The sequence below is a fragment of the Hibiscus syriacus genome, unplaced genomic scaffold, assembly GCF_006381635.1.
Source record: "Hibiscus syriacus cultivar Baekdansim isolate YM2019G1 unplaced genomic scaffold, ASM638163v2 tig00111088_pilon, whole genome shotgun sequence".
Taxonomy (NCBI): domain Eukaryota; kingdom Viridiplantae; phylum Streptophyta; class Magnoliopsida; order Malvales; family Malvaceae; genus Hibiscus; species Hibiscus syriacus.
The window spans coordinates 1,015,738-1,087,826 of NW_024062978.1; the positions used below are offsets into that span (position 1 = coordinate 1,015,738).

General features: G+C 32.5%; 5 protein-coding genes, 1 long non-coding RNA gene and 1 pseudogene across 6 annotated transcripts; 2 read left to right on the top strand and 5 right to left on the bottom strand.

The window, feature by feature from the left end:
* The first annotated feature begins 7,464 nt into the window (after positions 1–7,464).
* On the top strand, positions 7,465–9,508 carry LOC120152188 (annotated as a pseudogene).
* Positions 9,509–9,892: 384 nt separating this feature from the next.
* LOC120152415 lies at positions 9,893–25,215 on the bottom strand. The gene is made up of 3 exons (XR_005518670.1): positions 25,114–25,215; positions 24,916–24,984; positions 9,893–9,902 (listed from the first exon to the last, which is right to left on the bottom strand). It is a non-coding gene; the product is annotated as an uncharacterized LOC120152415 (long non-coding RNA).
* Positions 12,521–12,640, bottom strand: LOC120152414. Its single transcript, XM_039164636.1, has one exon. The coding sequence runs from the start codon at positions 12,638–12,640 to the stop codon at positions 12,521–12,523; it is 120 nt and encodes a 39-aa protein (XP_039020567.1).
* LOC120152412 (pentatricopeptide repeat-containing protein At2g13600-like) lies at positions 17,532–19,700 on the bottom strand. The gene has a single exon (XM_039164634.1). The coding sequence runs from the start codon at positions 19,679–19,681 to the stop codon at positions 17,561–17,563; it is 2,121 nt and encodes a 706-aa protein (XP_039020565.1). The 5' UTR covers positions 19,682–19,700; the 3' UTR covers positions 17,532–17,560.
* On the top strand, positions 23,373–26,080 carry LOC120152413 (14-3-3 protein 4). Its single transcript, XM_039164635.1, has 5 exons — positions 23,373–23,470; positions 24,091–24,601; positions 24,719–24,841; positions 25,474–25,590; positions 25,851–26,080. Exons 2-5 carry the CDS (start codon positions 24,122–24,124, stop codon positions 25,911–25,913), a joined length of 783 nt encoding a protein of 260 aa, XP_039020566.1. The 5' UTR covers positions 23,373–23,470; positions 24,091–24,121; the 3' UTR covers positions 25,914–26,080.
* A 28,303-nt stretch (positions 26,081–54,383) lies between these two features.
* On the bottom strand, positions 54,384–58,230 carry LOC120152430 (MLO-like protein 10). Its single transcript, XM_039164646.1, has 15 exons — positions 57,938–58,230; positions 57,772–57,829; positions 57,389–57,609; positions 56,963–57,079; positions 56,782–56,842; positions 56,567–56,655; positions 56,360–56,434; positions 56,192–56,280; positions 56,060–56,109; positions 55,910–55,950; positions 55,656–55,829; positions 55,460–55,495; positions 55,248–55,315; positions 55,072–55,132; positions 54,384–54,982 (listed from the first exon to the last, which is right to left on the bottom strand). The coding sequence occupies exons 1-15, from the start codon at positions 58,127–58,129 to the stop codon at positions 54,584–54,586; spliced, it is 1,731 nt and encodes a 576-aa protein (XP_039020577.1). The 5' UTR covers positions 58,130–58,230; the 3' UTR covers positions 54,384–54,583.
* A 4,817-nt stretch (positions 58,231–63,047) lies between these two features.
* On the bottom strand, positions 63,048–64,146 carry LOC120152431 (exosome complex exonuclease RRP44 homolog A-like). Its single transcript, XM_039164647.1, has 6 exons — positions 64,050–64,146; positions 63,783–63,842; positions 63,576–63,681; positions 63,378–63,473; positions 63,214–63,294; positions 63,048–63,117 (listed from the first exon to the last, which is right to left on the bottom strand). Exons 2-6 carry the CDS (start codon positions 63,789–63,791, stop codon positions 63,092–63,094), a joined length of 318 nt encoding a protein of 105 aa, XP_039020578.1. The 5' UTR covers positions 63,792–63,842; positions 64,050–64,146; the 3' UTR covers positions 63,048–63,091.
* Positions 64,147–72,089: the final 7,943 nt, after the last annotated feature.

A 72,089-nucleotide genomic window follows, 5' to 3' on the forward strand; every position in this document is an offset into this window, starting at 1 on the left:
ATTTTTTTATAAATTGTCAATGCCTTGGCATTTGTAAGGCATACTTTTTTCATATCAATATACTTATGAGATTTTCTCTCTTTCTAGTTCTTTGAGATCTATATCGACTTATCAAGTGCTCTTGTTCTTGTGGTATCACTTATCTCTATTCTACCTTGATATTTACGGTTCCTAGGTCTTTATACCTAGTGGTTCAAAGTCCTTGAACACCACCCCTCAAGATAACTATAAGGTCTAGGGTTCAGCTTTAATATAGCTTAGTTTGATTCCTTATACTTGAGATACTATCTTCATTTTTCACCACCATTACCATACTTCTTTCTTCCCTCACCATATATCCATACCGCCCAACTATACTTCTTCATATCCTTTAAACATATTTCCATCTTCATCTTCATTCCGCTGTCATTTCTATCTTTCATCTTATTCATTACATTAAACCCTTTTGTATGAGCCTTTTCTTATTGCAGGAACATTTGCTGCCTTCCTAGGTTCAACAATCAAAGTGTAAGCCTTACCTTCATCAAGTGGAATAGGGCGTGCATGTATCACTTTCCCATTGATCAACGATCCCAATGTTAACCCCACAATTCATATTGCCAAACCAACTCCGGCTCGACTCCCCTTTATCATTTTTGAACTTATTTAACTTGAAACTCATCTGATTGTTACATAACTCAAGGTCCCTATGAACGACCCATGCATTAATAATCATAACTATGTCATGTGGCACGTCGTAATCGCATATCTTGCGATCAGATTATGTCATGTGAGAGTAGAAGTGGACTCTGCTGGGTGCACCCAAAGGATCTAGTGTATTATGGTTTAAGGTATGGAAGCTTGGGAACGTCAGCTTCGTCCATCAAAATTTGTTGCCCAATTTCACAATAATATAATATCAAAATTAACCCTCCATTGTTTATCAAAGTATTCATTTTAGCTTTTTTTGGAGTATTTTGACCCGCAACTTTTCATTTTAGGAAAAAAGGCCCTAACATTTGATGGAATATTTACTTAGGCCTTTATTATTTTTTTTCCTAGAGCATTTTGACCCCCAATATTTCATTTTTGAGTAGAAAGACTCCTATTTTAGAGTGTTAATTGAGCATTAACAAAGGGTTTTCATCTTTGGAGGGAACTTTTTGTCTCAAAATAAAATGGTGGGATCAAAATACTAAAAAAATATAAGCCAAAACGAACCTTTTAATAAACATTGAATGGGCTAATTTTGATATTATGCGTTTCCGAATCTATTTCGGCTCTAACTTTGGTTAACACGTGCGGGGAGTTATGAGGCTCAGCTTGGTGCAAAGAAAGACTAATGAATCGTAGTCGTCCCCGATAAGAATTGAAACTCTATAATTTTACTAACCTAATAAGAATTGCAAGATTAATTTAAGGTAAAAATGTTTTGGGGCTAAAATTAACCATGCAGGGAATTGACTTGTTCATGGGCCAGACCTAATCCAGAAGGGGTTCAATGTTTTGTCCAAGTGTAGTCTAGATTAATTTTTTATTTTTTAGTAAAAAACTTTAACGAATAATTTTAAATTATTCAATATATTTAAAATTAATCATTTACATACTTTAATATCTAAATATAATAGTATTCAATCATGAATTGTTGAGATAAATTTTTAATCAATTAATTATCAAATGTAATATGCAAGAGATGGTTGGTATTTTTGTCTAAACATATTATATTCACGATTTTTTTATTCTTGTGGTCTAAAAATTGCCAAAAATAAACTAGGGGTTGAATTTAATTTTTAATTAAGTTGAGTTTATTGTTAAAATCTCTATAACAAACAATTAAAATTTGTTAATTGATATCTCTTCTTTTTCGTTTTACACGAGTAAAATTTTTAGGATAAACTACATGGGTGAACACTAAACTATTGTCCATTTTCATTTTGATCACTAACTTTTTGATTTGATCAATCAAACCACCCTACTATTTAAATAATTCAATCAAGTCACTTGTCGTTAATTTTTAATGGAAGTGGTGATGTGCAGTTAATAAAATTTTCATAATTATATATTTGGTCCTTAATATTTATAACGTATTTAGTCACTATTTTAATTCAATTAAATAAATTTAACCCTCTAATTCGGCGGTGTCATTATATGATTAAAGGGTTAATTTAATTAATTTTAATTAAATAAATTTCCACCAACCAAGTGGTGACACGTTTCACCACCTGTGTAAAGGGAAAACATATTAAAATATAAGTGAACTTGGGGATTCAAACCATGGACCACTAGGATCCCTCAGTATGTCTTTATCGTTGGACCAAGCTATCATACAATATCTATGGTTTGTGTCACGCCTGATTGGTGAGAACATTTATTTAATTAAAACATTAAAATTAACTAAATTAACCTCTAATCATATAGTTACATGTGACACTTTCTGATTGTAGGGTTAAATTTTTTAATTAAATTAAAATGGTGACTACATTGATAGAGGGAGTAAACATTAAGGATCAAATATATAATTATGCCAAATTTATTATATGTCACATCACTACCTCCTTTAAAAAATAACTGATAATGGCTTTATTGAAGTATTTAAATAGTTAAATGGTCTAATTGATCAAATCAAAACATTAATAGTTAAAATGAAGACAATAGTTTAGTAATCACCCTTGTAGTTTACCCACATTTTTAACTCTCCCTTAATTAAAAAATACTAAATTGAATTTGTCAACGATTATTTAAGTAAGATAGACAATATTTTATGTGTCTGTTTCACAGAGTCAGAAGAGTGTAAGCAAGCAAAATTAATCAGTTTTAGGAAACTTAATTGGTGCAGATATTCAGTCGAATAATAATGATTTCAACGCCGCTATTTTATTCCCTGGGTTTGTGGGTGATTGACGCGTGTATGACGTTACAGATTTTTTACAGGTCAAATTATGATTTTATGCCTCTAATATGCTTAATTTTGAAAGTTACCATTTTAGTTTTATTTTTATTTAATTTAATCCCTCTTGTTTTATCAAATTTGAGGTTTTTTTAACAATGGCAACTGAGTTTCATTAATAAAAATGGAAGAATTAAAATTACAACACATATAAAGAAAAAATTGTAGACAATAGTCATCAAAAACTCATACATAAAACAAAAATATTAAACTCAAAGATACAAAGAGATTAAAACCTTCCAAACATCAAAACAATTTAGTAACATTCATAAAACTCATTGTCTCTGTCATACGAGATGCTTTACAATGTGATATAGGAGTGGTGAGCGAACCAAGCAATTCGACAGACTGTTCCGGTATACAATTTTGATTAAATACACAAACGATCATTTACAAAAGAGATGATTTGACACTACGTGACTAATGACAAGCCAATTAGAAAATAAATGCCGTGAGGATCTTTGTGGAAGCAACAACACGACCACAAAAGTATGCGAAAAACTTATCGAAAATCATAAGGAACGTACCACAAGAGTAGAAAAAATAATTTGAGGTTTTTATTTTTATTTGGGTTTGAATAAAGAATTATGTATTTTGAATCATGTTGGGTTTGTTGAACTATTAAAGTTTTAAGTTCTAATGACAATTTTTTTACTCTCAAAATTTTCAGAGAAAATAATTTTAACTTTTATTTTTTCTTTTTAAAATAAATTAATAAAAATAAAAATAATAAATTTATTAAATTGATATTAGTTCTTTTGTTTTTCAACTAATGTTAACAGAATATTTTTTCCTTTTAGGAAAAAAATCTAAAAAGTATTGGAATTAATAAAAATATTTCAAAATGATAAAATATTAAAAAATAAATTCAAAACAAATAATGAAGTTATTAATATTACCCAAAATTTTAAAAAATATTAAATATTATAAAATTATTTAGAAAATGTATAAGAGTTAAAGAAATCAATAAAAAAGACAAAATAATTGATGCATGGTTAATAAGTACGCATTTTTTTTGTCAATTGGTTCGATTTGATAAAAAAAGTAAAAAAATTGTAGCCGAAAAGAAACTGACAAGTTTGAAGATTAAAATATTTCTTGTATTTTTCAATTTAGTCTTTGATCGATAAAACTGCAATATTAGTATTTCCGTCAAATGTTAAATATTCATAGTTTGATTGACACAATTATATAATTAGATTATTTAATTAATAAAATTAAAAGATTAATAGACAAAATAAAAATAGATAACAATTAAGTGGTCATAGGTATAATTTACCCTTCTTAATTTGAATATTTTTTAGAGTTGCGGAGCTATTACGGCTCCTCTTGTATGGTTTATTAGTATTTTAAAATGGAAGACTAAGTTAACGTGACCAATAAATAATGTCTCAAATAATAATAAGAAGAAGAATATAAATATGATAACAATATAAAATATGTATATTGTTAAATTTATTATTCCAAAAAAATAAAATTAATACCTAAATTTGTTCACATAATTATATAACAAAAACTACCTTACCATTTAATAAAAAATAATAATTTTATTAATAAAAAAACTACTTTACTATTATTTAAGCAATTAAACTTGATTTTTTTAATTTAATGTTATTATTATTGCATTTCCAATTATTTATGACGATGCTTTAGTTACAAAATCTCATTCTATAATATATCGTTACAAAAATGTCAACGAGTGCACTGGCATTTCAATTTCGTTAAATTTTATCCAACTAATTAATGAATACTATGAATTATTATTCATATTTTGAATTTAATCATTTTAAAATACATGAAATTATACTAAAAATTATCATTTATGCACTAATGATGAAATATAATTTTATAAGCAGTCCAAATAATATACATATGTTTTTAGTTTCGAGACCTTATAGAATATTTAAGTACGAACCAAACTACCTTAATGATTAAAGAGATGATTATTATCTCTAGAGATTTAATGTTTGAACACCGGAGAATATTGAATATTTAACACACGTTGTCAAATGATAGAGAGTCTTTAGAATAGATTCTACAACTTCTAATTACTTTATATCAATAAAAATATTTTAAAATCGTTTATTATTATCATAAAAGTATTTTTATTTTTATTATATGTTTAATAATAAAATTATAATTCAATATTAAACCAAATTATGAAGTATTTTAATGTTAAAAGTATTGAGTCATCTCAATACCAAAGATAAGAGATTGTTATTTTTCCTTATAATTTCATAATTTCAAAATGTGTGTGCGTTGTAGATTATTGAGAATAGTTTAGAATAAATATTATTTTATAATCATTAAGATTATTTTAAAAATAAAATTATAAATTAAATTAAATTAAAAATTATTTCATAATAAATTTGTATAATATTTAATCTAAATTAATTTATTATTTTTATTAAATTAAAATGATTAAAAGATAGTATATGTTTTGAATACTCTTAACCATATGATTATAAACACTCAATAGTCCTACTGAAGTCGTTGATACTCAAATTCATAATCTCTAAAAATAACAATAATTTATTTAAGTAGGTCAATTTACTGGTGTTTTTCCCGAAAAATTACCGGTGATCGGTATATTTACCGATCTAACACCGGTCAGATTATATTTCCCGATCTAACACCCGTAGCAGTAAAGCGCGCCCCCTGCCCCGCGCTATATGTTGATTTGGTGCCACGTGGGGTATAGAGCGCCCCCTGTACCACGCTATACGCTGACATGGGTTACACGTGTGTATAGCGTGCCCCTTGATCCGCGCTATACGCCACGTAGGGGTATAGCGCGGATCAGGGGCCGCGCTATATGCCATGTACAAGAATTATATTTAACGCGATCCCTGGTCCGCGCTATATCTGAATAATTATATATAGAGCGGTGCAGGTACCGCGCCTTATATAGTTATAAATACCCTCCGCCTCCGGTTAAATTTCTCACATCTCCTGACATCTCTCCTCTCAACTTATAAATTAATACAACAATTTCGTCAACGAGTAATAATTCAGACAATCTTCTCATATTTAATTTAGAAGTTCGTGCTATTTTTCGTTATAAGGTAATTTTATTATCATTTTTTAATTATACTTATTGTTTATTATCATTATTTGAAAAAAATATTATACTAATTATTTTCAATTAATTTTTATGTTTGTAAAATTGAAAAGCGGGAGCATACGTCGAAATAGTTTTGCGGTGCAGGTAATAATATAATATTATATTATTTAAATTATTTACGTTAATGTGTAAAAAATTTATTGTGTTATATTTTCGTTTATATATAATTTATTTAATCAGGTTTGTTTTAGTTATTTTTTTTGCAGATATAATATTGTCGCACTTTTAAACTCAAAGAATGGCGCGACTTTCAGTTATTGTTTATTATGATGGTGAAATTCGAGAAGATGAAATCGGCGTTGTTTTCATATCAAATGAGCGTGTTAAAATATCATTCAAGAGAAACATAACTCTTGAGGAGCTGATAACGAAGATTTCAAGGAAGATTCATGTTGGAAGTAGTAGAAGAATGTCGTCGTTGCAGTATAGATTTCCAACATCATTGTTGCAATTAACTTATACAGCGTTCGAACTTTCGAACAATGATGATGTTCAAATGATTGTTGAAGCTCAAAGTAATTATTCAGAAACCGCTATTGAGATGTATGCACATTTTGTTCAAGTGCGTGCTGTTCGGGGTCAATCGTTAAGCTCCCACTATGGGCTGATTAAACAAGTTGATCAAATTGACAGCCCGACTACAATAATGTGTAATGATTTTAATGTCATAATGGGGAGACATTCATCCGTAATTCCTTACGATATGTACCGAGGTAGGTCCACGAATACCGGAGACTATTGAATATTTAACACATATTGTCAAATGATCGAGAATCTTTAGAATAGATTCTACAACTTGTAATTACTTTATATCAATAAAAATATTTTAAAATCGTTTATTATTATCATAAAAGTATTATTATTTTTATTATATGTTTAATAATAAAATTATAATTCAATATTAAACCAAATTATGAAGTATTTTAATGTTAAAAGTATTGAGTCATCTCAATACCAAAGAGAAGAGATTGTTATTTTTCCTTATAATTTCATAATTTCAAAATGTGTGCGCGTCGTAGATTATTGAGAATAGTTTAGAATAAATATTATTTTATAATCATTAAGATTATAAATTAAAGTAAATTAAATTAAAAATTTATTTCATAATAAATTTGTATAATATTTAATCTAAATTAATTTATTATTTTTATTAAATTAAAATAATTAAAAGATAATATATATTTTGAATACTCTTAATCATATGATTATAAACACTCAATAATCCTATTATACTCGTTGTTGATATTCAAATTCATAATCTCTAAAAGTAATAATAATTTATTTAAGTAAGTAGGTTAATTTACTCGTGCAATGATTATATAAAAGAAAATATAAAAGAAATTAAAGTATAAAATGAAAAAAATTGCATTATTATTATGGCCTCCGTTGTTCCTTATCTCTTCTTCCCTCTTTCCTCTATTAGGTCTCCATTCCACCCATTTTTATCTCAATTTTATTTCTTTATTTAAATTGGAAGAAAAAGCTAAAATTCAAGAATAATCGTAATCCAGATTTCAATTCCATACCATGACCAAATTCTAGCCTTGGATTTTCGTTCCATACTCTCCAAAAACCAAAAATGAAGAGAGATCATCAGGATATCTGTGGAGCCGGCGGCGGCGATTATGGAAGTAGCAGTGGCTCAAAGGGTGAGAGCTCCATCACTAACAAAGGGAAACTATGGGAAGAAGATCAAGATGCCGGCGACATGGACGAGTTAATGGCCGTTCTGGGTTACAACGTTCGGTCTTCAGACATGGCGGATGTGGCTCAAAAAATGGAACAGTTGGAGATGGCTATGGGAACTGCTCAAGAAGATGGGATTTCACATCTTGCTTCTGATACTGTTCATTACAATCCTTCGGATCTTTCGAGTTGGGTTCAAAGCATGTTGACTGAGTTGAACAATCCTGTTCTCCCCAATTCGGATTCCAATTCTCCAAAGCCACAGCAACATCAACAAATTGTTAGCAGCAACCAATCCCAGGTTTATAACGATGATTCCGAGTACGATCTGAGGGCAATTCCCGGGGTTGCTGCTTACCCACAACCAAAACGGATCAAAACCTCCTTGAGAACTGACTCATCATCTTCACCAACTGAGTCATCGACTCGACCTGTTGTCTTGGTTGACTCACAGGAAGCTGGGGTTCGACTGGTTCACACCTTGATGGCTTGTGCCGAAGCTGTCCAACAAGAGAATCTCAAGCTGGCTGATGCTTTAGTCAAACATATAGGCTTACTTGCCGCGTCTCAAGCTGGTGCCATGCGGAAAGTGGCTACCTATTTTGCTGAAGCCTTAGCTCGTCGAATCTACGGCGTTTACCCACAAGACTCGCTTCATCCTTCCTACACTGATATGCTGCAGATGCACTTTTACGAAACTTGCCCTTACTTGAAATTCGCTCATTTACAGCCAATCAAGCTATTCTCGAAGCTTTTGCAACGTCAAACAGAGTACACGTTATTGATTTCGGGTTAAAACAGGGGATGCAATGGCCGGCTTTAATGCAAGAGCTTGCATTAAGGCCAGGTGGGCCGCCGGTTTTTCGATTGACGGGTATTGGCCCGCGGCAACCGGATAATACCAATGCTTTGCAGCAAGTGGGATGTAAGTTAGCGCAGTTAGCTGAAACTATTGGCGTCAAATTTGAGTTCAGGGGATTCATGGTCAATAGTTTGGCAGACCTCGAGCCCAAAATGCTTGATATCCGACCTCCTGAGGTCGAGACGCTGGCCGTGAATTCCATATTTGAACTTCACCGGCTTCTTGCTCGACCTGGAGGGATAGAAAAGGTTCTTTCGTCGATCAAAGCCATGAAGCCCAAAATTATCACGATTGTAGAAGAAGAAGCGAATCATAACAGTCCTGTTTTCGTAGACCGCTTCACTGAAGCTCTACATTACTATTCTAGCCTTTTTGACTCGTTAGAAGGCTCAGGAGTGGCGCCGCCATCAAGTCAGGACATGGTTATGTCGGAGTTGTATCTGGGAAGACAGATTTGTAATGTGGTTGCTTGTGAAGGGGTAGAGCGAGTTGAACGACATGAGACACTGGCTCAGTGGAGGTCTCGGATGAAAACACCCGGATTCAGCCCAGTTCGCTTGGGTTCAAATGCTTACAAGCAAGCCAGCATGCTGTTGGCTCTGTTTGCTGGCGGTGATGGGTACAGAGTGGAGGAGAATGATGGGTGTTTAACACTCGGGTGGCATACAAGGCCGCTTATTGCCACCTCAGCTTGGCAACTCGCTGCCACCGAGTGAGGACTGTGAGTTGACTGAAGAAGTTGAAGAGAATGGAGATGTTTTAACCGAGTTTCATGCAATCTGATGGAATTGATGAGACGAGATGCGCCCTAATTAAAAAGACAACTCCAAGTGTGTAACTGCAATTCTATCTTTCTGCTTTTCTAATGTAGGGTAGTGTTTTTCTAATGGAAGACTGTAATTTTCAAGGATGGATCATATGGAATGGCATATATTGTTTTTCATTTCTTTAGTAGTAAAAGTATACAAGTATAAAATTATTGTGTCTCATAGCCAAGATTCAAAGAATAAAGAATAACGTCTGTATGAATTTGGTTACATTTGGTGGCCTGGGAAGTAGGAACCATTGTCGAAGCATATTTCTCTGTAACCATGTGGCAACAACAATTGCACAGGTTGCTCAAGTTTTCCCACTAACCATATTGCAAGAGGTTTCTTCAATCTTCCCTAACTCAACCAGTGTCTACAAACACAACAAAATAGGCATGCAAACAAGATAGTTTCAGCACTATTATCTGGAAATTCTTATCGGATTGGATATCACATGCAAAAGCAAAAGCATAACCGTTAAACTGATTATAATCACTTGTATTCACAAAATGTTTATACAAGTATCTAAGCATTTAGTGACCTAGTTCGCAACTAAATGATTATCATTCTCAAAATATCTGGCCAGTGGCACAATCCAGTATCAAGCAATAAGCAGTACATCTCCGTATCAGGCATAATCCCAACTTTCTCCTCCATAGCCTTCCAAATCAACTCAGCGCCCCTAACATTACCGACTTTCTGAAAATCGCAGAGTGCATCCCTAAAAAAACTTCATCCCTGGATAACACTTCTTCTCTAGTAGTACATCGACATGCCTCGAAGCCTCACTAATCCCATCCTTTCCTTTAATCAAAGTATTCAAAAACGAATCATAAGCCGGTACATTCCCGGGATACCACCCTACTTCCGCAATCATCTCATCAAAAACTAGCATTCCCTTCATTTTCCCACCCTTCTAGCAAGATGGCGTAACTATCCAAAGCCGGCTTAATCCTGCTTTTAGCCACTCTTAGAAACTCCAAGCCATCAATGGTTTTACCCTCCCTACAAATAGCACTAATCAAAGTATTATAGGCAACAATATACGTAACGCAACCGTACTCATCCATAACTTCGAAAGTCGAAACAGCTTCCTTAACTTTATCAAATCTAACATAACTACTAAACACAGAAGCAAAAGTAGCCCAAGAAACTAACCCTACGTTTAAAAGTAAACCCAAACTCCGTGAAATCAAAGTCTTATAATTGGATCTCATTGTTAATCATAAAATTGGCTTGGAATTAAGTTATGTCGCTTCTTATGATTTTTATTGTTAATTGCTTATTCAGATCTTATAACAAATCATCATAGCTTGAGATCCTTTATAATCTTATTGCGATAAAACTTATTTTGTATGTCTCAAATATCACTAACAAATTTTGTAGTATTTTTTTTTTTAAATTGAACAACCCAGCCATGACTTGTGATGGCTCTTACTAAGAATTTGTAAGTGAAAAAAAAGTGAGATCAACAAAGAATTTAATGCAAGTTAAAAACGAGATTTAATGCAGTTTGATATTGTATCTCTACATATGAGAGACCATAATCTAATACAAATGTACATATCATAAATAGCACAAATCCATGAAATTCTCTTATACCCTAAGCTTTATATATACATTCTAAAATTTAATGCATCACAAACTACTATTTTAAGATTTCTACAAACTCTACAATATAATCTTAAAAGTTATAATGATCGTTAAAAAATATTGTATCTCTCTAAAATAAGTTTGCCTTAAAATTTTAAATGTTAAAGCATGCCTTACATTATAGAGAAAAGAATTTAATAAACTTAATCATCAAATAATATATAAAATATTCTTAAGATTTTGACTTAAGTTCTTTATTACATAAGTATTTCTATCTAATTAAACTTAATCATCAAATAATATTCAACAACTCAAATTCTTACCTCATCAAATAAATTTTAATCAATAAAACTAAAAAAATAATTTAATCGTTAATTAAAATTTGAATCAATATGAAGCGTCTTTATCCATAAGTTGGGTCTTAAAGCTCAAGGATCCTAAGCCCCTTTCTTAGGTATTTAGTCGAACCCGGCTTCTTAGTCTACCGGTCCAACCATTAACCATTGATCTGCTCATTTCCTCTCGTTTCATAAGTGTTCCAAGCGAACTTCGACAAAGTTTATGCCATAATCATTACCTAAGTTGTATTGCGCCAAAATTATTTCAGAAACAGAAATATACAGTTATGTTCCAGAAAGGACGTAATCTATTTATTTTTCTTTATATGTTAGCCAAAACTCTATTTTGAAGTAAAATGTTTATTGAATATTAACCTACTTTTTGTGTTTTTCCTTTGCGAAACGCTACTGAAATGAGAAATTTTACTTATTTAGTATGGTTTTAGTGTTTTTCTTCTTCAATTTGTCAAAATATCTTGTCCATGGCATATGGGATTACCTTCGTCCAAGTCACCTTCATAACCAAAGGGGCATTCGCATACTCTTTCATAGGATTCATGTCTCCTTCATGTTTAATCAAATTCTATGTCCAAAATCCTTTTGAGGACTCGACAAATTTGTATTTTTTTTTTGCTCGGCAAAGCAAAGTTGTAATTTATTAGATTAAGGGATGAAGAAAAAAATATGAGGTGCATGGCTTGATGCATGAAGTTCTCTCAGTTATAATTGACCCTTTATGATTTCTTTGCAACTTCATCTTGCTGGATTATGTTGACACAATCATTGATGAAATGTTGAATGTGTTCCTGATGAATTGCTTAATGAAACGATACGTATTTTTCAATAAACCCTAAAACTTGCAGTTCAGTAACAACACTACACATGAATGTAAGTGATTAAACTTCTGCAAAATCAAGAGAAACATTATAAGGAAATTATATATTATTGTGAATAATATAAGGTTTATCTGATTTAACATGAGGATTTTTTGTGTCTGAAACGCCAGTTGAAAGGTAGGAGAAAGCTCTCTAAAGCCCTAACCGATATGATCACATCTTTTGCTATTTACAATTGGAAAACAAGAAGAAAGAAAGAAGCCTAAATTTGCTGCAAAAATACTCTCAGATACTGGAAGAGATGGATGAATCCTTCATCAGCTCCAAGTTTGCAGCAAATACTTGTTTAATCATGCCAGCAAAGAAGCATAACAACACATCTTCTGATGATATACAGCCTTCCTTTTTGTTGTCTGATATACCCTCCAAGCCTTCTGCATGAAACCTTCTTCTTGGACTCTCCCATGGCTGCTGATGAACTGCTAGTACTAGTAGTACCACTGCTTAAGCTTATCTTCATGTTGTTTAAACTCTCTTTGATCTTTTGGAAATGGCAAAAGGGTGGAAATGCTGTTATTTTGTGAGATTGTTTGAAACGAGAGCAGATGGTAGGGCTTTTTATAGAGGGAGGGTGTGGTCCAGATTCTTGCATCTCAGCTTCCCAAAACAAAAATATGAACAATATAAAAAAAGACTCCATTTCTTTGTCTAGCTTTGAATATGACACGTAATCATATGCGGTATTTAGTGTGGGAATTACTAGCCCAAGACAATTGGTCGGCCATTGATGAAAAACTTGAAACTTTGAAGGATGGGAGAGGGCATGCATGTTTTCATGAATGTGATCTGATTTTTCGTTTTCCGATTTATATTTAGATTTCGTGATTATCTTAATATACTCATTATTTCTTTTATTGAGCTAAGAAAAATAAATTAAAGCTCAAAACTCTAGACATTGCAAAGGAATCTGAGTGACACTTGAAAGTAGAAAACACATAAATGAATGTAATTAAACTAAGAACACAGCATGCTAATCCCACGTGTTGTCTCGTGCTCCACACCCATATCACCAAAGCTGCTTCAGTGGCTTCACTTATACCATACTAAAGGGGATTAATCTATTATCCTGGAGTGTTTTAGATTCAACTCAGTTCTGAAAATGCTCAGGTTTGACCAAACATCTGCCTAAATTCAAGGAACTCTTGGTCCCTTTTAAATGTTGCTCACAGCTAGCTATTTGTATATTCCTTACATTTCAATGTTACACTCATCTGCCATGCATTCTTCAGTGATTGTCCTAAAGATATGTTGGGGCTAATCTATATGTCATATATATCACCATTTAAAATATATAACCATACTATTATTACATTTAAAATATATATCACCATTTAAAATATATCACCATACTATTATTACATTTTTTAATATAAAAGACTTACAAAAAATAGTCAACTCCAATAATTTAATTGTAAAATAAAGCATATTTAATAGTAATATGAATAAATTATATAAATTAATAAACCCTAACCCTGAACACTATCGATGATTGTTAAAAGGGACAAGACATTAGATAATTCAAGTCACAGTGAATGTTCAGATTGTTCTGTACATGATACTTAAAACTCTCACCATAACATTTGGTCCACGAAAATACAGATGAATTAAATATTTAAAATAAAATAATTAAATATAGGCATATAAATATCTTATCCATGTCACGTGTGGAAACTTTAGTTCTATCATCATGCAATTTTTCAGGTACACAGAACAGTATTACCAAACAATGGGGCCATGTTTTCGCCTTCCAGTTGTTGGTCCCTGCCATTATCTCTTTCTGGTAATAAAATAAACATGTCAGGTACAAAGAGGACCGGTCCGCACGTGACAATCCCGTGTGAGACATTGCCTTTGCCTTGCTCGTAGAAGACAACCAAGATTTTTGTTTTATCATTCTTTAATTTGGAGATCCTTCTTTGACTTTTTTTATTATTAACGTTAGGGTTAATCCATGTTTTTATGCCCTAAGATTGGATTATCGTATCTTTGTTTTGGTTTCTTTGAAGATGTTAATATTATCATAAACGATCTTAAAATATTTGGTTCAATGTATTAAGTTAGAATTTTTAAACAATCCTATTAAGTTATAAATTAATCAAATCAAATTAAATTAAACTATTATATTAATATATTATGCGTTTAATTTTATTAGTTTATATCAAATCATTACCTAACATTAAAAAAACCTAACTCACAGATAATTGTTAAAAAAATGGGTCAAATTGTATGAAAATTTTGTAAACAATTAAACATGTCAGATCAATTGGGCTTACATGTTTAAGGTTGTCAAAAGGATCCCACACGCCTGAGTTAATATCTTCAATAGTATAAATAATTATAAGATATAATATTGTGTTATGAATATCTTCAATAGAAGATTTTTTTTTGAAGAAACGTGATGGCAACATGCAAGATATGTTGCAAATTGTGGTGGGTAGGAGTGAAGTGTCCCACAAATTAGTTTTGACATAATGGGATTTTTAGTGGCTTCTCCATTGGTCTGAAATTAATGTTCCAAATGAAGAGCCAAAAATAATAGCTTTCATTTCATTCTTTTTCCACCTTTGTAAACATTCATTGAATGCCAAATTTGCTTTTGTTTCTTATAACGACAACTCCACCATGATACACATTCTTTCTCTTACATAGATTAATAAATTCCAAATGAAAAGTGAAACAATATGGTGTTTTTTTTAACTAATCACTGATATCTGATCTATTGACCGACTAATTCAGATCGGGTTTTGCAGAGGTCCATTATGAGGGCAATCCTCCCAACTCAGTTTGCTCCGTACACAAACGCAATGATTCGAACCCCTGACATTGCTTAGACGTTGCTTAAGGAATCTAGTGCCTCATCCAACTAAATCAATTGGTTGTTGGTGGTGTTTTCCTTTTATTAAAGAGTACAAGGTTGTTTGCACTGATTTAGATTTAAATATTTGATTAAGTGATGAGATAAATAAAATTCAATTTAATTTTTTAAATATTTTTTAATTCTAAATTATTTATGTGAATTTGAATTAACAGTTCAAAATTGTAATTAGAATTGAATTTGAATTCTAAAAGTTCAAATAAAAAACACTACATCAATTGAATATGTCACATGTATTATGTAGGTGAAAGAAAAACAACAGTAATCCAGCTTCATTTCATGTTTAATGTTGCACTATTATGTTCATAGTTCAAAAGTCTGTCGAGCTCCGAATATTCTATGCCTCCCATGATAGGTTTTATCTTTACTCGGACGTAAGCGGTTGAGGCTCGTTTACCGGAGTTTCTTGCTCCATGTTCATTAGGTGATCGGCGACAGAGAAGATAAACAACAATAGGGCATGCGACGCAAAGGGAAAGACGGGGTTTGGAAATAAAACATATTAAAAATGGTTAAATTGAAATTTTGTTCCTAAACTACTTCAAGTTTACAAAAAAGCACATGATTGGTATTTATCCAAAGTTTAAGGAATAAAATAAAAATTAAATCATTTTACTAACGTATCACTCCATTTAACTAACAATATTCAACATCTCATGACCATAACTTAATAAAACAATAACTTAAGTGATCAAAACTTAAGTTTTTTGAATTTGATGAGCAAAAGTATACAAATATAAAAGATAAGTGACCAACCAACCATAGCTGGACACGTGTCATATAATAACGAAAAAAAAGGCCAACACCATCACAGATCTTTCTTATTTACTCGCTTTCGGAGTGTACTTAAATAAATTACTCTTTCTTTTTCAAGATGGATCAATTTGTTCAAATTCAAAATTGAAAGGCACTTAAAGAATGTTTAAATCAAAATATTTAAGCCGACTAACTATAAATTTAAAGTTGACGGGACCAAAATATTCACTTTTCAAATGTGTGGGGACTAAAATGCCTTTTTCTATAGTAGAGGGACTAGAATGAACTTTTAGGTATAGTAAATGAGTTAAAATATTTCTTTTTAGATATAGTAGAGGGATTAAAATAAATTTTTAAATATAGTACTAGGACTTCTAATAGAAGTTAACCTATTAAGATTCACTATTGATAACATCATTCATCACTAGTTGGTGGATTTCGTCAGGGTATTCAACCATTTCAGTAAGCACTTAACAAGCTGATTTTGCAAGAGCATTCACAACCTCATTTTATTTTCTTCCAGTATACCGGACCACATTCAACCAATCTTTGCTTCAACCGTTTCATTTCCTCGACTACAAGTTCCATGCCGGAAATATCGTCCTCGTCGTCTTGTAACTTCTTAATCACTGAAATTGAGTCCCGTTCCAGGATAACTGCATGCATTCCCATCTAATTAGCCGGTACAATACCTTCCCATGCGGCAAGAGCGTCAGCTAGAGTTGCATCCAGTATATTTGACAATGGGATGGCAGCTGCCTCAACCACAACCCCCTTGATGTCTCTTATGACAACACCAATGCCTCCTCGATGAGTCCCTTTCAAAAGCTGCAGCCAAATTCATCTTTAGCAGATGAACTATGAAACAACAAGAAAACACAGATAAGGCTGAATAGCCTTAAGCTTGAATGGAGGAAAGAATCCATCGGCATGTAGATTAAAACTGCGAACTTGAAGTATAGGGAAATATTTAGCACAAAATAAGGACAAAATTATAACAGGAAAATCAAGGAGTATTCAGTGTAATTGAATTCTTGATAATGTCAGATGCTGCTGAATGAATTAGTATTGGAGAAATTTTCTCAAATGCATGGACATATTCCTGCATTTATCTGTAATAGTTTCTGGAAAAATAGTAACTTGACTTGAAGGTAAAGAAAGGTGGAGCAACACTAATAATTAGGTTAGTAATTACTAATTAGCATAGTAACAATGTTGACCGAACAACCCAAACTTGCACAGACCTCAACTCGGGATTTTCTTAAAATAAGAAATAATTCTTACAATGTTGACAGAACAATCCAAACTTGAAAACTTGACAGACCCATCGAATGTGTATGTCTGACTTTGGCCACTAATAAAATGATCTCTTAAAAATCGAGTTAATGTTTTGATAGTAACGTGTATTATGAGTGGTTTAGGTTACTACTTACTACATGCTATCCATGGCAAGGAAAAATGATAATTCCTTTATAGAACATGAAGAAAACATCCAATCTATAATGCACCTCTAGCATAACAGAAAATGCTGCAATAGCAGAATAGTTGTACCTTATTGCTCATTTTGGATCATAATTTAGGAAACACCAATGATGAATCTGCAAACTAAAAGACCTTGATTGATGAATTGTTGTGTGCTGCATGAGAACAGCCAGGACCCCTTATTAGTATAGTAAATAGCAAAATCTCTTGCAATCAAAACGAAGTGAAATGAAAAGAGTTTAAATTTGTTGTCAGGTGCTGTAAGGTTGCATAAATCATGTTACAGCATGGATGGCTCCTATCCTCTATAGAAAACACGAAGAGTCTGTTGTCTAGCTCAATCCAACTACAGCCTGGTTTCTTTTTCATTTCCATGTCCCTCAACTTCTGCCTCACCTCCAACTTTTCACCCCATTTCCCAAGTATTGCATATACATTTGATAGAATCACATATACAGATATAGTCTTTGGATTCATACTGAACAGCTTTTCTGCTACCCTCTCACCGACTTCCATGTCCATCCAGTACCAACAAGAATGGAGTAAAGCTCCCCAAATAACCTCATCGGCTTCAACTGGCATCTTTTTAATGAACTCCTCCGCTTCTTGCAGAAGACCTGCCCGACCAAGAAGATCAACCATACATGCATAGTGTTCTATAGTTGGGACCACACCGTAGCAATTTTCCATCAACCTGAACAATTTCATTCCTTCATTTACCAGACCAGCATGCGCACAGGCAGACAGAATTCCAACAAAAGTAGCACCATTAGGGACCACACCTTTCTCCAACATATGCTCAAAGAGTGAGATAGCTTGAGAGCCAAGCCCATGGTGTGCATACCCATTAATAATAGCTGTCCATGCTGCCACATTAAGTGAAGAGATGCTGGAAAATGATTTGTGAGCATCAATGATGCTGCCACATTTCGAGTACATATCTACGAGGGATGTTCCAACATAAACGTTAGATTGGAATGGTGTTTTGATCAAGTGTGCATGAAGTAATTGTCCTTGTTGAAGAGATCTCAGACATGAACATGCATGAAAGAGAACTGAGAATGTCGACCTTGTACACGCTATTTGTAATCTGCACATATTCAGGTACAGCATTAGAGCCTCTTTGTATTGCTCATTTTGAATATAACCAGACATCATTGAGTTCCACGTCACAGAGTTTCTTTTGCCCTGTGTTTCTTCAAACAGCTTCAAAGCTTTATCAATTTCCCCACTTCTGGAATATACAGAAATCATGGTGTTAGTAGAAACTATTGTTCTTTCAGATATCTCTTCAAATAATTGTTTCGAGTCTTCAACTCGACTGCAAGCAGCATATCCTTTAATCATCAGGTTATAAGAAACCAAATTTGTCTCAACTAGTCTATTGAAAACCAGTTCAGCATCTTCAATCTTACCCATTGATAAAAGCCCTCTAATAAGTGAGTTTGAAGCACTCAAACACGGATTTGTTTCTCCATCATAGATTCTCTTAGCATCAGCAATAGCTTCACAATCAGAATAAAATTCAATCAGTGCACCACCAATTAATTGATCAAATTCAAATCCATATTTGATCAAAATCCCGTGAACAAGCCTCCCTTCACATAAATCACCTAACCTGCTACAAGCCCTTATAACAGAATCCAACGTGAATTCATTAGGCATCACCTCACTACTCCCTCTCATCCACCAAAACAACTCCAAAGCCTTCTCGCATCCCTCTTCGCTCTTCACATATCCCGAAATCAAAGTAGTCCAAGCCACAACATCCCTTTTCGGCATCTTCATGAACGTATCGAGAGCCTCCCTCATCAAGCCACACTCAACATAACCCACAATCATCAAATTCCACAACAACTCATTTTTATCATGCAATTCGTGGAAAACTCGCTTCGCTTCTTCGATCTCGAAACAATTCGCATAAGAATACAACAAAGAACTTCCAACAAGCTCAAAACTCTCACACCCAGATTTAATAACCACACAATGAAGCTGTTTCCCGAGGCTTAAAGATTGCAGGCGACCACATAAGCTTAGTGCGGTGGAAAAAGTGGACTCATTAAACTTTACACCATCACTCCGATGCATGGATGAAAGTAAAGCAAGGGCTTCATTGAATTTCCACCACTTTGAGTAACCCGAAATCATGGTGTTCCATGACACAACGGTTCTTTTAGGCATTTCATCGAACATATTCCGCGCGATGTATAACTGCCCGCTCTTCACCAACTTATTTATGTAAATATTTGTAGAAATTATTTGAGGTGGCTGAGTTGAGTATAGTTTGTAGATATTATGCTTCCATTTTGCTGGGACAATGCATCTTAACGACATTATTATCGGTGTCACTTGTTTAAGGGGTTGTCCTACATAGTTCTCATTTGTGGTCAAACTTAGCTACCTCTCTTAAAAAAAACTACTCACACTTTTTTTGTAAAAAAGATTAATTATACACATGACCCATTTTAATTATGTAAAGTTTTTAATCTAACAGTCAATCTTTTAATTCTATCAATCAAATCACTTAATTATCTAAATAGTATCAGTCTAGTCGCCAATCATTAACATTTAACGAAAAATATGACATGACAGTTAAAAAGTTCAATATAATTATATATTTACACATTTTATCAATTTAGTTTTAATTTTAATTTATTTAATTAAATTAAAATTAGGATCCAATTATAGAATGTGTAAGTAATAAATAATAAATATATAATCATACTAATTTTTTTAACTATCACATTACATTATCTGTTAAATGTTAATAGATGATAATTTGATTGACATCATTTAAATAATTAAATGATCTAATAAACAAAACTAAAAGATTAATGATCAAATTAAAATCTCTTAAATAATAATATGTAATTTATCCTTAAAACGTGAATAAATAATTATTTTTAAATTAATACTGGTATTTAATCTATTAATTCAGATCAGCTATTGCAAATGTTCATTATGAGGATGACCCTCTAACCTAATTTACTTCATACGTGAATGTTAAAATTTAAACTCCTAATTTTACTTAAAAAATCTAATAGCTATCCCACTCTAAATAATCAGTCGTTGGTCAGTGAATAAATAGTTTTAATTGTACGTGAAGAGTAGGTTAAATTGACGAGATAATGTTGTGGGAAAAAATTCACGAGATAATGTGTTCTAACAATTAATTGCTGAGATAAGGTGTTTGCTACAGTTCGAACGTAGGTCACCAGTTGATCGGGCGACCAAGGAGATCGCCGTGTCGTCCCCGCATCCAACAATGAAGGTCGCCATGCAAGTCCCGCGAGAAAGCTCTGCGCTCCCTCATGCTGCAATAATTTAACGTGATTTGCAGCAACCCATGTTGTGTTTATTAGATTAAAAAAATTAAACTCAAATATTTTAACTAATAATAACATGTTGTGTTTATTGCTAGTTGATTTCAAAGAGGCGTGAACCACATGCAAATAGGAGCATGGCCCACTTGATTAACTAGAAAAATTATAGATAATTTTTTTAAATCATTTTATCTAATATGTTAATCGATTATATCGAATCGAATTTTAAATAGATCTATTATGTTTTTTTAATAGTATTTAAGTTCATTATTATAAATATTTAATGATTTGATATTTAATGATTTAGTAATGATTACTAATAATGATTTATTATTAATATTTAATAATTTGATACTAATGATTTAGTAATGATTAATACTAATGAAATTATAATAATTAATAATAATGATTACTAATAATTATTTAATAATAATTAAATAATTAAATATAATTTATTCAATTTAAATCGATAGTAATCACCATCATGATAGATATCATCATCTTCTACCTCTTTCATTGCCTTCAACATACCACGAATTTATAAAAGTTTTCAGTAATAATCAAAATATTTTAAGATTTAGGGTTATTAATCTTGTATCAAGGGTTTAGGGTTTCTAATAATAACTAAAGTATTTTAGGGTTTAGGTTTCACAAAATCAATAGTTTTATGTTATTTATATTTAATCAATACAATTACCTGTTATCTTGTTAGAATGAAACTGATTTTTTCATAGTTTTACTGTTATATTGTTATGTATCGATACATGTTTATAAAATATCAATATTTTATAGGCGTCAGTTTTGCTTTTCTTTTATAAAGCATTTGAGGTTATGTTAAATATTATTAAAACTTAAATATTATAATATTAAATATGCATGTCTCTACGTTAAATGTAAAAAGAATAAATTCGACTATTTATAACTATAAATTCGACTTGTTATAAGTTCAACTATTTATAAATTCGATTTAAATTGAATAAATTCTATTTAAATATTTAATTATTATTAAATAATTATTAGTAATCATTATTAGTAATTATTATAATTTCATTATTACTAATCATTACTAAATATTTAGTATCAAATCATTAAATATTAATAATAAATCATTATTAGTAATCATTACTAAATCATATCATTACTAAATCATTAATTATCAAATCATTGAATATTAATAATAATGAACTTAAATATTATTAAGAAAACATAATAGATCTATTTAAAATTCGATTCGATATAATTTATTAACATATTAGATAAAATGATTAAAAAAGTACCTATAATTCCTCTAGTTAATCGAGTGGGTCATGCTCCTATTTGCACGTGGTTCACGCCTCTTTGAAATCAACTAGCAACAAACACAACATGTTATTATTAGTTAAAATATTTGAGTTTAATTTTTTTAATCCAATAAACACAACATTAGCTGCTGCAAATCATGTTAAATTATAACATCAATTATTGTTGCATGAATGAGGGGAGAGGCTGCTGCAAATCACGTTAAATTATTGCAGCATGAGGGAGCGCAGAGCTTTGTGCGGGGCTTGCATGGCGACCTTCATTGTTGGACGCGGGGACGACATGGCGACCAAGGGATCACCTGGCGACCTACGTTTCGAACTGTAGCAAACACCCTATCTCAGCAATTAATTGTTGAAACACATTATCTCGTGAAGTTTTTTTCCCACAACATTATCTCGTCAATTTAGCCTGAAGAGTACGTATCGATAACATCGATTATATAATGAAATAATTTGTAAAGGTTCTTTATTATTTGAATCTTATAGATTAACATTTGAATTATATTGGTGTAATTGTTTAACACACATTAATGAGGATTTTTGTACACATAATATGTATATAAATACTTGTCATCAAAATAATAAGGGTAAATTATGTGTTTAATACTTAGATTATCAGTTTCGATCTGTTTTAATATTTAAATTTTTAATTTTTTTCAAAATCATACCTAACATTTAGTTTTTGTTTCATTTTAGTACATCGTTGTTAAAAACTTAACATCATTGTATTTTTTACAAGTAAATTACATAATTCATCCCTCAACTATCTTCTCACTCCTATTTTGATATTAAAGTTTAAAAATTTTCAATTTAACTACTTAACTTTCAAATTGCTCCTATTTTTTTATTTTGGTGACATGATATTTTATTAATATATAATTAAAAATAAAAATATTTAAAAGTTAGAACGATTAAATTAGAGGAATTTAAAAGCTAAGTAATTAAATAAAAAGTTTAAATTTTAGTGACCAAAATAGGAGTGAGAAGATAGTTAGGTGATGAATGATGCAATTTATCTATAAAAAGATGTCACGCCCAAATTACTCGTGTTAAGTTTTTAATAAGGAGATACTAAAACGAAACAAAAACTAAACGTTAAATATAATTTTGAAAAAAATTAAATATTTAATTACTAAAATAGATCAAAACTGATAGTTCAAGTAATAAACGTTACCCCAAATAATAATTATAAAATATAATTATATTATAATTTAAAATATATTTAAATTTAAAGTGAATTTTTAGAAAGGAATTTATTTAATTCAAGTTTTGGACAGAAAATTGGGTTTGACGGTGAACGCTCATTTTGCACATTCTCTTTGGGCCGCGCTATTTCTTTCGTCCCCGTCCACACTCTAAATCTTTTAAATAATAAAGGTAAGCTATTATAAAAATAGAGAAACCCTCGTCATTTCTTGCCCTACTCACTCCCCTCTCTAATATACCTTATTTTCCTCTCTTATTTTCTCATAACCATCAACGCTATCGAAAAAAAAGAGGTACGTTAGTTCGGACATATTCTATCTATTAGTTATTTTTTATGGATACACGTAGTTTATTTATTTGTTTTGATTGATGAATTGTGTGGTTTACTAGTTTTTCTTAGATTTAACTTTTTGTGGTTTTATTTGGATCTGTTTGAGGTTTGAGCTTCTTTTTGCTTGATTTGACTAATCAGTGACTTATTCTTAGATTTGATCTGTTGGATTCCTAGAAATCGGGAAATTTTGGTTACTGAGAAAATCTTTGTTCTGACCCAGTGTTTTACTGCTCACTTGAAGTATAAAAAATTACTAACCAAAGAAGGTTTGAATTCGATCTGCTTGGTTACCTAGAAACTGTTGAAAAGCGAAGGACGGGAGCAAGTGCTAATGGTTTACCTTCCTCGGAGCTTGGATATTTTTTGGTTAATAATTATATTTTAGGCTGTACCTGTTTTTAGTTGATCGTAAATTCAAAATTTTGGAAGAAAGGAATAACTTTAAGTTTACGGCGATGTTTTAGGGTACATGAATGATAATGTTTCCAATGCTTGTTCACGATTTCGATGCACTTGTTTAGAACCAACGAGATTTGTTAGAAATGTTTGTTTGGTAAATGTAAATTTTTGGTATTGCAGGATCGGGTCTTCTTAGATTGATAGAGTAAAGATGTCGACTGAGTCATCTCGAGAGGAAAATGTTTACATGGCGAAGTTAGCTGAGCAGGCCGAGCGCTATGAGGAGATGGTTGAGTTCATGGAAAAAATTGCAAAAACTGTCGACGTGGAGCCGACTGTCGAGGAAAGGAACCTTCTCTCCGTGGCTTACAAAAATGTGATTGGGGTTAGGAGGGCTTCGTGGAGGATCATCTCTTCAATTGAGCAGAAGGAAGAGAGCAGAGGAAATGAGGATCATGTTGCAACCATCAAGGAGTATAGAGCCAAGATTGAAGCTGAGCTTAGCAAGATCTGTGATGGGATTTTGAGCCTTCTCGAGTCTCACCTCGTTCCTTCAGCTTCATCAGCTGAATCCAAGGTGTTTTACCTTAAAATGAAGGGTGATTATCACAGGTATCTTGCTGAGTTTAAGACTGGTGCTGAGAGGAAGGAAGCTGCTGAGAGCACTTTGTTGGCTTACAAGTCTGCTCAGGTAGGAGAAATTGGTAATGCCATGTTGTGAATGTGTTATTTTCTCTATAATTTCTTGAGCATCCTCTGATAGAAGTTCATAGCTTCTTTTTTCTTTTTCTTTTTTTTATGATGGCAGGATATTGCTCTTGGTGAACTAGCACCGACTCACCCAATTAGGCTGGGACTTGCTCTTAACTTTTCTGTTTTCTACTATGAAATCCTAAACTCACCTGATCGTGCTTGCAATCTCGCTAAACAGGTGTTTATTCTCTTCTAATTTATATTGGTTTCTTGTGTATTTTTGTCTCTATCGAGTTATAACAGATATTGAACCAGATTATGCTGTTTTAGTTGGCTGTTTATTAAACTTCTCTTGCTATGTAGTCTCATCTGTTTATTGAACTTTTCTTTCTATAGTTCCATCTGTTTATTAAACTTCTCTTGCATAGTCCCATCTGTTCATTAAACTTCTTTTGCTATAGTTCCATCTGTTTTAGTTGGCTGTTTATTAATCATGCTCCTACTTGATACACTTCTGATGCATCTCTGAGTATATCTATGAGAATTACTGGTCTGAGAACCTTTTAACTCCTGAATATATTTTATGAATCTGATTGATACTTGTGATGGTATCAAAACTGAGCTTAAAAGAAGTTCGAAGGAGTGACGATATCTCCACACTTCCTCACCATAAAATGTGTTGCTTTATAGCATGGAGTGAGTCCACAAGATAACATGTTGATGATTGCTTTCTGTATTTCTTAAAACGTTATACATTTTGTTGAGGTTTGTTAATTTTTACCCTTTATATACAAGGTGGAGATTTTAGATTGATCTTATGTGAAAATCCGGAAATATTTTCGGATAAATGACATGTTCTTCATTTGGCAGGCTTTTGATGAGGCTATTTCTGAGTTGGATACATTGGGTGAGGATTCATACAAGGATAGTACATTGATCATGCAACTTCTTCGGGACAACCTGACTCTTTGGACATCCGACATCACGGTCTCTCTCTCTCTTTCTTGATCAAGTAGCTTTCTACCATGGCCTCTTAAACTTTCTGCTTTATTTACTGTATTAAAAATGCTGTGTATAAAGCCAACGGGCCAACACAGGTTACATTCATTCCCAATTTTTTTGGGGCAAACTTGGGATGTCGGATTACTTTCTGACGTAACTTTTGATAAAAGTTGCACATTGCTAGTTGATTTGCATTTTGCTTGAATGCGGTGTTCCATGATTGATGCTTGTATTGTTTGATTTAGGACGAAGCCGGAGACGAGATCAAGGAAGCTTCCAAACCCGAGTCAGGCGAGGGACAGCAGTGATGATGAGTAAAGTTCGTATGACATGTACTCTGTATTCTGTTATTTATGTCGTAGATTTTACTTTTTACATAGATGAAATGCGAGTTGTTGTAGAAGAAGGTTCCTTTTTTATACATTAATCGGCACTTGGAGTTGAAATGATCCCTTCAAAGGGGACTATAGTCATCGTTATTATTGGACAAGAATTTGGTTTTTGTTTGGTTTTCATGTTGCAATGCTAGAATCGAGTTAGTAAATGTTTTTCCAGTCCTGTTTTAAATGTCGCATTTCTGTTCCGGCATTTACCAAATGATTTTATTCATTGCACAAGAATTTGGTTTTGTTTGGATAATGTATTAACCTAGGTTAAAAACTATGGAAAATACTTTTTGATAAAAGTAAAGTGACATGCGACTATCACCACAAATTTTATTATTTTTAACTATTAATCTAAGTTATATGTTTTATTTATTTTACAATCTAAAACTATATAAAATTTGAAAAATAATATTATATAAAAATTCTCGTCTTCATATTTAAATTATTATATATTAAATTCTCATCCATAAGATTCGTAATTTTTGTTACAGTTAGTTTTGATGAAGTGGTCGAAAAGCAATTAAAAATACAAAATTAATATTAATTGTTTTTGGCGGTTAGGATTAGAACGGAAAAGCAGTGGAGTGATCAGAAATCAGATATATTAATAATAACATACAAATAAAATTAGTTGACCTATTCTCATAGGTAATGAGGTAAGGGGAGGTATGGTAGTAGGTTGTCTCCAACGTCAGGTTAAGAGCAACTTTCGTGAAAGACCTCCGTTATAAGTTTCCTCAGTGAAATACCTCCGTTATAAGTTCCTTCAGTGGGACTCGATCGCACGACTACAACGTTAAGAGTCTTGTACTCTACCAACTGAGTTAGATGGACAATAAGGCTATGAGCAGTGTGTTGTATTTAGGGTTTTAAATAAAAATAACATTGAGTTATGTTTATTTATATTTGTTTATCAAATATTTTATCGACATTTAATACTCATTTAATCCATCCTTTTTAAAAGTTATTTCTAATTAGATTAATGATTGATTATTTTATATTAATTTTTCATCGAATCCACTAAGATAAATCAACACTTTATTACCTATTTATGTAAAACAAGATGGTTAAACTTTAGATAGATGATACGATTAAATTCGATAGAAGTCAATTCTTATAATTTTATAACATTTTTATCCCAAAAAAAATATCTTTTACAACCTTTAGTAAAGAAAATAAAATGAAAAATTCTCTCAAAAACCCTAACGCCATCACTCAAAAATCTTAATGTTACTTCTTTTCTTTTTTATTATAAACGGTAGTTTATATTTTATATTTTTATATTATATTATATTTTTCTTTTTCTTTTGTTTATTTAATTTATAATAAATATATCTTTATAACGTGTTTTTTCTCTATCTTGATTACACGTTTTTCTTTGTTTTATGATATTTTTTTATCGTTTGGTTGTTGTTTTAGTTTATCTTTTCTTTCTCAAGATTGAATTTAATATATCAACAACTAATCAAAATGAAGTTTATTTGTTATTGTGTTGATCTCCACTATTTCGGACACTCGAATTAGACAAAAGCACGTGACTAAATTGTTCTCATAATTGAGGGGCAATTATATTTTACAACGGCAATGTTTAATTGCCCATGAAAATGACTTTCAAATACAAATAATGTATACAAATTGAACCCTATTGCACGTTTCTATTTCCTCGGAATCATCCTGCCCTCGAAAAGCTCTTGCGCCGTCATCTGATGACGGACGATTCATCAAGAAGTCCCGTAGGATAGGTGATAAACCCCCAGATGACCCTACCGATGCAATGGATACCAGCGGCAGTGGCAATATTGTTGTACCTACTACTTAAAACTCGATAAACCCTGAAACAACTGGCCCGAAGGGGATTACGAACGCTTTAATCCCTGCAAAGACAGAACTCCCTGTTTAGTCATATAAGGAAACCCTGATGAAAGACGCATCTAATCAGCCACACTCGGAAGAGCCTATTATTGATGATGAGGAAATTGAGTTGTTCGAGGGAGATATTGTCCGTTTAGTTATTGATGGCATTATCTCCATCGACTTTTCCTCCCGCGTTCAAGAATTGACAGCCAAGAGCCTGGACCAAATGGTGGTGGCAAAACTTTTGGGAAGGAAAATCGGATATACAACGCTACGTAACAAAATTTACGAGCTTTGGAAGCCCTCCCAACCGGTTCGTGTAATGAATATTGAGGATGATTATTTCTTGATCACCTTTCGAACGCAGTCCAATTTCTTGAAAGCTATATCCGAAGGACCATGGATGATATTCAGCCGCTACTTGATTGTTAAGCCTTGGACGATCGACTTTTTCACTGCTTAACCACATCCTATGAAAACCACATTTTTGGATCCGATCCAGCCACCCCTTTATAAGTGTAACCCCCTGACTGAAATCGACAAATGCATTGGATCGGTAATCAAAATTGCTTTCAAACTGAGAATGGTCGTAGAGGTCGCTTCGCTCAAATGGATGTTCGAATCGACTTTAGCAAACCCCTCATCTCTAAAATCTTGATCAATGGTCGTGTTCAATCCATTGAATATGAAGCTCTCCTTACCATTTGTTTCGAGTGTGGTAAATATGGTCACGTCAAAGACATATGCCCATTGATCACTCCGTCTTCGCAACCCACCCCAATTCTCGAGAATGTCACTCCGACCCCGACCCTAGAAATCTCTTCTTTTGGCTCATGGATGATAGCGAAACACAAATAACACACCAACAGTATCATTTCCACAAAAAGTGGAAAAAATGCAAGACCAACTTAGCGGTGAAGGAAAATTATGGAATCATGCATGAATAACTAATAATGCAGATAAAAAGAGCCTAAATCTAGCAATAATTATGAGAGAAAAATGATAGAAAATATAGTACTTTTATACACTTAATAGGTCTTATCTGGTGATTTTAATGACACTCTCCATTCTTCAGACCGGAAGGGTTGTGCTAATTCCTCTCGGCCTAGTAAAGCTTTTTAGAACTTCATGGTTGATTATGGTCTCCGGGATCTAGGATTCCAAGGGCTTGATTTTACATGGAACCGAGGTTTACTTTATGCCAGGCTGGATCATTTCATTTGTAATTTCCTTTGGGACGAAAATTTCCCCGACACATTTGTGACTCACCTGCTTCGTATCTGATCTGATCATAGGTCTATCTTGTTGTGTAGAGAAAATCATCCTCCCAGAACTCCAGCTCGACAATTTCGTTACTTTACTGGATGGCTATCCCATGAAGATTTTGGTATAATGGTCTCTGATAACTAGAAACCTATTTCAAGCCTATCATAAACTATCTCAAAATTTTCAGTTGTGACAGACAACTGGAATTCCTCTGTTTATGGTTACATTGACACAAAAAAAGCATGGTGATCTCTCGTCTTCGAGGTACCCAGAAAGCTCTAGGGCGCCGAAATAGGGCCTCTCCTAGAAATCTTGAATTAGAGTTACAAACTGAATTAGAAGCCCTGCTTGATCAAGAGGAGCTTTTGTGGAAACAGATATCCCGATCGGATTGGATTGCCCATGGTGACAGAAATTCAAAATATTTTCACCAAAAATATAAGATCTGAAAGAGCAGGAATCGAATCTCCTCTCTAAAACTTTTCAATAACGAATGGTTCTTTTCTTCCGAAACCTCTATGCAAACCCCGATACTCATCGGGTCCCTTATTCCCTCTCAAGGCTTTTCCATCTCTGTCTGATCTTAATCGAGCCACCCTAGAAGCATCCCCTGTGGAATCAGAAATAAAGACTGCTCTTTTCGAGATGGCCCCTCTTAAATCTCCTGGACCTGATAGACTCCATGTAGAGTTCTTCCAAAAACAATGACATGTAGTGTGATCTGATGTTTGTTGTTTGGTTACTTCTGTCTTTCAAGGTAATCCCATCGAAGCTTCTCTTTGTCGAACCACACTTGTTCTCATCCCAAAGTTTGATTCTCCCCAATCGATAACAGACTTCCGCCCTATCAGTCTTTGCTCTGTTTTGTACAAGCTCGTCACAAAAATCATTGTCAGAAGACTCAAGCCGATTATGCCTCGCCTCATCCAACCGACTCAGACCAGTTTCATTTCGGGACGATTGATTATAGAAAATATTATTCTTAATCAAGATATTGTTCATTCCATGCGTAACAAAAAAATGAAGCAGGGGTGGATGGCTATCAAGAACGACCTTGAAAAGACCTTTGACAGAGTGAAATGGGATTCCATCCGAGACACGCTTGTGGATGCTAGGCTCCCTAATTCCCTTATTCAAATTATTATGCGCTGTGTATCCTCTTCCATCATGTAGATTCAACGGACTGGTCTTTTATGGATTCCTTTCGACCTGAAAAGGGTATTCGTCAGGGTGATCCCCTTTCTTCGTACATCTTCGTCCTTATCATGGAATGCCTCGAACAATGGATAAACAACCTGGGTCACTTCTGGAACCTGATCGCCTTTCTTTTTAGCAAGGAATGGTACACCTCTGTCTCACTTGTTTTTTTGCAGATGATCTCATCATTTATAGTAAAGCAGACTTGGCCCAAGCTCGCCTTATTGCTTCCACCTTAGTTGACTTTGGTGCTTCTTCGGGGCACAAAGTTAACTCTAGGAAAACGAGCATTTATTTCTCCCCAAACACAGCCTTCTTTTAAGCAATCTATATGCTCTTTCTTGGGGTTTCAGCAAGTTGAGTCGCTCGGAAAATATTTGGGGGTGCCGGTTCTTCATGCAAGACTTCGTTGTTCCGACTTTGACTTTATCTTGGATAAGATGAAAGTAAGGCTAAATGGGTGGTCTGCCAAATTGCTTTCCTTGGCAGGCAGGATCACTCTTGTTAAAGCAGTTTTGGTGGCAATACTAATTTATTTCATGCAGACTACTCGCCTCTCGATTGGCATCTGTAATGAGATGGATACAATCATCTGACAGTTTATTTGGGGCTCTTCCTCTGAGGGATGCAATATTTCCCTTGTTAAGTGGTCGACTCTCTGCCAATCGATACGGAGAGGCGGTTTGGGTATTCACAGGACATATGAACACAACACGACCTTCATGTGGAAAATATGTCATGCTTTGATCTCTCGTCCCAATGATTATTAGATCAAAATCCTACGTCAAAAATACCACATGCACACCTTATGCCCTCTGTTGATCGCCATACCAGCCTGCTCGCCACTATGGAGAGCACTGGCTCACTCTTGGGATCAATTTCGCAAACAATTGATCTGGCTCCCGGGTAATGGTCGACATCTACATGTGTTAGAATATGACTGGCTCCCTGCTCTTGGCCCTTTGCGTGATTACACGTTTCATCCACAGGATGAAAATCCCAATCTTGGTTTCGATAGTTTACTTGATATTAATGACAACTGGGATATTAAGGCTCTCGGCACCCTGTTCCCATCTGATATCGTCCCGCATATCCTCGGCATTGTTCCCCCGTCTAATAATGGCGATAAGGACTGCTGCGTGTGGAAATGGGACGCTATCTACAAATTTCGGATCAGCACTGCCTAACCTTTTGGCAGGCGATACCTGGAAGAATATTGATCCTTTATGGAAGAGAATTTGGAGTCTCCGAATTCCTCAGCGGATCTGTGTCTTCCTATGGGTTACCATTCAGAACTGTCTCATGATAAACCTTGAGCGTGTTCGTCGTGGACTAGCTTCAAATCCGTTGTGCCCTCTCTGCAACGCCCATCCAAAATCAACCACCCATGTCCTTTGAGACTCCCAAAAAGTTTCGACCTTCTGGAGACGTGTTATTGCCCTCACACGTTCATTCTTTCTTCTCTTGGAATCTCCGTGACTGGATCCAATTCAACCTTGGATGCAATGAGATGACCCCAAACATGACACTCTCATTGGGCTCTCCTTTTCCCTTCCTCTTATGGTACATTTGGAAACGCAGGAACTCTTTTTCGTTTTCTGACCATTGTTTCCAGATGGAGAATGTCCTCTACCAGAGCCTTGCTTGGACTGCACACGTTACTGTGACCGATCCATACTCGGATAATCCCTCAGTTTGACGTTCCACTGCCATCATGTGGACTCCGACTCCTGCTGCGTGGATGTGCTTGAATATGGACGCCGCAGTAAATACAAACACTGGTCTTAGTTGTGCAGGAGGAGTAATCCGCAATAGGGAAGGTGACTGGCTCACCGATTTCAGCGAACTAATTGGCATAGTCTCGCCCACTCATGCTGAGCTTTGGGCAATCTATTATGGACTACAAGTAGCCTCATACTACGACTTTGAATTCCTACAAATTCAATCGGACAATCTGCTAGCAGTCCACCTCCTTAATGATCCTGCTGCTGTAAATGCCGACCTCCCAATCATCTAAGCCATCTCTTCACTTCGAAACCATTGCTGGATGACCGAGCTTATCTGGACCCCTCGTGAAGGCAACATGGTTGCTGACTGTATAGCCAAGATGCCACCCGCCATGAACTACATACTTCAAGTTTTTCCTGAAGCCGTCATTGCCATCATGTAACTGCTGAAACGGGACATCTTAGCCCCTCGTACATCAAATCTCATGCAATAATTTAAGGCTTTAGCCTTCTCTTCATTTCAAAAAAATAAAAAAAATAAAAAATTGAAGCACCAATTCACATCGCACTAAAGCCCAAATTATTTCATATGTTTGTGTTGATTTTTAAGATTTAATTACAGAATTTATTTATAAACGTAATAAAGTTCAAATTAAAACACGTGTTACTCTTTGATTAAAGAAAAATAAATAAAATAAGGATGAAAGAATAGAGAAACAAACTTGAGATACTTAAAAACCAAACACATATCCAATCATTAAGTCAAGATTATGTGATAGTTTAAAATTAAGTATATACTTTATTATCTTCTTAACTTCAAAAATATATTTTACTTTTATCTTAACTTAAATATTTTTATTTAAGAGCAAGTATATATAGTTGATTGGCCAAGCTGATCATCTTTCTTCCCTTCTATTTTCTTAGGTTATAGGCCTTAGATCCACTAGGAACAATTTTCTTCCTTTGAAAGAAGTCCTCCCTTCTCCTTCCTCTCTAAATAGGATTATGATTAAATTTAAAATTTGTCAAAAATATTTAAAATTAAAATATAAATTTAAGTTAAGATATACATGTATCACAATATGATTAGAAAATTAAATTTATTGAATTAAATTAAAATTATATCAATTTGATAAAATTATGTAATTAATAGAAACTAAATATATAATTATCCTAAACTGTTTAATTGTTACGTCACCTCCTCCTCTAAAAGTTAAAACGTAATAATTATGATTAAAATAAAATTCATCTATAATCAAGTGTTCATGTATATAATTTATCCAACAATAAAAGCAAAACAATTTAAAAATCTTATAAACATTATCTTTAAAGAAAAAAAAGCACCATCTAACCTCCACTACCACACAGCTCATTATCCAGCACCATCGCTTTGATGCAAACCACCGGTATAATTATAAATTTAAAATTATCATATATTTTAATTTTTTTTATGTATTATTTTATTAAAATATATTTTATCTCTTAAATTTTATTTCCACTCCCTCTTAAATTATTTTTAATCCCATAATATAAAAATTATACGCTCGGCCACCACCATCAAATTCTTGTTTCCCTAAACTGAAAGACCAAACAGTCCAAAGAACCCGAAAACATGTAGGCAATGGCATTGAAAAGTAGGCCTGTAAACAAACCGAACGCACACGAACGGATGTATGTTAATGTTCGTTCATTTAATAAATAAATGAACATAAACGAATACAAACATAAGTAAACAAATTTTTTTTTTGTTCATATTCATTTATTAAGGAATATAACTTGTTCATGTTCGTTCATTTAATAAATAAACGAACATAAACGAACACGAACATAAATGAACGCGAACATAAACGAACATAAATGTTGGAGACCCTACCTAGGGGAGTAAACGAGCCGAGTCGAGCTCGAGTATTGCTGAGCTCGACTCGAACTCGAAAACTTTCAAAGTCAACTCGACTCGACTCGAAAACTCGCGAGCTTAAAATTATCAAGCTCGACTCGAACTCAAAATTTTTTTTAAGAGCTCCATTAAAACTCGAGACTCGAGCTCGATTCTGAGCTCGATTCAAGCTCGACATTGCCCTATGCGCAAAGATACTTAAATCTATTCTCCCCTATCTTCTTTTATATAAATTACCAACCCCGAGCTGCTTGTTTACTATTGATGTGGGATTGCATAACGTTCCTCCACTTTCTTTCTTCATCTCTCCTTCAACAATAGTCGAGATGAACACAAATTGTCTTTCATGTGATTGCCGACCTTAATCCTTGGGGATCAAACAAACATGTCCTTAGCTTCGTGCTATGTAGAAGTTGAAAATTAGGAGATAAGAGAAGTAGGTTGGTTTATTGTTCACACCAACTCATACATCAAAAACCATTCTTTCTCGGATGGCTAAACTTCCAAATCCAGATGGTGCACAAAATTTGTTTGATGAAACGCGTTAAAGAACTTCTCAACCTATGGAATAAGACCTCACCATTATTCGGTTCTTGAGTTCAAAGTAAGCTGACTTGAGTTGCTGGTTGATCACTATTTACTTGTAAATTCGAATACTCCATTATATATGAAAGAAAAGAAGATTATTTGAGTAGAAGAAACGGTGCTTGATACTTAACATCCCTTCCGGAATCCATCACCTTTGGATTTGGTTTCGAAAGCAACCGATTTTTGAGACTCCTTTTTGCTCATCAGATAACTAGCTGGTGGCGTAGTCACATGGGGTTCTGGCGCAGTGGATGTTGACGGTGTTGGGTATGCAGCTTATGGATCGTTCAAAAATAACTAAACAATGTTAATATTGTTGAGTTTTCCAAATAAAATTGGGTTAAATATGGAGTTGGTCATCAGAATATCAGATTAATTAATATTTTTAAGATACTTACAAATTGGTTACCAAAATTGATTTAAGAAGATTGGGTTAAACATAAACGAATGAACATAAACGAACATAACCGAACGAACATAACCGAACGTTCACGAACGTAAATGAACGAACGAGACATATGTTCATGTTCGTTCATTTAATTAAACGAACACAAAATCTTATTCATGTTCGTTCATTTAATAAATAAACGCACATAAACGATCTTCCCACCGCATAATTCATGAACAGTTCGATGAACGTTCAAGCCTATTGAAAAGACATGGAAAAGCCGAAGAGATTGGTCTGAATTAACGGGTTTAAAAGTGTCAAATGACTGCCATAGTCCGTCCCCCTCCCCCGACATTTAGTGGGTGGGCTTATCTTCCTTTATATATTTAATATCCTGTCTTGTCTCCACACGAATTACTCCTTTAGATTAGACATAATTTTTTATTTTTAGTATATTAATTTATTTAACTTAATTTTAGATAACAGCACATACGATGTCAATATTTTTAAATGAATAATTTAAATAAAAAATTCACGTTTATAATTTTATATTATCTATTTATGAAAAAAATTTAATCGTTTGTTAATAAATTTTTATATATTTTTTTATAAATATCATATTTAAACAGAAAATAATAATAATCTATTAATTATTAAGATCATTTGATTCATATTTTTATTTTTTATATTTATAATTATACGTGTCGTGTCATAAATTTGATTATCACTTTTTTCTATTAGTCCTAGAAGAACTGGTAGAAGTATATAAAATTCACTTATTAATTTCAAGTTATGTAGGTGTATTTCACTTAAATAAATACAGATTAAATTTTTGATTAATTATTGGTATGTAAATTTGTATGCAAATGATATATTAAATATAATATTTTTATTAATAAATTACTTGATATAATGAAATGAGACTTTAGATGCTTTAAATAAGATCAAGTGTTTTAATATTGATGTTGTGAATAGAATAAATTAACTTGGAAAAGTCGTCCCCATAATAGTTTTATACAATATCTAATATAAATTAATCGATTAATAGATTAAATATCAATTATTAAATTAAAAAATATAAAACGTTTATTTATATACTTTTGATCCAATAATAACTAAATTTTTAATAGTAATTAGTTTCATTAAATAAAGAGAACATATAATAAAATTATAAGAAGAGTATAAAAGTTAGAGTAAACTAATTATATTAATATAAATTATTTTATTATAAACGTCAAGATGTACACTAATCGTTAGATAGTACAACATGACCATATACTAAAAATGTTAAAATTTCAACCAATTATCGATAATGAGTGATAAATACCATTACTTTAATATAAAAATACATAGACAAACTGATTATGAGAGCAAGAAAAAATTATCATTTTATTAAAAAATGAAATTCTTATTAAAATCAAGTGACATAAAAATTTGGTTATATAAAAATTAAAAGAAAAAAGAAAAAATGAATTAGAAGTATAAACTAAACGACTTCAACAATTAAGTATTTATTGTTATCTCTTGTGGTTCAAAGTTTAAACACGATATTTGTATGGATATATAGGTATTTGTTGTTAAATAATTAAGAATGTTTTTGAATAAAAATTATGTTGTATTCACTTTAAAAGAATAAAAATAACAAATAAATGAATAAGAAAACAGTAAGAATTATAATAAAATATGATTGAATTATTTAACTAAAGAATCGTCCATACCAAAACAATTAAGAAGAAAATATAAGAAATGGAAAACAAAACCCTAAGAGAGGAGCTACAAAATCCTCTCATTTCCGTACTTGCAGCCTCTTACTTACACAATGAATTATAATATATATTGAAGAAAGTCGTATAATTAAAATATCTGTACTAGTTTTCTCGTGGCTTTTCATTTTTCACGAATTTTTTGGGCTAAAAGTGAAATAGTCAGCCTCACTACTGTCTTCATAGCAGGCAGCTAAGCTAAAGTATTGGATGTGGTTCTGACACGAGGCAAGCACTCCATCCCCTTCTTCCCTTCAATTGCTTTCTCCATTCTTAAATTCTTCTTCCTTTGAACGAATCCCCACATTTTCTTTCTAATTTCGTTAAGCCAAACTTCACTTTAAACGAACAAATTGCCTTAAAGTAAGCTATGCTAAGATGTTCTTTCCAAGTTCAACTAACAACTATAATATCAACCCTTTTTCTCACCTTCCTGCTCCTCCTCCATCATCTTACCATCTTCCCCTTTCAAGTCATCAACCTAATGGTAATGGTTTCCTTAATCACCACCACAATGATCTTGTGTCGGCTTCTTCGTTGTTTCCCTCAGCTGCAAATCCTCAGCAGCTCAACCTAAACGAGACTTTACTCAACATGGAACTTTTTAAAAAGGACGGGGACTATGGAGTAGTTGGTTTTGGTGGTGGTGGTCCTCCTCCGGGTTTGGTTTCCCCGTCAGAAGGCTCTGAAGAAAGACCGACACAGCAAGATTTGCACTGCGCAAGGGGTGAGGGATAGGGGGTAAGGCTGTCCATAGAGATCGCCCGTGGTTTCTTTGATCTGCAAGACATGCTAGGTTTGACAAAGCGAGCCAGACAGTAGAGTGGCTGCTTAGGAATTCGAGGAACGCCATTAGTGAGGTGGCGAAGATGAAGCAGTGTGGGAATGTTGGTTGTGCCGGTACTGGTCCAACGAGCTTGTTGTCTCCCATCTCCGGTGACGACGATCCGTACGAAATGGAAACTAAGAATCGAGTGCTTAATGTCGGTGGAGGAGAAAGCAACTTGGATGAGCTAGAGGGCGTCGTTTCAAGCAAGAAACGGATGAAGAAGTTAGAGAATTAGCAGCAAGCCCTCTTAAAGAGTCGAGAACAAAGGCAAGGGCAAGAGCAAGGGCAAGGACTAGGGAAAAGATGAACATCAGTACTACTAGAACTCATGAGTGGAAAACATGCCCAGATTCAAGCCCTCATCCGTTGAGGTCTTTCACCGAACTTGAACCATACAAGAAACCAGATCATTTAGCTCATGGCCACAAGGCCCACAACAACAACCACCCCAGCATGGCATCGTCTTCCTTTGAAGTTGTGGCTCATCAAGTTGAGCAACCTAGTGCAGTATCAATAGAAAATGTTATCGAGCATCTATACTGATCAGAAGGATGTTGAAGCCATCTACAGTTTTGGGTTATCAGCAAAACCTTGCAACTTCAAAGGATGCTAACTGCAACAGCAGCCCCAATTTGTCTCAGAATTGGGATATTAATGGTCCAATGGCTCATTCTACTCTCTGTGCTATAACTAATGTTAATCTTTCAACAGGTACTATTCCAGAACACACACACACATTTGATTATCAAGCTTCATATATAGTTAATTGTGTTTCAATCATAATTTTCAGGAGCTCAACTGTATGGCAAACCCTGAGAGGGCCTGCTGTGCTTGTAATGAAGGACTAATTAAAGTACTTTTGCAGTGCATGAGCATCAGAGATGTAAGCTATAGTTTTAATTTCTTGTTTATTTAAGGTTTGATTAGAGCAAACAAAACACTTTGAATGCTCACTTTTTTTTCTTCTTTTGAGTCAATCAACTCAATTGGTGATCTTATGTTTAGAACTATGTTCTTTCTACTAGCTTGACTAGTTTTGGTTTAGGGAAAAATTGCTGGTCCCCGTATGGGGTCGGAAAGTTAATGAAGAAATTTCAACAACGATTCTTTTACATCCCCTCCAATCCCCCTTTTCTCTTTGATGATTATCTAATGAAACATACAGAATGTAATTAAAGTTGACCATAAATTTTATTCAGGTACGGAATTCAATGGATGGTACCTCTCGTCCTATACTTTAAATCTTTGCTGATGATTTTTATGAGACAGATAACATTAAGTTTGGTAGCTGGAACAGATACAGACACTAGAGCTTGCTTCTTAAACCAAATGGTTAATCAATAGATACCTGAGACTGAGAATGTTCTCTTTTTTTCTTTTTTATCAAGTTTAGGTATTGTTCAGGATCGAACTCGAGATTGATGTTAACTTAAGACTTGAAACTAATTTATTTTTAAAAGTAAAAAATCTGAGAAAAAGGGTTTTAATTCAGCTAAGTTAAGAATGTCATCAGGTAGCTTGTTGCTCTAGAGTCTAGAGTTCGAAATTCATGGAATAAAAGTGCTTGTGTGAATATGTTTGAAGAAGAAACTAAAAATATTTCATATACAAATTTTTACACTAAATTTAAATGAGGAAGAATAAACTACATACTCAAAATCCAATTTAATTATTTAAACCATTTTTCATGTTTGTGTAACAATAAGTCAGGCATACATTCTTATATTGACAGAACTACAATTAACATTATTAAATGTACTGAATTAACAATATGAGATATGATCTAAGCACCCTTCAGTACCTTATCAAGTATAGTGCGTTTCTTTAATAATTTTAACTTTGAGATCCTTTCAGTTGCACAAATTGTGTTCGTTGGTAAGAAACCCTAAGCAAGATTGGATCAAATAGCCATTCAGTGCAATCTGCAAATTCAACAGTCTTAATATGAAATGCTCATTTAGATTGTTGCTTTGATGATGCATGTGAAACATAACATTTTTCCCAGGCCCTCTGTATTGGGAATGCTTATCAGAATTCCCATTTGATTTTGAGGATTGATGCGCAAAGACCATATGAATTGTCACTGCATTAATTCTGCCAGAAGATACTTTTTCATGCATATTATATATGTATTATACTTCATGGAGTTTGAACGTCCACTAAACTTTAGCATTCCCTTTGATCCTATCCCCAGTTTTCCATTTAACGGTGCATGCTTTTGTGTAAATTTGTTCTTGTTGCTAGGTTAAGCTGGATTGCTTGCTATGCTCAAAACAAGTAAAAGAATGATTGGAGTGTATGCCAAATGATGATAGCAATCATTGTTTAGGCTGGGGTTCACAGTTTTGGAAGTCTTCTTTTTTCCTTTTTTGTGTGTCTTTTGCCTTTGGGGCGTTTTTATAGGTTACTGTTTGTGTCTGGTGTTGACAGTGTTGTTGTCTTTGGATGTTTCTGTTCTATTTAGAAACAGTTGCCGTAATGTTCCATGAGTTTCAATTAGAAAGAAAAACATAAATAAATTATTCAGATATCTCCAGAGTGTCTTAAATCATGCATATGATGTATAAGAATATGCAATGTGACATGCATGCATGAGTGAATAATAATATACTGTCCCTTTGATGACAGCCTTTAATTCATTCATGTAAATGCATGCTTGGTGTCGCAACCGCCTTTCGGGGGTGCTCCCGGAATCGGGTTTCGACATAATTGATGTAATGGAGCCACCACTGATCATTTCAAATTATGTTGACCAAACACCTTAACCTACCATTTGTTTGATCTACAACTTACCAGAAAATAGTCGGGATCGAGAGTCGATTATAGTCAATGAATGATTAGCTTCCTTGCATTGTCCTTTCGGTATCAATTTGATTTCCCGATTGTCTTAATTGCGAAAATTGAAATTGAAATTTAAAAATTCGATCCGAATTATTTACCTTTGACTAATTTTAAAATTGCCTAAAAAAGTAAAACTAATGTTAAATAAAAAAATAATTAAAGATAAAATAAAATAAAAAGATCAGGGTGTCAAATTAAAAATATACAATACTAAATATGATTAAATTGAAAAGAATTAAAAATAAGGGGTCAAATTAATGCCATATGAAATTTGCAGGAAAAAATATAAAGGTTAGGGGTCAATTTGTGAAATATAAAAAATATAAATAGAGGTGAAATCGAATTAAATCAAAATTCATGGGTAAAATTACAACATGTGACCAAAATGAATTACTTATCAAAACTTATGAACTACGGAAATAATTTAAAATTTTAGTAATTACACATAGGTCTCCTTATAAATAGCTCTAAAATCACAAAATTCCCTCATTTCCACCATTTCTCAAAACTAAACCCCCCAAACTCTCTCAACCTCCCCTCAACCGGCCATAAGCCGACCACATCCCCACCTCTCGGATCGCCGCTCGGACCACCGTTGTTGGTGGCCAAAAACCTAAAAACTTACCCCCAAAATGTCCCTCTCAACCTTGTGAACCTAAAACAGAGGCCCAAACACCCTAAAAACACCTTCACCGGCATAGATTTAAATGCAAAGTTTCGTTTTTTACCTTTTTCCAACGAAGTCTATTCGTTTTCTCTGCGATATTTCCTTTTCCCCCCGAAGCTTCAACGTGTTCTCGGCGACCTTGGACGAAAACTCTTGAATTTTCTTATAATTTTTTTGAAGTATTCAAATATTTTTCTTTTGGTTCTTGCTTGGTTGCTCGATGCTTTCTTTCTTTGTTTTCGGTTGCCTCGTTTTCTCTGTGTTGCTTAGCTTCACCGGAGGCTTTTTATAGCCTTGAATCTGGTCGTTGCAATCCCGAAAGAAACGGGATTTACCACGCCCGATTCTTATTGCTCCGATCTTTTGCGTTTTTTCTATTTCGGGCACCGAAGATCATGGTCGGTTGGTAACCTTGTTGGCGCGGCCTCCACACGCCATTGAATAATGACTTGATGTGTTTGCGGCCGTTGGATCAAATAACTAGATCCAAACAACTCTAATTGATATGACACTCATGCTAAAATATAAAACCCTAATCTACTAACATATAGACTTAAGCTTACTGGGCTCTTATCACGATGGCTTGATGGTCATGCTTGCTTGCTCGGTTAGGTTTCATTTTGGACCCGAATAGGCATTTGGACTCTTATTTGATCTGAAAATAAAATAATATAATTAATAAAAATAAAAATAAAATAAATAATTAATATAAATATACATATACTATGAAATATAAATAATACTATATAATAAAATATATATATATAATATAATACTATAATATATAATATAATAAATATATATATACTATATAATAAATATTGTAATATATATTTATACTATAACACAAAAATATTCCAAACGAAAATAGGTGTATACACTTAGTAATACCTGCATATACTCCCATCCACAAGAATACTAGTGCTCAACAGTACAACAATGTGTTCAAAATTTATAGGTGTTGATAGACACTTTAAGAGATAGAGTACGATTTGTATTGAATGAACTCGTTATCTGATGTAACGTATATGCAATATTACATATATTAGTTATTTATTTCATGTACTTTTAAATTAATCTTTTTATTCAAAAAATAATCACACACGGCTTTTTAATTCATAGCTGTACAACAATAAACGTGATATGATATCATACATATATTATTATCCATTAATAATACTATAATAGTACAATTATATAGAATGATACGTATATGTCATAACTCTATTATAGATATTATAATGATCGAATCTTTCTTCACAGTCTAAAATCATAACTATCATGTTATTAAATTAAAAATATTTAATTATAAGATATAATATATTTTAAAAGTATTAGATTTAATACGTTAAATAATTGGGTCCATTAGGTTGAAGGTTTCATTAGTATTAGTATGAACTTGTGTTGATTAACAGCATTAATAAGCCTTTGAAGTCGCCGGGGGGGATCAGAGAAGAAGAAGAAGAATGAATGATACCAAAACCTAAAAGGAAAACAGTGTCAAACAAGGAGAGTTTAAAGCTGAAGGCGAGAGCTGATCTTTGTCCCTCGTAATCTTTGAAGACTTCTTCTTCCTCGTCTGCAGTTCACATTAGGAAAAAAATAACACGTTGACCATGGCAACACCATACTGAGTAAATAAAAGCTTTAATGGAAGGTCAAAGATAAACGAGACGGTGGAAGGGCGAAAGACAAAAGCAAGTGAAAAAGGAACCCTGTTCTGGATTATCTATTTTGGAGGTGAAAGTGAAAGCAGCTGGCATTCACCGTGTCAGTCAGTCCAAAGCATGGGACACCATCGTACGCTGTTTTCATCATAAAACCACATTATTTACCTTATATCAAATACTACATTAAAATCTATTACCTATCATAATGTTATTTCAATCTTTGTCATGTATCAAAGCAATTCGGATGTGAAATCTTTACTTTACTTTCATTTTTTAAATTTATCAAACATTTTTAATGAAATAACGAATACAACTTTATATTATTTTATGATTGTATTCATTGGTTTCTATTTTCTTAAAAAATAAAAAATAAACTCTATTAAAAAAACTAAACGAACTGCATAAGCTTAATCTAATGATGAACCTATGGAGCAACTTATTTATACACATCGTTAAAAAAAGCATGTTTTGAAAGCGTATCAAGTACATAATATGGATTAAGTGGACGTGTGAATAGTATACATCGTTCAAGTTTAAGTAACAATTATTTAAATGATTTGTTATTTACAATTTTTATAGTTAATTAAACAAAAATATTAAATCGATAATTCAACTTAACATAGCACTAGAATTAATTATGATAATACTATTTAAGTTTGTACTCACAACAATCTGATTGAATAACTTTATTCGTATGAAGTATATAAAATGGTGTCAAATCAAATCTATGGAGTTCGAGTAGTTTTATTGTACGGCAATCTAATATAAGATCAAAGAAATGTATTACCAGAAATATTAATATTTTTTAACATTTATGATAGATCGCTACTTAAAATATTATTTTTTTTCTATCTGAAATGTTAATTTCGTTTACCAAAAATGAATTTTTCGATATTAACATTTTCGTTAAAAAATAATATTTTAAATAATTCAGATATTAATATTTCCAGTAAAAAAATAATAATTTAGATAATACTCTACCAAAAATATTAATATTTTATGAACATTTCTAATAACACATTTTTTAACCTTATATTAAATTATCTTTCCTTAAACATACCCACCGAGGACAAGAAATAATCAATATTTTCATACAGAAATTGAGGCAGCAAATATGTAAACTACTGAACGTTATTTATTGAGGGGTTTTTACTTTGACCGGAATAAGATTTTTAACATTTTCACTGTCCCAAAAAGATTTTTCTATGACTATTATCTGATTTAATTAATGGATAATTAGCTTATCAGAACTTGACACGTTCACAAAAGACGCCTCATCTTTTGGGTTCAAATGGTATCTTACATTAATGAAATGTTGGGTTTCTTTTAAAACCTACAGCATTGCACAGCTTCAGAGTGAAGAAAATAGCATGCTTCTTGAATGATAATCAACACCATATATTAATGAAAATCCATTAATACCATGTACATCTCTCAAAATAATGACTGTGAAAAGCATATGGAGCCCGAACATTACTAGAGAATACTTTTCTTTGGGTGATTACAGCAATGCGAAATAGTTTTTTGATGGTGTTGCAAATCTATATAGGAAAGAAGGATGAGTTACTTTGTTGTGGGAGGTTTTGGGTCACTTGAGAGAGTGCTCAAGGAAACAGGGTGCAATAAAAGAGTTTGTAGAGTTCTCTCTTCAAATGGCTGCATTGCCAGTATCTATTGTTGATAGCATCCAGTCCTCCAAATGCAGCCCAGGAGGACCTGCAAGTCTTGAACAGAGAAAATTGATACACGGAGAAATTTTTGCACTCATAAGTGGAGAATCTAGACCAGATCTTTCAATGGACTGATGATCTCAAAGTAACCGGAGATATAACCTTCATCTTGAGATTGATCTTGTTAGTCCACTCAGATCGCGCGGTACTACTTGCTTCAGTGGCTTTTCATGAACAGATGATTAAGTCCAGTCTCCTCTTTGATTACAATATCACTTCTATCACATTTACCCCTTTCCATCGAGATTGATCAGCTGGAAGTCCAATTCAATCAATCTCAATGTAATTTTATCATCACAAACGCCCAAAGACATCCACTAGAAGCAGTGCAGGGTGAGCAACACGATCATCGAATGGAGAGTGCCCCTTCTTTAGCACTTGTTACAACAAATGGCTGGCTGACTTATGACATCAATCTGATAAGTCTGTAGTATGTGTGTTTGTATATATACACACGCATTTGTTGTTTTCACTATACATTAGATTCATCTAATAAAGGCCTAGGACCTGACCCACATTGATAATATAGTCATTTCAACTTGGCAGTCCTTAAGTTTGCAAATAAGTGAAGAATAATTCTCATGCAATTCTGGTAGTGTTTTTTACATGCTGCTGTTTGATATTAACTGACTACTTTGCAATTAATTTGTTACAGCATTGCAGCTATGCGTTTCGACCTAACCTAAGTTCATTAATACTTTAATAAATGATTGCAAGGGCCTTTTAGCTTTCAATGAGTGAGCCTAGGATTTAATCAACCAAAAACCATGAGAAATCAGTAGTGCGCCCTAGATAGAAATAAGGGTTACATTAGATTGGCAATATAATTTATGTCCTGAGTGCAAACACGAGAGTTTGAGTGTCATTTTTCTTTCTTGGAGTGTATAGTGAGGTTTCGTGAGATAATATTTGGTGAGGTTCTTTTTACACATTTTATTTTTTTTCTCACGAACAATTTTTCATCTTTTCAATGGAGTACAATTAGCAAAGAGAGAGCGCATATCACACTCATTGTCATGTAAATGGTAAAGTGTGTCTTGTAATTATTGATGGTGGAAGTTGTGCAAATCTTGCAAGCACATACATTGATATGACGACCAATAGCAAAGACCCGGAGAAGTACCCCAATGGCCCCATCACATGTGTAAGGGCTGAAGAAACAAATCCATTGAATTGAAACACTAGTTGAATAACTACATTATTTCATAAAACAATAACAAAGTTATTTTTAAACTATTATTATACTAAAAACATAACAAGAAGTAATATTTTTATGGGATAAGAACAAGCAATTTAGGAAAGAAAAAAATTAATATAATATTTTTAAATGTGAAGGATTAAGTTTATTGAATTGTCCTGTATTAAGATCAATTTAATAAATTATATAAATTTGAAGGATGGAATTGTTATTATATCATATCACATCACTTTTATGATTATTATATGATAAGAAAGTGACATATTTTTTTATATGACATACTTTAGAAAAGAAATGATTGGCTTGTTTTCAAACCCATAATCAAGTGACCTTAGATGTAGTTTTACCCTTAAGAAATTATCCAATACACAGGATGTGTAAACTTATATATTACAGGTCTGTTTATTTTAGGATTATGGGATTGAGTCTTAGAAGAGTTATGGGTTGGGTTTAAAGCTTAGATTTTAAAATTTAAAATTTTGGGGTTAAATTTTGTTGATTAGTATTTTAGGGTTTAAGATTTATAATTAAAACACTAATGAGGATCGCAATACGATCTATTTCATGTTAGATTTCTACTCGCCGTAAGCGTAATTTCATTTCTGGATTGTTCACTATCTCTGGTGCATGGATTGAGGAACTTGAAGATATTCACTTTGAAGTGGTGCACTACTTTTCCAATTTGTTTCGTTCCTCCTCTCCGCCACCTGCTATGGATTTCTTGTTGCCGTGTCTCTTGTAATTACCGATGATGAATGTGGCCCTAATTGCTGTATACACGGAAGACAAGGTGTATCGTGCTTTCATGCAAATCCTCCTGATAAGGCACCTGGAGTCGATGGTCTACCTGTCAATTTCTACAGTGCGTTTGGCCAATAGTCAGTGATGAGGTGGTACAACTTTGTATGGATTTGTTGGTTGGTTCCGCTCCCATGGTTCTGTTAGTCGGACGATTCTCGTCATTCCCAAATTACACGAGTCAAAATAGATGAAGCACTTTCGGCCAATCGCACTCTATATAGTGATATGCAAAACGGTCGCCAAAGTTTTGGTAAACCGTCTTCTTCCTTTTTTGACATTCTGCGTTGATAGCAATCAAGGAGCCTTTGTCCCTGGCCGTAGTACTTCGGATATGTGACGATCTCTCATGAAGTGATCCATTTCTTAAAGTTCGGTTCTCACGATTCGGCAAGAGGTGTTGCGTTGAAGTTAAAAATCAAAACGAATTACTTAGGAGCACACAGATTTCATTGACACTCTTGTACAGCAAAGCCAGAGGCAAGCGCCAGAAATCTAGCTATGAACATGTCTATCTGTCCATGTAATCACTCATCATTTTACGTCTATAGGGCTGTAAAATTAGATAATCGGACAGGATTAGTCGGAAGTCGGATTTTGGCAGGTCGGTAAAATCGGGTACAAGTCAATTCAGGTTGATTGACACCAAATCAGATCGGGTTCAGGTCAAATCAGTTGAGTTATTTTCAGGTTGATTTGACACCAGATCCAGATCGGGTTTGGTCGGGTCATTTTCAGTTCGGATCGATGTCAGTTCAGGTAAAAACAATTCAGGTCTGAAGTAGATAAAGACCAGGTTAATTCAGGTTCGATGGACTTGAGTCGGATCTCGTTCAGATCGGGTCACATCATTGACAGATAAAATTCAGGTCGGATGTTTATCGGATACAGATGAGTTCAGGTAGGGTCGTTTTATTTTTTTGGGATTAATTTTTTGTCATATTTCGTGATTGTTGAATTGGATGTTGTAATGTATATGATTTCGAGAAAAATAAATATTCATGGATCAATTTTGTAAAAATATAAAATTTAATGACAAAATTGAAGAAATGTAAAATTACAAATAAAATCTTAAAATATAATTAAACACACACATAGGTAAGGGACTAAATCGAAATAAATTTAAAATGTTAGGTTAAATTAATATAAAAAATGACTAATTAAACACATTTAAAAAATTATAGCCAGTTACAAAACTATAAATAAATAACAACTAACAATGGAATATGCAAATATAAATTTAACGACTAAATTGAATATATAAAAAGTTAAAGACTTAAATTGAAATAAATTAAAAAATACAAAAGGGTAAATCAAAATAAATACAAAACGTGAAGAAATAATGAAAAATATACTAACTTGCATTCATTCAAAAAATTGAAAAAATATAATATATATATATAATAAAATTATATAACTATATTTATATTATAAACTATATAATTATAAAACTATATATATAAATTATATTTATGTACTATATATATAAACTATGTATATAATTATAAACTATTTATATTATAAACTATATAAATTATGTTTATGTGAACTATAGATATAAACTATGTATATAAACTATATATGTATAAACTATAAAAAGTATATAGTTTATAAAATTTATTTATTTATATAGTATATATATATATAAACTATATGTATAAACTATATAAATATATAGTTATATGTTATAATTATATAATATAGTATATATATGTATGTATAACTAATATAAGTAATATATATATATATATATATATATATATATTAAAGAACACTATGCATAAACTATATAAATAAATTATAGTTATAAAAATCCTAAACCTTATACACTAAAACATAAACCCTAAATCCTAAACTTTATAAACTATATATGTATAGATACATTTGATAATTCATATATAGTTTATATAAACAATAGATTATATAAATATATATGTAAAAAAATTAGTTGACCCTATTCCCATATGTAATGGGGTAAGGGGGAGGTAGGATAGTAGGCTGCCCCCAACGCCAGGTTGGGAGCAGCTTCCATAGGAGACCTCCAGCAGTCAGAATTATGAATTGCCACTGTGGGACTCGATCCCACGACCCTATTCCCATATGTAACTTATAGTATGTACATGTAATGTAAACTATATATGTAACTTATAGTATATGTATACATGTAATGTAAATTATATATGTAACTTATAGTACATGTATGTATAAACTATGTATAGTATATATATATATATAAATCATATAAAATAAATTACTTATATAGTTTATAGAAACAATATAAACTATATAAATTAATAAAGTATTATATAAAAACCCTAAACCTTAATCATAAACCATAAACTTTAAATCTAAACCTTAACCCTTGCATTATAAACCCTAAACCTTAAATGAAAAAGACTTGGACTGTCGAAGATCTTCAACTCTATTTAGAACAATGCGCCCAATACTAACCTCCATTAACTTGTTCAACAACCCAACAATAGGATCAAACGACACTTCTAACACCTTGTCATCAAAAGAAACACACAATTCAAACTTCGAAACCACGTGCGCCCTATTATACTTCTCAAAGCATTAAAAAACCGCACCATAGACAAAGAAGAATGTGCGTCGCTGCCCCATACCACCTTGTCTGGGAATTAAAAGCCCCATGCTGTCGATATTGCTCCTTTTCGAGAGTCCATCAGTAGATACAAGCGACTACATGCACATATCTTCTTGAGTCGCACACAAATCCACCTTGATACACTATTCTGACAACGTAAACCATGCGTAGCAACCCCATACGCACTAGCTTAGAAATTAAAATGAGCCCATAACTTCCTATTCATTTATCTTATTTGCTCTCTCTAGCTCTTCGTTTCTCTCAAATTTCTATTTTTGGTTGATATTTGAATCCTTTTTTCCAAGGGTTTCATGGACAGCTTATTTACGAGTTGAATGGTCCAGGTAGTTTACTGTTTAGTAATGTATATTTTGGTTTTGATTTTAATATTGTTTATTAATTTATTATTCATTTCTTTTGTAGGAGAAAACCCAACAAATCAGAATGAAGGGCATTGAAAGAGGTAAACTCAACTGTTTAATTTGTAGTACTGTTGATTTGTTTATGTGTTGGTTGTTCATTCAAATTGCTTTTATAAGGTTGTTAGCTGCCTTTATTTACAGTTTAAATAAACTGTTTAATTTGTAGCTACTGTTGATTTGTTTGTGTTGGTTTTTCATTCGGATTACTTCTATAAGGTTGTTAGCTACCTTTATTATAGTTTAAAATAAACTGTTCAATTTGTTGCTACTGTTGATTTGTTTGTGTTGTTGTTGTTCATTCGGATTGCTTTTATAAGGTTGTTAGTTGCCTTTATTTACAGTTTAAATAAACTATTTAATTTGTTGTTACTGTTGGTTGTTCATTCGAATTGCTTTTATAAGGTTGGTTGCTAACCCTAATTTTTTTGCAAGGGATATAAATGATGTGCATTCGAAGCAGTTGATTTAAATAAATCCTCTTAGAGGAGAGCCACTGGTTCATTCGAATTTAGAGAAGAACCTCTTCTGTTTGGGACCATACACATTCACCAAAGCTGATGATGGTTCTATTATGCCGGAGTGTAAGTATTACAAATTGAAAAGGATAAAGTGATTCTCATATTGGTACATCTAACCCTAAAAGTCATACTGAGAAATGCCAAGCATATGAGGATTTCTTTCTGAAAAATCCAGATAGTGTAGCTTCTTTTGATCAAAACAATATTGTGAATTGTTTGTTGAGGCTATTCTGTGTCATGGTTATGCATATAGTATAATGAGCATGACAAACTTAGGGGATTTACATCATTACTTTAATTCTTCTGTTAAGGAAATATCTAGATATTGTTACTAAGTATTGCATGTTGCAGCATGAAAAGCAAAAAAAAATTACTGCTTGATTCAATGCATTCTGTCTCTCAAGTCGTGTTTGTTTTACATGTGATGCTTGCTCTGCTTGCACTTCACGTTTATTTGCCCTTACTGCTCATTATGTTGATAATAACTGGAAACTTCAATCTAAAATACTTAATTTTTGTCGTTTTCCTCCTCCTCATGATGCTGAGTCTATCTTTAAGTTTTTGAAAAAGATGATATGTGAATGGGTCTTGAAAAAAAGCATTTACCATACATGATCATGCTTCTGCAAATGATAAAATGGTTAAGAGATTGAAGATGATTTGAATGTCATTTCTCTCTTCCTTGCAATGGTAAGTACTCCATATAAGGTGTGTGCCCACTTCAAATTTGTATTTGGCTAACGTTGTTGCATTGAGAAATTGTTGTGATGTCATAATGATCCTTCTGAAGTATTCTGCAATGGCATGACCCATGCTTGAACTTTATGAGAAATATTGGTCTGATCACTCTATGATTCTTTCTTTGTTGTTTTACTTGATCCTCGATATAAATTACAATTAAGGAGTTTTACAATGTTTATGTTGAGGATGAGGTTCAACGGAGGGTAAGTCTCATTTATGACGAGTTTCTTGAGTTATATGTATTTTATTCAAAAAAAAATACACCTTGTGTTTCTTCTTCTTATTCTTATGTCCAAAGTAACACAACCTTGGACAGAAGTGGCTCAAGTTCCAATCGGCCTCGAACATTTAGAAAATCAAATTTATTTCAGGTTAGTTAATATAATTTCTAGTTGAATTTTAACTTATTTATTTCCTGTTTTTATTTACTAATTTCTTGTCTTTTGTTTTTCAGAATTTTGATGCTAATTTAGATGCTTCAAGGAGTGGACGATCTGATGTTGACTCGTACATTAGTTTGCCCCTTGTCCCTCGTATTGGAGAATCAAACTTTGATTTTTTGGAGTATTGGAAAAATCAACTTGTTTCATATCCTGTACTTTCTCGCGTGGCTAGAGATATATTGGCTATTCCAATTACTTCAGTTGCATCTAAATCGTCCTTTAGTATGGGGGTAGAATTTTGACCAAATTAAGAGTTTCACTCTTACCAAAAAATGTTGAGATTTTTGTTATAACCCTGTAATTAGTTGTATGGTTTTGAGCCGGAGGATAAGGATGAAGATTACCTTAATGTGGTTAATAACTCTGCTATGTAAATGTATGATATAATTACTTTATATTTTATTTTAATCTCAATATTTCAAATTGTTTATTAATTATTTTAATTTTAATTTTTTAGGGTGTAAACGTTAAGTGAAGCCATTGGAATTTACAATTTAGTCTTGTTTCTTTTGTTACAGGTAACTTTTACTTATTAATTACTTATTGTGTTTATTATGTTTATATGAAACAAATTTTAATTGATGCTTTTATTTTTTTTGTAGGATGCTTCTATCTAAAGTAACACATTCTGATTTTGCTTGATATTAATTTTATTTTCATAAACAATGTTGAATGTTTTATTATGTAAGGGTTTGGTAAAGTTGGAAATATTTGGCACGGTTGGTCATCACATTCATTTGGCTTTACCACTGATTAAATGTTTGTTTAATGTAAAAAATCTGCCTTCTGTTGCTGCTGCTGCTTGCTTCTGCCTGCTGCTTGCTTCCTGTTGTTGCCTTGTATTTTATTTTGTTGGTCTGACTTAAATAGATTGTTCAAACTGTAATTTTTTTCGAGATAGCTACTCATGTTAAATTATGTTGGTAGCTTTAAAAGTTGCCCGTAATTTAACAATGTTGGCAGCTATTTCGATCTAAAAGCTCGATGAAGAAATTTCTGGTAGCAAAGTTAAGCTTTTAGCCTTATAACATTTTTGTTATAAGATCTGAGAGCTTAAATTTTTTTAATTTTTTTTCATTTTATTGTATTGAACTTGAATTGACTTAAATGTTATTCAAATTTTATATTAAATGTTATTTAAATTATCATTATCAATTAAATTTATATTTTATATTATTTTCATTTATTTATAATTGTTAGATAATTTTTTGCACAAAAACTAAACGGTATAGTTTATATTTATATTTTAGAGAATTAATCACGTTTAATACTAACATTCAATTATTATCAATTTAATTATTATTTTATTGCCAAAATTATTCATATTATTAATGTAAACCATTAATATATGTTACATAATAAATACTTTTATTATTAATATTATTTTTTCTTTATATAAATTAAACTATATAATTTATATAAATTAAACTATATTAATTTTCCTTTTCATTATTAATAATGTTTTATCTAATTTACATTTAAATAATTTTATTAATTTTATTAAATAATTTTATATAATAGTCTATTTATTAATATAAGTATCATAATAAATATTTTATTATAACATTTAAAAAGTAATCATATTAATATTTTAATTACATCATAAGCTAAAAAATTGATAATTTTTAAGATTTTCATGGTAATATATAAGTCAGGTAAATATCAGATCAGGTCATTAACAAGTCGGATCATTTACAGGTCAGGTTAAAAGCAGGTCAGGTTAAAAACATGTCAGGTTGAAAACAAGTCAGGTTGAAAACAGGTCGGGTAATACCAGTTATTTACCATGTCAATCTCTGGTTCAGGTTCATATCAGTCGGATGCAGTTCGGGTTCGGGTATCATATTTTCGGTTCAATTCGGGTTCATATCGTTCTCAGGTCGGGTTCGAATCCACAATTTCCAAATCCAAATCGGGTTCATGTCAACACCAATTCCGACTCGAGTCGGTTTCGGATCTCCACAGTACTTGTCAAAAACAATTTTGACTCGAGTCGGTTTCAGTCAGTTTTGCAGGTCGGGTCAGCTTTTACAGCCCTAACATTTAGTTCATAAATTATTTGCTTTATTTCGTTTTAGTACCATGACATTTCTATAGGTAAAAATGTCATGCTTGTTCCACTAAGCATTTAACAAAAAGACACCAAAACAAAATAAAAAATAAATATTAGGTATAATTTTGAAACAAACAAAAATTTAGGAAAACAAAAATGATAGTTTATATATTAAACATGTAGTTTACCCAAGATTAAAAATTGATATAACATTTAATTGTTATTTAATCTCTTTAAATATTTGGAGGCTCCCCCTAGTTTACCCTAGCATTTGGTCTGTATACTACCACTACTCCCCATGGTTCGATTTAATTCTGTTTTACTTTTATTTTTTTTAATGGTTAATGGATTTTCTATTCGAACCAAACGATTTCAACTTAATCCAACTAGGCCCTCTTATATTATAAGTATAGTTTTCAATCCAACCGCACTTCGGCTTTTCCATTACTATTAACTAATTCTTTTCTCTCCCCCAAACCCTAAACAGTATTGGTCTGTGATATACATGTTTCATTCAAAGCTTAAAGCTAACTTTTGTTCTTCATTCTAGATTTTGCACACTGTTAGGAAATATGCGTGCACATATGAACAAAATTGAATTAAAACTTTCATCTTTATTTACAAGTGTTGTTGACGGAGAGATTAAATATTCTTTTAATGTAAGAGTTATTGATTATAATAGTATTAGAATAGTTGACAAAGTTGATGTTCGAATAATAATTTGAATTCAAAATGTAAAAATATCATCTTACGAGAAAGTTTCAAGTACGAGGACAAATCCAGTAATTAAGTGTTTCTTTTTCTCTTTTTCGCTAATTTAGCATTTGAGGATGACAATTTAAATCGAGTGACCAACTTGCTCAATATGAATTTTATAGGATTAATTCGCTCATTTTTTAGTTGAGGGGCCAAAATAGAATACACCACTTAGTACAGGGACTTGTGCGATACTATAACAAAAAATCTCTCACCATATTACAAATTTCATAAACCATATATATAGTTAGAATTTAACCTACTAGAGAGAAAGGCCGCAATAAAACAACAAAATTTTAGAGTGTGTGTGTGTTAAAAGATAAAAGGGGTTTATATTTAATAATTAATCTATAAAAGGGGTTAAAACCGCAGTTTTTTTCGCTCAACTATTGAAGCATTATAAAAATAGTTTAGCCTTGACCTTGTCGAATGAAAAAAAAATGAGTAATTGGTTTAATAAAATATTATCTTTACAAACCACGATAACTATTGGTAGCCATCATGCATTTACAAGCTATTCTTACAACACAAACATTGTTGGCTCGCAATAGGTTTGGTTTCTCTCGTTGTTCTTGTTTACTTGTAAGGAAAGTCTCCTTTTCCCTCTTCCCTGCTCCGGCACGAGACCGATTCAGCACATCTCATGGTCCCTTCGCCGGGGCAGGCTTTGCGAAGGAGAAGTCATCTTCATTTCTTGCTTCCACATGGTAGATTTCACTCGTTTCAGTTGCTTGCTCATCGTCGTCCACTCTTATTGTTAAATTGTCGGTTGATGCAGGTGTCAATGGTTCGGTTTCGAGATCGGACAAGTCTGGATCGTCATAGGTATATGACGAGCGAGTTGAATGACCAGTAGTTTTGAATCGATGAAGTGATTGACCAGGGGAATGAAGTGTTGAACTCGGGCTTGCACTTCCACCCAGGGTTCTAGTGGGGGACTTTCTTGCATTCCCTCGTCTCTTTTTAGCAGCCATGTGCCAATTCTTGAGGGCCTTGGATGTTTGCTCGTCGAAGATGGACCTCTTCATGCGGGAACCCATCTGTAAAAGTATCCGGCATTATAAGCATCCGATGCTAGCATTATGAACTCGTGGATGTAATCGAAAGGTATTGGAAACGGAAATCGCACCTGAGTTACTAGGGCATATAGCGGAAGGGTGATGTAGCTGCACAAAAGTAGAACTCCGGCCCTGCAAAACACCAGAAACGTTCGAGCATCATATTCCGGCAATCAATCATATTTCCATCTGTGGTGCATGATATTACTATCCACACTAAACTGATGGCACTAAAGCTTAAGCTTACCCCAAAGCTATTTTTACCAAGACAATTCTGAGATCATCATGAAAGCAAGCATTCATCCCAAAGGAATACTGCACAAGGAATTACAAAAAGTGAATGTTACTTATAGAAGACTTCCAGAGAGGAAATAATGAAAAAGCGTGTTAGGAGAAGAACAAATAAAAGAGCACGAAAAAAGTCGCGAATAGGCAAGTTAGTACAGCTAAGATGATTACCAAGATCCACAAGAAATAAGTTATCTGGAATGCATTCTGCCAAAAGAAGAACAATAGATGTTAGATCGATGCTCATCATATGAAATAATCTAGACATCTAGGATAGAAAATAGCAAGGATTGAACTGGTTCATTTTCTGTTAAAAGGCAGCTATTGTTATATCCAAGAATCAATCGAAGTAGAAAACAATGAATACCAGAAATAAGGCAAAATGTATCAGATGAAGAACTAATTGGGGTCGACCAAGCCAAAAGTATTTGTCAGAGGCTTGTACAAGAGGCATTCCCTGGACCACGGCATGCCTTTCCGTAATTTCGAGAGCCATCTTTGTCAAAATGGCTTGAAGCTTTGTCCCGACAGCTAAGATTATCTGTTATCAAATTAAACAATTAGAACTTCAAAATCTTCAACTATAATCATACAGAAACTGCTATAAAGAAATTTGCTTACAGTCACAGGAATTAGAGATGCCCAAAATAGTGCTTGCCACCCTGCAAAAAGCATGAGTGTAAGATTAGTAAAGAACTCAGCTAATAATAATTCAGCTCACCGTAGCAAAAATTTTAATCCGAGAAGATCCACTCAAGAAAGGTGGCTCACCTTTGACATTTAGCAGCAAGAAGACCACAAATGATGCCCAGAGCAATGGACTGCAAACACGATAAACCTAGGATCAGGCATATTTAACAGCAAGGAAAGTTGTCCAGAACAAGACAGTAATACAACTAGTACCTTACTCCTACAACGATCTTGAAGTCATCCTCTAATGATCTTTTGATATATTTTTGGAAGTTAAACTTACTCCCGGGAGCTAAATGAACCTACAAGTTCAAAATGGTCAAGAAAAAAAGAATGAATCGACATCAAATATTGTTGGCATTTTAGTTGAAAGAAACTCACGTTGATAAATCCATTTCGCAATGTCAAGTAGTCAACCCTCCCAACAGACCTGAAAAATTGTCGAAAGAAGCATCCCTGCAGCGAACGTCTAAGAAGGTCATTACTGAATTAGAAAGGTAGCACATTAAAATACATAGTAAAAACCACAAAGAGAACTAAACATTACTCAAGCAAAGCAAATTCTTTTTTTCATAAAACATTACTTACAATGTAAAAGAAGACGGGAATCCTGGTCCAAAAGCTGGTGTGAGCTTTCACAAAAGATGTCTCATGAGTAAGCCTGAATCGAGAGGGATCTGCAAAAATCAACCACGATTAAGTTAGTTACCAAGATGTAAAGTTGGGAAATTAAGTTCAAGATTGACAGTAGAAGATTTAAAGCTATAAAATGCACTAGAAGCTGTTACTTGCGGAAAACATACCGTTTGTAAACTCATAGTCATGAGATAAAGTTTCCTGCTCCCACTTTTTCCAGCCACGAATCTGTTCAAAGCACCCTTTAGTTTAAAAGAATATACTTATCCCTAAGAATGCAGCTAATGTAGAGCTGAGAAAGAGGATCATGTACAACACACACTGAGAAGACTAAACTTAATTAATTACCTTTAGTCTCCCAAACATCATAGTAACAAAACTATATAAAACATGGAAAACAGCAAGGAAGAATATGAGTATGTGCAACTCGTGCAACCCTTCGACGGATATAAGCGGTTCATGCCCCTGCAGAGAAAACCCAGTTAGTTACAGTTCGACGAAGAGAGAAATTTATGTTTCAACCTATATAATGCCAAAAGCAATTATAAAGTTGAACCTACGACGAACAAAATAAGTGATTAGGAAGGTTAATCCAGAAAAGTAAACAAGAGCAGCTTCTATATAGCTTTAATTTGAAATACCATAACAAGATGGTATCTATAAGACTAATTTGAAACTGTAAATGTTCAAACATATCTTCACTGGTTTGTAATCCAAGAATTAATAATAGAAAACCATACTGCTTGGCAATAACAGATGCTGGCTTAGGCTCACCTCCTTGCATTTAGAAGCCGTTGAAATAGTAACCAAACTTCTGCTGTCGAACCATAAGAGTCTTCGACGGTGTTCTTCTTCACTGTCTTCAGGGGCCTTCTCCTTGACATCAGCTTTACAAGGCAACATGGTATTCGCAACATCTGTAGGGATACAGATTCTGGCAATATAGCTCTGGCTAAAAGTGAGGAGCAGCGAAATAAAACCCAGAACCATCAGCTCTGCAATAATCATGTTAAAAGTCAAAAAATTTAATTGCACAAAACAGTGGCATCTCATAGAATCGAACCATAAGCAACTTGTTTGTACAACCAAGTTTCTGGGAAAGCAGTATGCATAACTATTTAGTTAATCATAAAAATAAAGTAAAACCCTCGACTTACCAGCTTTAATCTTGTCCAAAGCTTCAAACAGAGCTCGCTTGTGTCTTTCTGTGAACCACTGGATGCCACAAAAATTAGATTATGATGATAAGGTTAATTAATTTCAACAACCCAAAAAGTTAAAAAAGGTAAGAATTCGATAAAGAAAAGGGAAAAAAGGGGTTACCGTTCCAAGTTTATGAAGAACCTTCTCCAAGGTAATAGAAATGACGATGATAACAGCACAAACACCGGCCACCGCCCATGTAGGCGTCTGGTCAAGCTTCCTCTCCCCTGAGTTCGCGGTTTCCCCCATTACTCTTTCTCCCTCCATTACTAACAAAACCCAGAAACAGCACCATAGCAACAATCCCTTCATATCTTTTTTTCCAGAAGGCAAAGACAGAGGCAAAAGGAACGGAATCTTTACTGGAGACAGAATTAATTTGGGTTTGCTGAAATTTAGAAAACAGTAGCGGCAGTAATATCTGCTGCCGTTGTTAAAAAGGTTATTAAATAATATAGATTTTTAAGATATATTATCATAATGTCATTACCTCTCTCTCCTTAAGTATTGTTGGATTATCGGTGTTTTGGACTAAAATGTTCTTAATTTTTTTTCTTTAAAAAATATTGTTCTTCTGTCATTGAATAATAAAAATTCTACAAAGTTAAATTATAAATTTATCCTTAAACTATTTTAGATTTATAAAAAAAATCTATAATTAAGATTTTATATAAAATGTAGGGTTAAAATAAAATTTTACCCTTTCATTAAACTTTTTATATTTTTAATTTTATAAAAAAACTATATAAATTTTATGAATTTAATATTTTAAAGAAAATATATAAATATTTTTCAACTTGTTAAAAAAACAAATATATAATAAGGACAATTTGGTCAGATATACATTCTAATAATCTTTTATTCTTTAACTAAATAAGGTAATCTTACATTCTTGCTAAGTCAACCAAACACAAAGTACAACATTCTCAGTAATCTTATTCTCTGATAATCTTATATTTTCACTGATAATTTTATATTCTGTGAACTAAACACACCGTTAAGATGATTTAGGTTTAACCAGCCAGGCAGTATCGTTCCATTTTTGTTGATTGATACTTTAGACGTAGTAAATTATGGGGGGGCAGTGAAAGTCGAAATTTTTAATGTTTTCTTTTCTTGTTTTCAATGAATATTTAATGTTCAGTTTCTTTAACATTTTCAGTTTCGAGTTCACAAGTACTTCACAACTAAAGATAATTATTAGCAGGAGATACGTACAAATGTAGAGATTTGTCAAGCCAAGTTGTGCATTGAAATTATTAAAATAGAGAAAATGTTGTTCCTTCGTGATAAACAAGGATAAATTATATATTTAATATCTAAAATATTAGTTTTTAGTCTGTTTTAATATTTAATTTTTTTTTAAATTATATTTAAAGTTTAGTTTTTATTTTATTTTAATATCCATTCAAAATTTAATGTTAAATTTTGAATTTAAAAAAAATTAGGTACTAAAACTGATAGATTATGTATCAAATGCGTTAAGTTTTTAATAACAATATACTAAAATGAAACAAAAGCTAAACATTAAATATAATTTAAAAAAAATAAAAATTTAATACTAAAATATATTAAAACTGATAGTTTAGATATTAAACACATAATTTACCCTAAAAAAGAATCAACCCTGCGGGCCAACTGCTGCCGTGCCTCCCCCGCCTACTTTCCAACTCGGTTCTACTTTTTTGGGCAAGAGCTCGGATATGGTCATGGGTTCCCATTTGGAACATTTGTTAGCTGGCTTTATTACAAAATAAATGTTTAAAGTATTTATATATTTTTTATTTGAACTATTTAAAATTTTTATTATTGGCTTTATTACAAAATTAAATCTTTCTTTTATTATTATTATTATTGGTCACCTTTCTCTATCACTGTTTCCCCATGTAGCATGCTTATAGATTCAAAGCTTGGAATTAGTCTTGCAACCTTTTGACTTTTGTTATCATAAATTATGAATGTCATTACTTCTAATCATAGTTGACCACGATAGATATTATTACTGTTAAAATTTTCCTATTTTCACTACAATTGTTATACGACAAGATTAAAATTTAATTTAATTTAATTGAAAAGTGAATGTTAACAAAAGAATGAATGGCTGTTAGATATAATGACAAAAGACAATATTATTTAAAACAGTGATGAATCTTCAATTTGAGGACACCTATTTATTTTTTAAAAAGATTTTGGATGCCTAAATTATTTTTTTTAATTTAATGAAATTTTTAAAGAAAACAACTTTAAATAATCATACACATGGACGAAATAACTTCTCTTGAATCATTAAATGAAATTAAAAAAGTTAACAATTTTAAATAAAACTTTAATATTTAACATTGAACGTTTACGTGGTGTTTAAACTTAAGACCTTAAGAAATAATAATAATTTTTATTAAAGTCAAATTTTTTCAAATTCATTTAATTGTGCATCAAATTATTTTGTTAAATGTACTTAAAATTCATCATATTTCATTTTTTATTTTTTTATTTTTTTCATTCCAACAAACATATCGTAATAATTCCAAAGTCGTCGAGAATAAAATTATAATATTCTACTAGCAAACCACACAGGGAAGCATGCATCAGTTTTACAAGTCAGCTATTATCACATTCATATTAATACATATAGTGTGTTGTGTAAAGATAAAGATGATATATGGTTAATATAACAGAAGCTTATTTGGTGAAGGTAGATGGCGACGTCTAAGTTGGCAATTGATTAAATCCTAGCTAGTTGCACTCTTCTTTCCAATGGAATACCATAATTCATTAAGTAGACGACAAATTATGTAGGGTTTATTGTGTAGGGGTGACAAAATTCGACTAAACTCAAATAATTCAAAATTTTTGGTAATTAATAGATTTATTTTAAAGTTTAACTCGAGTCCTTAGACTTTGTATGATATATGTATATCACATAGGAAAAATATAGGAAGAAATATATTTGTATTGTATATATGGTTATAAAAAATCACTTAAATTTGAATCAAATAATATTATAAATATTTACAATTAAATTTAAACAGAAACTCAAAAAATCCACTCGAAAAAATTTCAAATCAAATCCGAGTTGTAAAATAGACATCCTTATAATTAAAAGAAATTCTATTGTAAAATAAGCATTTAAAATTAAAATTAATCATTAATATTTCATTTCATAATTATTTTCACAACGATCATCAATTTTTTTTACAAGTACATGACATATGATATTAAATCAGTTTTCTTTGTCTCTTGATTTTTTTAGAAAAAAAAATAAAAAAAAATTCAAAATTAATTTATTTTTGAGAAATGAAATATTCTCAAGTCCCGAACATTTTAATTTTAAAGATTTATTTATTTTTGATACATCAATTTCGATCTTAGTCTTCATTCTGTTTTTTTTTTCAGAATAAAAAAAACAAGTCGTTAGAATTTATCTCAAAATAGTTCAATTGGAAATTTTAAAATAATTAAGCTGCGATATTTGAATAATGTATAAATTTAAAAAACTGTGACTATTTTAATTAGATTAGATTAGATTTTTATTTAATTTATAATTTTCATAATATTAAATAAACATGTTATATTTAAATAGTGAAAATTACTTAATCAAAACTATAAAAATTAATTTATTTTAAAAATTATTTATGGAAAAACCTTGAAAGTTTATATAATAATATATTATTAAAATTAAAGTGAAAAAAAAATCAAAACTCAAAAACAATAATTGAAAACTGAACCAAATCATCATCCACTGTCTAAAAAATCTTAAAATAATATCCGATCATACCCTACTAGAGACACCGAGCTCGGGCGAAATAAAGTTGCCTTTAGGCAAAGGTTTAGGAAAATTGCGTGATGTAGGAAGAAGTTTTATTTTTGGATAAACTACGTATTTAATACTTAAACTATCAATATTGATTCACTTTAGTATTTAAACTTTATTTTTTTTTAAATCATACTTAACGTCTAGTTTTCATTTCATTTTAACACATATCGTTAAAAACTTAAGGCGTTTAGTACCTAAACTATCGTTTTGATTCATTTTAGTACCTAAACTTTTAATATTTTCAAAACTTAATGTTAAATTTTGAACAAGATAATTAAATAAAACAAAAACTAAAGTTTTTAATAACGGAATACTTAAATGAAACAAAAATTAAACTTTAGGTATGATTTTTAAAAATTAAAAGTTGTGAAATGTACCCTTGATTTTTTTTTTAAAGGAAAACCTCCGTGATTGACGGTTTTTTTTTTTCAAACTCGAAAGAGGAAGATAATAATGGGAAGGGATTAATAATTGATTATCGAATCCGCCAATCCATTGCGGGTTGGGTTTCAGGAGATTGGCGATGAAACCAGACATTATTTGGAGAAGAAGAGATGCAATGCATTAGCCCTACGGTGTATATATATAGTACACAAATCATGAGAAAAATCTACAATTTTATACGATCGAATCGTATATGTAGGGTGTTCCATATCTATAGGGTGAACTAAACAGAACACAGCCATCTTGTTAGGGCATCCTAGTATATATGTACACGTACATACGAGTAATTAAAGCGTTTAGTCGACATCCGATAAACAGCATCCATGATCGAAGTTTGAGTAGAAAACAGCTAGGCTAGCTGGGACCATTTTCTTTTATCATGTATTAACTTGCAATTAGCTTACGTATCCTCAATCAACGTCTTTGGTTAATTTGTAGGGCGATTTTAGACCTATAATATTCAACTTAGCAAAAGTATGTTTTATTGGAAGCGTCTCATGTTGATCTGACACTCCATTTGGAAAACACGTTTTGTAGAAATCGTCATATGCTAATCTGCAAAGACGTTTTCTACAAAACGCGCATTTACTGAGTTTTTAATAATCCCACCCATTCCCTTTCTTGTTCACTCAGTTTCTCCTTTTCCCACCCTTTCTCCTTCTCCAACCCCTACATAAACCCCTTATTGCAAGTCACACCAAACAAAAAATATCTATTATTTCTTTCCGTAATAATACAAATAGTTCCGAATGTTTGAGTTATGATTCAAATTCAAGGCGTAAATATTTTTATTTTATTTAAGAAATATTTAAATTACTATTTTGTTTAATGTATGCAGTATAAAAATGGAAGACATGCAATGATTGGATGCAAATCGTATTTCGTCTCATATATCGAATATGGTAAAAGATTGAAAATGAAAGACACGAGGGAAGCGTATACATAATCCAGCATAAAAGGAATTCAACTTTCATACTTGGGCACGAACACAATGAACCCGTTGGACCTTATCTTCACTATCCTGGCTTCTGTGTCAGTGGGACTGCAGCACACACAAAAGTTCAGAACATGTGCAATTATTCATGATGGTATATGCAAAGGCTGTTTCAACTGAATGGGAGAGCCCCACGACGTGTACCGGTTTCTGAAGTAAATGAGAGTATGGAGCTCCACTGAGGCCCTGCTTGCCATTTGGCATTCCTATGTCGGTAATTCAGATCTGAAACAGGTAAAATGCATTGTCGAGATTGTTTCCGAATCCAAGAAAGCCTGAAAAATGCTATGAAAGAACACAAGACTTACTATCAGCAATACTAGTTAGTTGAGCTTTGTCTTGGAAAACTGGCGGAAGCTTATCGATCCCTAGGGATGCAGCAAGCAACCTGTGCACAGTCACATCTGCAGAGAGAGTTAAATGTTACATGCTCGATCAATAGTATCATCAAAAATATATATCAGCAAGAAATGGAAATGCAAGAAACAAAATTGCTATTTACAAACCTGCATATCTCCTAATAGGAGAGGTGAAATGAGTATATAGGGGCGCTGCAAGCCCATAATGATGATATTCTGGAGGGCTTAGATCCCCACTACAGAAATAAACAGCCTAATTTGAAATCCAAGGCAAATTAGTACAAAGTTAAAACTTAAAAACATGCCTCACCCAAAATCGTCTTGAGAATTAAATGATTTCCCAGCTAACTTTACATGTGTCATACACCTAGTTGCCAGTATCCTAATCAACTTATTAAAGTAAGGATCATCATGCTGCAAGAAAATTTTACCGGAAGTAAGAAATCAACTATGGAAGAGAGCAGCCAAACAAACACGTTAACATGACCCTACCAAATATTTAAAAATATATATATAGACAAATAAAACAAAAATCAGAAGCCTGATAAGCTACAAGTTGGACAAAGAAATTCCTAGAAAAGGAATATTCTGAGGTGAATATATCATTAAAAATAACATTACCACAGCACGGTCAAGGGAGTCAGCCAATGCCTTTGATGATGAAACGTCCAAGTCGATCCAACAGCAGCAGCAGTGCACAACAAAGGTTTTAGCATCTCCAGTGAAGCAAGACAAGGTATCAAACAACAGTGTCGTAACCGTTTTTGACGGAAACAATAGTTTAATTGTTTAAAAACAATAGTTACGATTTTTAATTTTGGAAAATGAAGTGATTTGAATTGATTTGGAATAATTTGGATAGAGTCGCCATCAACCTTTGGTTAGTTAGGTCGAATACCTAAAACCGTCTTTTAAAAATATTTTAAGAAAAATTATTTTTTAAGATAAAATTTGGTATGCGTTTATCAAAGATTTGATTAAAATGGGTTCGGTAGTCGGTTACGCGTGGGGAAGGATTAGAACCCCCACAGCGCCCAAAATTAGTACTGTGTCGTTTACATGTTGTCGTATTGGTGGAAACCCTGAATCGAATATAAAATTAAAATATGATCCTTTTATATAATATTGATTAATTTGCTTCAATAAAATTAATTAATTAGAAAAAATTATTTAATTTTGAAAAGAAATCTCGACATTAACAATCCTCCGTCGAGGAAAGCTATTTCATCTATTTCTTATTCAAATTCGAAAATTTCATTCTCCATGATTTTTTTTAAAATTTGAATCGAATATAATTTAAATATCAATTTTTGCATGAAATAATATAATAAAGTTTTTAAGAAAATATAATAAAATATTTATAATAATAATATTTTAATCCTTAAAGATGAAATAAAATAATAAGTAAAAAAATATTTGAAAATAATTAATATAATTTATAATGTGAGAACAACATAATTTTAAGCAATATATAATGTGAGCTCCACTTGCAAAAGTTTTTTATATATAAAAATAGGATAAGAATCTACGACATTTTCAATCACATGATAGTCAAAAGTTTTTGAAAATAAGAACATAATTTTAAACACTATATAATGTGAGAACAACACAATTAATAAAATAATACAATATATTTTATAAAACACACACCTACCGTAAAGTAATTTTCCATCACCTTGACCCATAAAATTAAATTGTTTAAAGAAAATTTTATATGATAATGGGAGCTCCACTTGCAAAATCTTTTGAAAATAAGGACAATGAAATCTCACGTCATTTTTAATTTCATTATTGTATTCCATTATATATTTAATATTTAATGTTAACAAAGATTTCAAAACCAATTAAAATGGTGTTTGCTAAAAGTTAATAAAATATTTATTATGAATACACAAGATTTTGAAAATATAATAAATAACAAAGAAATTGATTTACATAATAAATTAAATAACATTAAAGCTTTAATGACAAATAAATTTACTAAGTAAATATAATTGAAACTACTTTATAGGTTTAGAACGAAATCAAATAAGTTTAAATTAATGTTATATATATATATATATATATATATATATATATATATATATATATATATATATATTCAAATTAATATAAATATTAACATGACTTAAATGCTAATTTACAACATGAAATAACAAAGACTAACAAATTAAATAATTAGGTGACTAAAAACAAAAGAATAATAAATTTTAAGATCAAATTTAAATATAAAATATAATATACGATCAGTGACTATAATATAATAATTAAACATATAGTGACCAATGTCAAATATTTACTATAATATGTAACATATAAAAATAGGATTAAAATGTAAAATAAATTAAAATAGTAGCTCAAGTTAAAAGTTATACTAATGACCATAATAGAAAATTACAAACTAAGAATGATCTTATTGGCGCATATCCCATGCGAAATTACAGATTGCCCATTCGTTAAAACTACGTCATTTTGTACAGTATATTTAAAACCCAAAATGGGCTATTATTCTCATTCTTCCCTCATTTTCTCATCTCACAAAATAAAAGAGAGAGAGTTCCAGAGAATTCTCTCAATTCTCTCAAGCACAGAAAGGTTCCCACGGTGGCCGGAGGCTCAACGGCGGAGCACAGTTGCCGGAAAAATAAAACCGACCTCAAATCATTCAATTTTTCCCCACAACCCGAATCTCTACTTAGTTTCACCTAAAATCAACCATAGAAAAGTAGATCTAGAGATTACCTTCAAAAGAAATGAAGAACACGGTAACTTTCGAGCTTCCACGGCCGGCTTTATAGCTTCCCGATGTCTTTGAACCTCCACTGTAAGTCCTATCCCCTTGCTTCTTGTTTTTGTTTTTTTTCCTTGATGAGTGTTTTTTTTATGTTCTCCCCCTGTTCGTGAATGCCTCCCCTCTTCATGGATCCCCCTCCTCTTTCTTTATGGTTGCCATCCTTACCGAATCCCCTTGTCCCTTTCTTTTTTTCCTTATGTTTTGGTAAGATGTTGATGGGTTAGGTGAGATTTGTTGGATTTGCTGACTTTGGTGATGATTTAGGTAAAGTTTGAGTGGGGTTTGTTTGTAAGTGGGTGAGTGGAATGGTGTTATTCACATAGGGGCATCAATTTTAATTAAAATAAAAAATGGTGCTCACAGCTGCCCCTCTTTGCTCATTGATATGAAACAGGAATGAAGCAAAGATAAAATAACGCCATTTTTGACTCAATTTCTTCTCTTCAAGTCGCGAGTTCTTCTGGAAATGTTGATCTGAGGTTGAACAAGTTCTTCTCATTATGAACTTCTTCTCCCTTGTTGGACGAATTCTTCTCATTATGAACTCTCCATTAGAAATGCCAATCCCTCAAGCGAGGCGTCACTGATTCAAAATGTCGTGAATCGAGTGATAGGTCGAACAAGCTCTTCTCATTATGAACTTCTTCTCCCTCTATCGGATGAGTTCTTCTCATTATGAACTCTCAATTGGAAATGTCAATCCCTCAAGCGAGGTGTCACTGATTCGAAATGCCGTGAATCGAGTGATAAGTCGAACAAGCTCTTCTCATTATGAACTTCTTCTCCCTCTGTCGGATGAGTTCTTCTCATTATGAACTCTCCATTGGAAATGTCAATCCCTCAAGTAAGGTGTCACTGATTCGAAATGCCATGAATCGAGTGATAGGTCGAACAAGCTCTTCTCATTATGAACTTCTTCTTATTCTGGCGGATGAGTTCTTCTCATTATGAACTCTTCACTGGAAATCTTGATCCCTCAAGTGAGGTGTCACTGATTCGAAATGCCGTGAATCGAGTGATAGGTCGAACAAGCTCTTCTCATTATGAACTTCTTCTCATTCTGTCGGATGAGTTCTTCTCATTATGAACTCTTCACTGGAAATATTGATCCCTCAAGCGAGACATCACTGATTTGAAATACCATGAATCGAGTGATAGGTCGAACAAGCTCTTCTCATTATGAACTTCTTCTCCCTCTGTCGGATGAGTTCTTCTCATTATGAACTCTCCATTGGAAATGTTGGTTCACCTCCTTCTGCGGTGAATCTTAATTATTATTGACTCTCTTGAATTTCTGTTAAAAAATTCAAAGCATTTCAATGAATATGAATGAATGAGCATGCTCCTATTTATATATGCCTATTGATGTATGCATGATGTCCTTTTAAAATTATGAACTCTGTGGTCCTGCAAATCTTCATTTTAAATGCGTCATTTGTCATTTCGTTTGCACTTCACACTTTGATTGGACTATTTTATGCAAATTCTCATTTCTCTTGTTCCATACTGTTGAGTTAATAGATTGACTGAATCGGCCAAGAGGGGGGTGAATTGGCAATAAAAATTTTAGTGGAAGCTTTTGCAGAAAATTGAAAGAAATTGCACAGCGATTTAGAGTGGTTCGACTTTATCAACCAAAGTCTACGTCCACTACCTTAGTTATCCACACTAAGGATTTTCCAACAAATTCACTAATTTATTCTTTCTTTTGAAGCCAAAGAGATAACCTTACAACTCCCTCAAGAATATACCCCAATTCTTGAGAACACTCTTTTCTCAAAGAGAAATACAAATTTGCAAACTTACAAGAAAAACCTCACAAGGCAAATATGTTTGCACAATTCTAGAACAAAGAAAGAACACTCAAGAATAAATACAATTGAGCACAATAAGTGTTCTTGAAAGCAAAATGAATATTGAATGAAAAATAGGCTTGAAATGCTCAAATTTGAGGTTTGATGCTTTCTCTTTGATTCTCTCTTGATTCTAATTGCTTGATGTTTCTTGTTATTGATCAATGGCTTCTAAGCTTGCTTAAATACATCTTGAATCACTTCTGAATGTTGGGGATGATTAGAGAAAATAATATAGCCGTTTTAGTGTGAAAACAATTAATAAAATAGTTTGGAGCGTGGGGGGAATCGGTACCCCATATGGGGAATCGATTCCCTAAGTGTAAAATTCAAATATTTCGACCGTTATACAAGGGGGGAATCGGTTCCCTCTGAGCATACTGGAATTCTCGGAGCCAAAACATTCAGGGGGGAATCGGTTCCCTCTGAGCAATCTGGAATTTTTGGCTTTGAAATGGTTCGAAATACTTTGTAAATTTATTTTGAAATTGTTTTAAGATTAAAACTTAATTTTACACTTTGAGTAAGGATAAAAAATGATCTTTGAAAGATTTGGAGTAATGTTTTGATATTCGAATAATTCTATCGAATATACTTAGAAAATCATTTGGAAAATCTTAAAATTCATTTAACTTAATTTGTTATATCGAAATATCAAAATGTTTTCAACAATCTCCCCCTTTTTGATATAACAAAACATTTTAGTAATTTTAAGATTTTGAAATCAAGTTTTGAAATTACTCCCCCTTACTTTAACACTTCTCCCATTTATCATTTAAAAACTTTCCCCCCTTTTTGTTAAATTAAAAAGATATTTTAAAGAATTTAAACAAGGTTTTGAAATCATTTAGCCAATTGATTATATATAATATAACCTACTAAGATCACAAGCAAGAGAAACGTTAGCCATGAGTTTCATAATTAATATTCATAATTAATGTGAAATGGAAAAATTGGTCATATATCTAATCATGAAGTAAATGATGCAATAATGAATAAGTTTAATCACACCAAATAGATAATTTCTAACCATTCATAAATCCAAACAAATTCAAAGTCAATCAAAACATTCCAAAATATTCAAAATGTTAAAACAATAAGTTTGGAGTTCAAAGCAAAACATTGAATCACATATCCGGATCAGGAGGAGGAAAACGAGGCCGCATAGCGGCCATTTCGTTAGTGAGGTCATTAATACGCGCGTTGGTTGCTTCATTATTTACACGCATTTCCCGAAGAATTTCTAATTGTTGAGCTCCCATTGTGGATAAATGGGACTCTATAGAAGTAAAGCGCGAATCCATGGTAGCATATCGAAAATCGAATGTCTCCATAAAGGTTTGAAAATATGGAGGCATTTGATGCATTTGTTGTGCTTGCTCCTCGGGCTGCTCAGGCTCATCTTCGGCTTCATCGATGTCTCGCATTAATTGCTCAAGCTCGAGATCTTCGTCAGCTTCGGGTGGAGCCTGTGAAGAACTAGCTCCTGGAATATTTGCAGAAGATCGAACCCATTCACCGATTTCCTTATCCTTAATCCATCTCGCTCTCGTTAAGGAAAGAAGGTTAATTTATTTCTTAAGGGGAAAAACGACATCTAGACCGATTCTAAGCCCAGCTTTGGAAAACAGATTACTCAAAATGCAACCGTAAACAATAGATGAACAGAGTTTTTTGTTAGGAACAAGATTTACGGTTTTAATAATTTCAGCAAAAATAATCTGAGGTAGGTTGATTTTAATATTGTTTTCGAAACAATGTAACCACCAAAGATCTAAGGATCTAAGAGTAGAATAACGACCTCCGGATGGTCAAAACCACCAAGAAATCATTAGATGAAGAAAACGTTCATGAAGGTCTAGGACACTTGCACTATCCCTTCTTTTATAACGATATCCTAAAACCTATTTTTCATTTGAAATACCATCATTATCTAATCCGAATGTATTGGCTATGTGTGCCGAGTCAATATATAAGAATTGTCCTAGAAGGTAGGAACGAATTCCTATGGTTTCGGTTTCAGTTTGGTTTTTAACACCAACGACATTAGAATAGAAAATACGAACAAGTTGATGGTAAACGATGGGTTCAAGGTCAAAGAGTTTATCAAATTTCCACTCTTGTAAAAGAGGAAGATATTTAAAATTGATAGCTAACATAGCTTGACGAGAAGGAATACGTTCTTCCCGGATTTTGTAAGAGTCAAAATATTGATAATACCAAAAACGATGATTTCTAGGACCAGGATGATTGAAACACGAGTTTTGGATAGTCAAGTTAGGATCAATGGGATTAGGATTAGAAATTGGAATAGGAGGAGGATTTGGAGGTGGATTTGGTTGACGGTGTGAACGACTAGATGATGACCTAGCACGTTTAGGATTGGACATGGTTTAGGAAATCGGAATAGAATTGATAACCTGCAATTTAGAAAACACATGTATGCAATTCAATCAATCCCAAAACTCAATTGAGTCCTCAATATTTCAAGGTTCTCTAAATCAATCCTAATGGGAAAAGTTTTTGAAAAACTTTTGAAAAATATGGTTTTGAGAAACAATATATGTACAGTTTTCATAATAACAACATAATTTAATCAAAACACAATAATTTGAAAAATAATTTTTTTTATTTCGAAAATTTAGAAAATTTAGGAAAAATCTTGTATTTTTGATGAAATTAGTTGCAATATCTAGTTTCTAATAACTAAATAATCAATGCCCGATCAAAAAATCAACCTAGAACTAATTAAAACTAGTTATATGTTCATAAATTGATAAAAAGAAGTTTTGGGAAAATACCTTGAATGATTTCGGATTTGAGTGAGATTAGATGAAGTTTGCACGTTTTTGATGATTCCAACAGGTTTAGAGGATGATATTTGAAGTGAATTCCGATTAAAAATATTGATTCGAGGCAAGAATGGAGATTTGAGAAAATAGAGGGAAGAAACACGTGAAGGAATAAGAGAGGGTTTGAGAAAATATTGGGTTCTGCCCGTGCTAAAACCAGAACCCCAAGGGGGTATCGATTCCCCTGTGGGGGGGAATCGGTTCCCCTTCAAAGGGGGAATCGGTTCCCTCAAGGGGGGATCGATTCCCTCTGCACCAAAATGCTAAAATCCGATTTTAAACACCCAAAATGCTAAATTAATTTCCTATAGTGGTATTGGCAACTCATATATTGAAAATTAATCATGTTCAAACAATTCAATTAATCTTTAAACGATATTTGAACTTAAAATTAATTTTTCATCACGAATCATAAACTCCCCCTAACTAATAGCAATGAATGCAATCAAAAATTGCTATTATAAGCATTTTTCATTTATTATTAAAAGTGCTAAAATTATTTTAAACACCCAGTGAAGATAGATTGGTCAAACCTAATTCTCTCCTAAGTGTCCAAAATCGTTCCTTGTCTAAAGGTTTTGTAAAGATATCCGCTAATTGGTGCAAAGTATCAACAAATTCTAGAACAACATATTCCTTAGTGACATGGTCTCTAATGAAGTGATGTCTTATTTCAATGTGCTTAGTTCTAGAGTGTTGGATGGGATTTTTAGTGAGACAAATAGCACTAGTATTGTCACACTTGATAGGAATGGTACCTACTTCAATTCCATAATCAAAAAGTTGTTGTTTCATCCATAAAACGTGTGCACAACAACTACTAGCTGAAATGTATTCGGCTTCAGTGGTAGATAATGCAACACAATTTTGTTTCTTTGAAAACCAAGAAATTAGCATATTTCCAAGGAATTGGAAAGTACCAGAGGTGCTTTTCTATCTAATTTGCATCCTCCATAATCCGCATCAGAAAAAGCATGCAAGCTAAAGCTAGAGTCTCTAGGATACCAAATCCCTAGACTAGGAGTGTCTTTAAGGTATCTAAAGATTCTCTTAACAGCTAGTAAATGTGATTCCTTAGGACATGATTGAAATCTAGCACATAAGCAAACACTAAACATAATATCTGGTCTACTTGCAGTTAGATAAAGTAGAGATCTAATCA

What these genes read in the sequence shown, in the direction of transcription:
- LOC120152413 (XM_039164635.1), top strand. Translation starts at nt 24,122, where the DNA reads ATGTCGACTGAGTCATCTCGAGAGGAAAATGTTTACATGGCGAAGTTA. An exon ending in CTTGCAATCTCGCTAAACAG is followed by an intron (nt 24,842 to 25,473) that starts GTGTTTATTCTC and finishes TTCATTTGGCAG; the next exon opens with GCTTTTGATGAGGCTATTTC. An exon ending in TTTGGACATCCGACATCACG is followed by an intron (nt 25,591 to 25,850) that starts GTCTCTCTCTCT and finishes TGTTTGATTTAG; the next exon opens with GACGAAGCCGGAGACGAGAT.
- LOC120152431 (XM_039164647.1), bottom strand. An exon ending in ACTAACTAGTATTGCTGATA is followed by an intron (nt 63,295 to 63,377) that starts GTAAGTCTTGTG and finishes TACCTGTTTCAG; the next exon opens with ATCTGAATTACCGACATAGG. An exon ending in CTCATTTACTTCAGAAACCG is followed by an intron (nt 63,118 to 63,213) that starts GTACACGTCGTG and finishes TGTGTGCTGCAG; the next exon opens with TCCCACTGACACAGAAGCCA.
- LOC120152412 (XM_039164634.1), bottom strand. Translation starts at nt 19,681, where the DNA reads ATGTCGTTAAGATGCATTGTCCCAGCAAAATGGAAGCATAATATCTAC.
- LOC120152414 (XM_039164636.1), bottom strand. Translation starts at nt 12,640, where the DNA reads ATGGGAGAGTCCAAGAAGAAGGTTTCATGCAGAAGGCTTGGAGGGTAT.
- LOC120152430 (XM_039164646.1), bottom strand. Translation starts at nt 58,129, where the DNA reads ATGAAGGGATTGTTGCTATGGTGCTGTTTCTGGGTTTTGTTAGTAATG. An exon ending in TTCCCGTCTTCTTTTACATT is followed by an intron (nt 56,435 to 56,566) that starts GTAAGTAATGTT and finishes CGTTCGCTGCAG; the next exon opens with GGATGCTTCTTTCGACAATT. An exon ending in TTGGTAAAAATAGCTTTGGG is followed by an intron (nt 55,133 to 55,247) that starts GTAAGCTTAAGC and finishes GGTGTTTTGCAG; the next exon opens with GGCCGGAGTTCTACTTTTGT.